General features: G+C 40.8%; 2 protein-coding genes across 2 annotated transcripts in view; one reads left to right on the top strand and one right to left on the bottom strand.

The window, feature by feature from the left end:
• vcanb (versican b) overlaps window positions 1-24,732 on the top strand; it is a 39,637-nt gene extending 14,905 nt beyond the window's left edge. Inside the window, exons 7-16 of the mRNA XM_046066501.1 lie at window positions 386-1,129; window positions 7,894-8,072; window positions 9,571-10,951; window positions 11,767-11,880; window positions 11,990-12,103; window positions 15,825-15,983; window positions 17,294-17,376; window positions 21,657-21,801; window positions 23,435-23,617; window positions 23,719-24,732. Coding sequence (XP_045922457.1) covers window positions 386-1,129; window positions 7,894-8,072; window positions 9,571-10,951; window positions 11,767-11,880; window positions 11,990-12,103; window positions 15,825-15,983; window positions 17,294-17,376; window positions 21,657-21,801; window positions 23,435-23,617; window positions 23,719-23,966 — 3,350 coding nt within the window. The 3' untranslated portion in view covers window positions 23,967-24,732. The remainder of the gene's footprint in view (window positions 1-385; window positions 1,130-7,893; window positions 8,073-9,570; window positions 10,952-11,766; window positions 11,881-11,989; window positions 12,104-15,824; window positions 15,984-17,293; window positions 17,377-21,656; window positions 21,802-23,434; window positions 23,618-23,718) is intronic.
• A 10,119-nt stretch (window positions 24,733-34,851) lies between these two features.
• Window positions 34,852-62,078, bottom strand: hapln1b (hyaluronan and proteoglycan link protein 1b). The gene is made up of 6 exons (XM_046067149.1): window positions 61,966-62,078; window positions 40,652-40,786; window positions 38,577-38,740; window positions 37,417-37,615; window positions 36,731-37,033; window positions 34,852-35,355 (listed from the first exon to the last, which is right to left on the bottom strand). The coding sequence occupies exons 2-6, from the start codon at window positions 40,755-40,757 to the stop codon at window positions 35,066-35,068; spliced, it is 1,062 nt and encodes a 353-aa protein (XP_045923105.1). The 5' UTR covers window positions 40,758-40,786; window positions 61,966-62,078; the 3' UTR covers window positions 34,852-35,065.
• Window positions 62,079-72,089: the final 10,011 nt, after the last annotated feature.

Here is a 72,089-nt window from a genome sequence, read left to right as displayed (position 1 = left end):
ATTGATCTCAGCTCACAGTACGCTCATGCAGGTAGAATGTGTCCGACTTGACGGCGCCATTTTCATACTCTGGCCCTGCAGTCGCCTGCAGCTCACGTTAGACTATCAAGCCGGCAAAAATCAGCCGCAGTCATCTCGAACACACCTAATGTGTCCAACACTTCGCTTTATAACCAAATACCTGCAGAACTAATGTCATTCCCATCAGCCTCAGCTGTACTCTGTGTTTACTGCTACTTACAGTAGCAGATGTTAGCATGCTAACACACTAAGCTAACATGGTGAACATGGTGAACAGACGGTTAGCAAATCTCAGTTTCTGAACTCTCCGCTGGCTTTGTTTTTTAAAACCTCCTCTCCTCCTCTTTGTTTTCCTCTCTTACAGCTAAACTACCAGAGCCAACTACTACAAGTCCCCCAGCTGCACACAGCCCCACAAACAATCCCCGCACTCCAACACCCGCACCACTCTTAGACCCTGTGAGAGCTGAAATTCAAGCAAGAATACCAGACCCTGTCGCCTATTCACCAACAGAGGCACCACACACAGCCTCACCAGACCACCATGGGACAGACCTCACCTCCCCTCATGCCACAGCCTCTGAGAGCCCAACCCCGATGTCTGACGACTATGACCTTCAAGATTTCAAAGGCTCAAACCAGGTACAGTCAATACCAGTTAGAGGAGACATTATGTCCCCCTTGCAGATCCCTGTCTTACCCACCAGTCGCTCGCGGCCTCCACACCTTGACATCAGTCATGGGGGAGGGGCGGGGTCTGGCCAAGGTGAGATCAGCAGCAGCGGTGACAGCGCTAGTGGGAGTGAGGTGGGAGCAGTGGTGACCCCGACACAGGTGTGGGTGGAAACCACATCAGCACCATCGAAGCTTCTAGGGATCACTTCAAAAGTGGTCAATCCAGAAGTTCTCACCCCAGAGCCAGGCCTCCCAGACGAGACCGGACAGGTGGGGCATCAACCCGCAGTTGTTTTTAAAGAGGATGTCACCCCTGAGGCTACAGCGACGTTCGACCCCTACCAATCACTGGCCCTTCCGGTAGATGGGGAGTCATCAGCCAAACCACCTATCCATCTCATCATTGTCAATGTGCACGAGAAAAATCAATCAGGTGAGTTAAAGCAGGGCGTGAAGACAGATGGGACCAAGTTGGAACAGGTCTGTTCCAGTCTGGGTCAGTTGGTGTTAGTCTGCAGATAAAATCATATAGTGTTTGATATATAAATATGAATCTGAAGTCTTCAGATCCAGTCGCTGCCAGTCGTTCTGATAATGATTTCGCTAACTTCGGTGGCCGATGATGTTACAGAGGGGAATGTACCTATAAACAAACAGTTTTAGTTTGCTTCATTTTAGTTCACTCGCCTCCAGTTCCCTCTGTGGGCTCTACAGTCCCGCACACCTCTGTCAGCAACTGGAACAATCTATGCATCTTTATGTTGGTTTGTCCAGTCTTTGTTGGTTTCAGCTTGTCTGCTTTGTCCCAAGTTCTGGACGTCCTTTTTTCTTAGTTTCTTTCTTTTGTATGGGAGATGCCACTGCCCTACAAATCTGATCACCCACAGATAGATAAGTAAAAATTTTGAGCAATAAACTATTATTTAAATGTTAATTGTTGTCCAAGTCCAAGAGTATATTAGTGTATGCCTGGTGGGAGAAAGGGATAAAAACACAATTGTTCGCTGTAAACTGTGCAGTGTAGGAACCCTTTTGTTTAAGCAAATTTGAACTAACCTGTCAATGTTTGAATTATTTTTGTACGCAACCAACGTAGCATGATCCTTCACTACCTTGTAGAAGGAATCCAGTAGAAGAATTAAGCCATAAAATGCACCTGTAGTCGGTAGCATGTGGTGGCTAATGCTTGCTTGTGTTAGTGAACCGCTGTGTAACTGACATTACCGAGTGAGTTTGTTGACTTAATGAATCTACTTGTGCAAAAGTCACGTTATCTCACTTTAACGTTGTTATGTTAATCCAAGGTGCCTTACTGCATAATTAGCAAACCTTTATACCAAGGACGTCACTTTGTGTTGAAAAGTGGTGGGGACGTAGGGGCTCAGATTATGGGTGTGAAGAGACACTTAGCTTGCGAGATATCACGATACGCGATATTACGTTCACGAGAACGAGACGAAAGATCCTTAAACAGTGTTTTAAAGATATCCTCAGTGCCAATATATATAAGTGGGGGGTCTGGGGGCATTCTGGTGAAAGTTTCTGCACCAGTTTATGGTGTAAATGTTTTTATTTATGGAAAAGGAAACACAAAATTCAGGTGGCAGGTGACATTTCAAAATATATAAATATAATAGAATATAAGTCACTGCAGCTCTCAGTTGTTCTGTGTAGCTTTCAGATCTGTTTCTCCTGTAGATCAACTTTTCTCATTTAATATCATCCCAGCTGAGGCAACACACATGTAGGCATGATTTAGTCTTCCTCCTTCCCTCTTCCCTCCTCTTTTGTCATGTTCACAGGGAGAAAACGGAAAACTTGGCCAAAAAGAAACTGTGTCCAGAAGTTGTTTAAGTTGTTGATTGGTGCTGCATGTTTTGAGGTTATTTTATAATCAGTATCTTGTTTGTTTTGTCTTGTTACTTTTTTTGGACAATGCATATTTTTTTCTTCTATATTTTAATTGCATTGCATGTTTTCTTAATGTGCAAACCTTTCTGAAGGCATTTTCATTTGTTATTTAACGGCAAGTTGTATGTCAGAACGTTTTTTAACAAATTATGCTTGTGGTGGGGACAAAATCAGCCATTTCAAAAAGTGGTGGGGACATGTCCCCAGCGTCCCCAGTGTAAATGACATTTATGCTTTATACACCTCTGACTAAAATCTAATATTCCACTTACTTACTTCTCGGGCAGTTTTGTGATTGCTAGTTGTTTGCCATTTTGCGTTAAGAAAGAGAACAACAATAGCCGGATTTACTGACAGGATGACAGGACATCAGACAGACCACACAAGAGACACGCAGCCTTTTGTCCTTACAAACTGTGAATTTTGAATTCAGACAGACATGGTTTTAATTTCAAATAAAAAGTGATCCCAGGATGTTTACGAAACACTGTTTCAGGGGCTTTCTCATTCCAGTCTGACCGTTTTCATGCCATCTTCTTGACATTATTTAAAGTAAACTGCCCACTGGTAAAACACATTGACCATAAGCCAACTTCAATAGAGAAACACTGCTGACAGGTCAAACCTCAGGATGGATGCAGTGGAAGACAGACCTCCAGAGTTTGTTTACTGTAGAAAGATGGCCTATGGAGAAAGATGCCCGACGTTGACCAATTTGGGGCAGCTGTGGCATTGGAAGATCGGCCGTTTGATCCCCGGCTCCTCCAGTCTGCATGCCAAAGTGCTCTTGGGCAAGAGTGTGTGTGATTGTATTAGTTTCTGTCTCTGATGAGCAGTTGCACCTTGCATGTAGTGTAAAGCACTTTGATCGGTCGGAGGACTAGTAAGGCCATTTACCAGCATTTCACACAAGTCCTCAGTCGACTGAACCACAGCTTGTAACTAATTATGTAATGTATTACCTCTTCCTCGCAAGCCTTTTGTGCTTTGGGACTCAACAGTTTCCCATTTCACGCAAAACTGTTCGGTCTTTCAGCGAGAATGTCTATCTCGTGTTTTGTATTACATGGTGCTGTCAGGGACTTTACAGTAATCTGCTGCGGCTGATTCAGGGTTATTTGTTGTCTCCGGAGGAAACTAAGCTAATGGTGTGTTACTTTTGTATTTGTATGCTGCTGACAGATTTTCACACACACACACACACACACACACACACACACACAAACACACTGTTTGCAGAGCCAGATGTGGAAAGTTATGAAGTCAGTCGTCTCTGCTCGGCCAGTTTTGTAGCTATACATATTGTAAACACATCACAGAGTGTCCGGTGGGGAAACAGCGGCGCCCCCATGAATAGTCAAATATATCAGAGCAAATGATTCTTTCTTTCTTTTTCTCACACAAACAGAAAGACACTGTTGGTCTGATGGAGTCATTAAGCTCCCTTCTATATCTAAAAAGCTGTGTGTTCAGCATTCGTGTATAAATATCTGTAGAAAGTGCCAACAACAAACCCCAAATAGTTGACCTTAATTGTCTTTTATCTTGGGAGCAGCCTGAATTGCCGTAACTAACAACTTCTCCAATCACTGCTCTCTTTTTCTTTCCCCGCAATCGTCTGCATTACCACCATGGATGGCTTACGAAACAGGCTAACCAGGCACAGGCCCAGGGACTCAAGGACTCAGGGGGCCCCAAAGCCTCAGTGTCTGCTTAAAGTCCTACATTACTGCAGCAAGATGAGAAGTTAAATCACTGGAGGTCAGCAAAGACACAAAGTTGCTTGTTAAGCAAAATAGCAGTGCTTTAAGAAAATGTAACCTGCATCCAAGTTTCCTTTTGACAGCAAATTCAGGATCTGTTTTCAACCTGCGATTCAACACGCTAAATATAATTTATCGGAGACGCCAAAATGTTGGAAGGCGTGCATTAGACAAAAAACCTGATTCATTCAGTCTTTTGTTTTAGTTTTCTCGAATGTTAAAGACAATTATTATAGGAGTAAATGTACAAATATTGGAAAGCCTCGGGCGTAGAATTAGTTTTACCTGGTAGAATAGCAAAAGAAATTCTGTAATTCTGCTTAAAATTTTAAGGACTTCTGCCTTGAAACTCAGCGTTCAGAGTGCTCTGATTGCAGAGATGCTCACAAGTCTTTTTGCTAGAGTCCAAGTCGAGTCTCAAGTCTCTGAGCTTGAGTTCAAGTCGAGTCTCAAGTCTCTGAGCTAGAGTCCAAGTCAAGTCTCTGAGCAAGAGTCCAAGTTAAGTCTCAAGTCTCTGTGCTAGAGTCCAAGTCGAGTCTCAAGTCTCTGAGCTAGAGTCCAAGTCAAGCCTCAAGTCTCTGAGCAAGAGTCCAAGTCAAGTCTCTGAGCAAGAGTCCAAGTCAAGCCTCAAGTCTTTGAGCTAGAGTCCAAGTCAAGTCTCAAGTCTTTAAGCTAGAGTCCAAGTCAAGTCTCTGAGCAAGAGTCCAAGTTAAGTCTCAAGTCTCTGTGCTAGAGTCCAAGTCGAGTCTCAAGTCTCTGAGCTAGAGTCCAAGTCAAGTCTCAAGTCTCTGTGCTAGAGTCCAAGTCGAGTCTCAAGTCTCTGAGCTAGAGTCCAAGTCAAGTCTCAAGTCTTTGAGCTAGAGTCCAAGTCAAGTCTCAAGTCTTTGAGCTAGAGTCCAAGTCAAGTCTCCAGTCTTTGAGCAAGAGTCCAAGTTAAGTCTCAAGTCTCTCGTGGTTATTACGAATGCACAACCATGTAGCCTAATATACAACGCATCTACAATTAATGACTTATTATAAGCTTATAAACTACTGTAAGTCAACAAACCCTGTTGACTCTCAAACCCAGTGTAAAGATAACTAAATAAAACTGTAAAGTCACATGGTCAACAATAAAGCTGTAACCTGTTTTTAACTTAGAGCACAACCATGTAATATACAGTGCATCAATGACAGCTTAAACTACTGTAAGTCAACACCAACTGCAGACTCTCAAACCAGTGTAACGTTATAACTAAATAAAACTGTACCGTTACATGATCAACAATAAACCTGTAACCTGTTTGCAGCCAACAGTAATAATTAACGTGATGGCAGCCAGCGGGACGTAAAAGTTTACATTAATCGACTGCCACAAGTTTTACTCACCACAGGTTACTAACCTATTTGCGTTCAGTGCTTCTTTGTTTGGGTCTTGTTGTATGAAGTTTTAAAGCCAAAGTTTATGATGAATGGCTCAGGAGCTGCCGGTGTTTGTTGTCCTCTCTCATGTGCGGCCACGAAAAACAGCAAGCTCATCAGAAGTTTCCTAAAAAATAAACAGTGTTTATGAGTCCTGCACCTCAAGTCCAAGTCAAGTCTGAAGTCTTTTGAGGACGAGTCTCAAGTCATTGTGTGTGCGACTCAAGTCGCACTCGAGTCCGAGTCTCAAACTCGAGTCCCCATCTCTGTCTGATTGTGCTGATAACTTTGCTGGTATTGTTCATGAATATCAGAAGCGTGTCCCTCGTAGTTGGCGGCAGTTGCCTACCTTGCTTATTGAATGGACAGATATGAGAGTATAATTAATCATAGAACTATTCCTTTGTCAGAACTTGAGTAAATGTAGTTATGTAAAGTTAAATGATTGCATCCATGGCCAGACACTCACTCAGAGTACAGCGCTGATGTGTTTGTTAGCATCTGGCCAAGTCGTGCCATCTTCCAGGAGTTGTGTTTATTATTGAAATGTTGAAATCATATTCTGTTGCAAAGGTTCTACATCGTCACATGAAGCTGGTTTGTGTGAGGTCCACCGACTCACTGTTTCCACATCTTGAGGAAAATTGGAAAATTGAGGTGTTGAGTGCTTTCCAATTAAAACTCTTCCTGTTTCATGGCATCAGGGTCCGAGTCGCACTGAGGCTTTTTTCACTTTGACGCGGATATGTTGTGGGTAACGCAGGTTAACTAGTTCTAAGAGGAGCACCCACAGTGTGTCTGTTTGTCCTCACACAAGATAACTAAACTCAGATCTGTGTTTTTGCATGTTGCATGTTTTTACTCCAGTTCCCACGATATAGCTTCCATGTGTTACCATAAAGTCTTAATGAAGAAACACAGGCGTGCATTGTTTGAGAGCAGCCCCCGGCACCAGCTAAACTTCATCATAAGATGACTGTTAACCATCCAGATATGCGCTTTTTAATAAACATCAGACATGAGCTGCTCTCGGATCCTGGAAAACAACAACTGGGATATTAAACCAAGAAAGAGGACTTGTTTTTAGGGCTGAATATCTGACCTCTGAACATTTTTAGTACGGACTGTAATTTGTCTGTAGCACCAAGTATTGAACTCTTTGTCATAATTACCTTTTCTCAAAAGACTAACTTAACACTAAATCCACTTTTTAAAATATCAAATAAACTTACAGTCACTTTATCACACTATTAATTGATCCTGGTCCCAGTGTGTAGTGTTTATTAAGAGACAAGTCATTTTAGTTTTTTCTGTCCTCTAGACCCCCCAAAATCACTGCTGAGTCAAGGTTCCAAAGCATATTTTTTATTTGTGACAAGGTTCAAGCTACCACAGGGTTTTAAGTAAGTCCTTAATATTATTGATTAAAATCATAAGTGTAATAATTGTAATGAGGCAAAGTTAAGATACTGATAAAACATTTAACATGACATGTTGACAAGGGTTGCAACGTTGTTAAAGTGCTTGTTGTGTTTCCGTAAAACACGCTGAACACAACGATATCAGTTAGAGGAAAGTTGTAAATCCTCACCTTGGAGAAGCTGAAACCAGACAAACGTTGGTGGTTTTGCATGAAGAATGACTGAAACTATTAAGCAGTATAGTCAGTTGACAGATTGTTTCAGCTCTGGAGAGAGTTTGTCCTCTTTTGTTAAGTAAAAAGTAAAAAAAGTTTTGTATAATGTAACTCAAAGTAAGGTTCCGTGTGGAAGCCAAACCCAGGCATAGTGGATTTTCATTTTGATTTATTTGTTTTTTTGACAGTGACAGTGCTCTTTAATCAACAGCCAACTAACAGTAAGCCAACAGTGAGCCAGAGTTAGCTCAATAGGCTAATTTCCATTTGTTGTTCCTGGGCAATTAGTAAAATGGCAATCTGGGAAAGTCTTTTTTGAGCACAGACATAATTATATAAACAATTCATACATCAAAATGTTGTCAAAGTGCATCAATAGAGAAATAAACTAATAAATCTGTCGTTTCTATTGCTTTATTGTGTATATTTGTTTTACTTTACTTTTGAACCTGGCATCTTATTTATCTGTTTGTTGTTTGTCTTTAGTTGACGCAATCATGAACATCTTGAATAAGCCTCAGAACGGCATTGGTGGCATCCACTCCAACTTCCCCCAGATCACTGACCTCTCCCAGGTGACCAGGGAAACTGTCCCGGGCAGCGGAGACATCGAGTCTCCTGTCAACCTCCCTCCCACTGTCAGCTTTATCAATGGAAAACATGAGGTACCTTCCACACAGTGGAGTATATAATTAAGCAGATAATTCTGCATTAATCTGGTTTCTCTAATTTGTGTGCTTATGTCCATCATTTCTTCATCACTTGTTTTTATTGTAGCTACCCATGCTCTCCACTGCAGAGCTGAAACTGAATTCATTACTTGTAAAGAGCAGCTAAAACGTTGACATAGTGATATTCCTTTAGTGGAAGATTTAAGTGATTATCAGCTGAGATTAATCATGCAATCATTTTTACTGATAGCCCATAAACACAGCATTACACAACCCTTGGTAATGTTATGCTAGCTTACCTTTTAATAAATGTTGGTGTGGTTTGTTCCAGCTGTGTAGTTGCTTCTTCTTCTCTTGTTTTATGTGGGATTGTAGATTAATTTACTCCATACATGTGTGATTTTTGTCATTCCAAGAGCCGGTAACACTGGCTGACGTTACTGACAGAGATACGACGAGAGCAACAGGTCAAACAGCTAAATCAACCTCTGAAGAAGACATAGTTTTGTGGGGTGGGAGAAACTGTGTTGCTCATCAAGAGCGCCAGTGTTTGAGTCTTTGAGTTAGACTTTGCATCAAAACATTAATCATTTTTGGCCATTTGACCACATTATCATTCACCAGACTTTTCCAGACTCACATTTCCAGACTTCTCTGTCGGTTTTTCCGACCAAATTTGAGATCTGAGTACATATAGCTAGATGTTTATTATGTAAAGAAAGAAATTTTTAACATGCCTGTTGCATTCTGACTATGTATGCTATTATGTTACCAAATAATTACCAAAGTATTGTAGCTAGGTGCTGCAGCTCAGTCAAATAAATTTTGTGGTGCTCAGAAAATTGAACAGCTATTCACTATCTCTGCCCAGAGACAAAGTAAGCTAACGGCTGCTACCTATACTTGTAATATTTTTTCCATAATGAATTCAATAAATAAAATTATTATAGTTCCCCCCATATTTTTTGTCTCTTTTATAAATTAGAACAAAAAATTTGTTGAAAACAGTTAAATAATGAAATGTTTACTGCCTCTGTGCAGCCTTGTTTATTCACTCTGTCCATGGAAACGACGATGAACGCAGCCAGAACAGGTTATGGCTTCTTTTTCTGATGACCACATCACTGCATAACTCATAAATGTTCTGACAAGCTTCATATTTGGTTTATCTGTGGTGGTGGGCAGTTATGTGAAGGCGTAAAGGCAGCTCTGCGAGGTAGCGTGCGTTCGAAGCCATACTTCTTGATTTACTTTTCCGTGCAGGAATCAAATTTAATTTTTTATTTAGTTTCAGGTGAGTGGTTGTGCAGAAAAAAAGGTGATCAACAAATGTTTTTGTCCCATTTTTCCTTGATGACATTAGCACTGATAGGAATGACGTCTAAACCTACAAAAGTAAGACCCAAGTTGTAATAACCTGGAATGATCCTTTAAAGACACTTCGCTGTTTCTCTTTTATTTACTCATCTGTCTACCTTTCTGATCCATACAGGTGACATTACAGCCAGAGGAGCCAAAGGAAGCTAGAGGAGATCAGTTTGAGACAGCCTCTCCTGTTCAGGGAGAAAAGAGCATGACTCCCTTTGACTACAGCAGCATAGACACCCACCCAGAGGAGACACCTACAGAGGAAACCAGTGAAATAGTCACTTATCCTAAAGATGCATACCAAGATGTAGTTACAGGCTTGGGCACTGATGCCGACACAGAGCTTGATGTCTCTGCTGACATAGAGGAAGTAAAAACTCAAGAACCAGGTGATCAGACGGCAATAAGAACCACCGCGACCCCATATACTCTCCCTGCCTCGTCACCAGAACCCACCACACAATCAGGCCCAGTTGCCGCTGGCGTCTCCCGGCCTGTGACAGATGGGGTCTCCACCTACGCGGACATGGAAGGCTCTGCAAGTCATGCCACTGATCACGGGGCCGGCAATACGCAGGAGGGCTCTGCAGACGATGCTCTGCCCACCCCGTCTGCAGGCAGCCAGTCCGGTGTGATGACTGATGAGACGGAAATCGGATGGACGGAGCTTCCTACTCTTCTCCCAGACACACGGTCTCTGGAAACCACTGTACAAACCCAGACGGGTAACTTTGAAGGGTCTGCCTCTGGAGAAGACGAGGCTTCAGGACAAGACGTGTACCCACCCGAGATGCCAAGGTTTACCACCGTGCTACCACCCATTCATTCCACCCTTTACACCCAGCAGCCTCCGCCTGCAGTGGGTACCGAAGTCACAGACGTTCCTTTAGTTTCACCTGCTGTTGACACAGTCACAGAAACAGGTTCAGGTGCAGAGCAGCTGCCCTTGGAGGGGGAGGTTTCTGGGGAACAGTGTGAGCTGGTTGACCTTCCTAGAGAGGTCACTGTCTTACCAGATGTGGCAGCTGTGACTTTTGTAGACTCACAAACCACACTTGTTGAAGACGTAAAGGACATAACCTCAGAACCTAGCACACCAGAATACTCCACACGCACCCCTCTTGCTGACACAGACGATGAGGAACATCCCGCTTTTGTCACCGAGCCTTCACCCTCAACCCCTGAAGACCACGTCCCTCGCCACACCGAGCTTTACAGAGAGCAGTCCACAACCACCACCTCCACGCAGTTTGTAATCCAGCCGATACTTTCCTCTACTTCGCCCTTGTACACATTCGACTCCAGCCCCCACTCCATTCCCAAGTGGGCTCTGAGCCCTGACCCTGCTGCCACCACTCTACCACAGGACTACGACTATGAGAAACAGCTAGTCCCTCTTTTGGAGTCGCGCCCTCAGAGACCAGAAGAGACCGTGGCCACAGAGCGACCAGAGAGTGGCACTGGCACAGCTTATTCTGCGGAGGCCAGCACTGTGAATGTCAGAGGTACGTGGCCTTCATTGTTAGTGGTTTGTTCTTTAGCTACTTCTGTGGTGTAAGCATCCCAGCAGGTGATTTTACTGGTTTACCTCCTCTCTCCCTGGCTGAAACTATGCCAGTAAGTGAAATCACCAGCCGTAGTGTTTGAGGCGCAATCTCCGCCCCCCTTAGTTGATGTTGCTACACTTATCAATCTTTCTAATCTAAAATGACACATATACAGTTTACACTTATTATTTTTACCATCAAAAGCAGTTTCTTATTTCTTTACAGGAACCGTTGATTTTATCCTCCATGAATTACATCATATACTTAACGGACTGATGCGTCAGCTAACAGGTCCCAGGCAAAAAGTTAGCGTCCTCACCAATTGATGATCCATGTAGACGACATGGAAATAATGGAGCAGCATTGCTTTTGCATTGCAGGGTAGAGCTAGTTAGAAAATACAGGTGCATCTCAGACGATATAAGAATATCGTGGTAAAGATCATTGTGAGCACCAAAACTAGAGTGAGAGATTAAATGCGCTCAGGAAACCTTGATGATTTAATCAGCTGATCAGAGCTCTTCTCAGGCTGACATTTCTGTATTATAATAAATCTTTATTCTAAAAGTCTTTTGATTTCCATGAGCTGTAAGCCGTACGGAAGAAAATAAACTTTTCCGTGATATTAAAATGTTTTTAGATGCACCTGTATATAAATGTGTACGTTTAACATATTGTAGCATCCTGGACCAGCTACCACACTTTTTATTTTTAATGGTGCCGTTAACTCGTGTGATAAATGGCTTTCCATTTGCATTGTGTCGTCTGTTTAGATCTGCTGCCATGCTCAGAAAGTGTGTGTCAGAACGGAGGCTCTTGCTACAAAAAAGGAGCGCAAAATATATGTGTGTGCGCACCTGGATACACTGGCCAGCACTGTGAAACAGGTACACATGTATACACACAAGCACACGAGCCAAGTAACATATAACTAACCATATTGACCCCATACTGACAGATGGAAGAATAATACAGGTTTGTGTGGTGTGTCTGCAGATGTTGATGAGTGCCAGTCTAACCCGTGTCTGAATGGAGCCACCTGTCTGGATGGAGTCAACTTCTTCACCTGTCTCTGCCTGCCCAGCTATGCAGGAGAGCTCTGCGAACAAGGTCAGCTGAGTAATGGCAAAGTGGCACTGTCATGCAGAAAATGCACAAAATCAAGGCAGTACTGCTTATTTTTGTAGTTTTTATATTGGACTGAGGGCATTGCTGAGAAGGGCTGTCATTTTTTCAAAAGATCAAGTTGGAGTTAATAAATAAAAGGACCCGGTAAAAAATAAAAGGACAATGTCCAGTATAATGTTAGTGGAAGTCCATGGTATTGGTTGACAGTCTGAAAAAAATCCTTTTTTAAATTATGTATAACCAACGCGTTATACCCTGATGACAACTCTCTAAGGGCATTTTACAAATGCCACCTGCTGGAGGACAAGGCATGGCCTGTTATGCTTCAGACTCATCAAATATTTACTTTTTAAAATCGTGATTTGAAAAAGAAAATAGCCAAAAGGACCAAGACACGAGCAATCATACGTTCAGACAGGTTGGAAACAAACCCAGAGTTTTTCCAGAATCTTGACCATCTCTGACCTGCTTGCAAAGACCAAGCTGCTGATCTACAAGGTAGTTATCTTGCCCCCAGAGGCCTGGACTAATTACAGAAAACAGTTCTGGAGTCCTACCACCAGAGATGCCTGCAAAAAATGTTGCCTATCAGCGTCATCAAACAACAACTGAGATATGGACAGGCCATGTAATATGAATGCCTGACACACGCATTCCTAACCAAGACCTCTACTCAGAACTAACTGCTGGCCAATGAGCACCTGGAGGTCAGAAAAAGCACTTCAAGGACAGCGTCCCATGAAGACAATCTCCGACAGGCTGCCAGAGTCAAGCAGCAGCAAAAAAAAAACTCTCTTCCAGCACCTCAGCGCCCACACTGCAAGAAAGAACTTTGTGGTTCCAGAATTGGCCTCTTCAGCCATTTGAAGACCCAACATAAGGACCCACCAATGATGACCATTTCGCTCGACTTTGAGTGATCGCAGGGGAAACTGTGACGGACGTTTGAGTAACAATTTCGCTCCTCACCTTCGTTTTCCCTTCCAAATATGTTAGTCAAACGTGGAGTTTGGTTTCCAACCTGTCTGATCGTGTTTCTTCTTTTCTGTGTTATAACTACTGACAGGTAATGATGGCCAAAGCTACAAAAAAATAGAGGTCCAAGTCAATGAAAAAAATATATGTCCAGCAAATGAATATAACAGCTACCGGTGCACACATGCACACAGGTGGATACAGCATGTCATCTGTCTTTGGTGCTCGTCCATCCTCCAGCACTGGGTGTTGGCTCTTCAGCAGATTAGTTCCAGCTTCTGGTTCAATATTTCTGCCATTACTTAGCAACTAATCGAGGTTCAGGCACACTAACAGACTCCAAGGATTAACATTTTCCATGAATTTTGACCTGCTTTCAGAGAGTTTGAGCCGTCTCTCCCAGTATTCTTTGAGCAAAAGTATGATGTTACATTTAAAAAATTTAAATGATAAGGCCACTTTTTTTAATAGTGAGGTCGTCTTGTGTGCATGTGTTCACTCGCACAGACTTCGCTTGGTTAAACACTTGAAATGACGTTTTACAAGCAGGTAACGTTAAAGCCACATTGAGCACACAGGGTGCAGATGTTGATTTCGGTTGTTTGAGTTGTTTGATAGGATGCATCATTAACAAGCAAGCGGATCACCTGCTGTAGTGAAAAATACAGAAAAAAATGGATTATATCCATAACAATTATATATTTATATATATATATACATATATATTTTAACAGATACTAAATGTAAATGCTATGAGAAGAGAGCTCTATAACACTCTTGTTATTACATGAAAGTATGTATGTATGTATGTGCAAACAAAATATTAAATTATCTGTCAGAATGCAAAAGTAAGTAATAAAACAATATTAAATGTAGAAAGCAGAATAAAATAGAAATACTCAATAAAGTACGAGCACTTCAAAATTGGTTACTTTCCACCACTGCTTAGTAAAGCTATTACCAGTTTATAGATTTATTGGAGACCCAAACAAAACCTACATGAGACAGTCATCTTTGCTGATCTATCTTTAACAAAGACAACTTGACATATATTAAAATAGAAATAATTAAGAGTAAAATACAAATAATAAATGTTATTTCCAAACTGGTCAGCCTCTACTTAAATACTTTCACTTCTCTTTTCAGTCCTTGTTCGAACGTGGCGTGAATAGAAAGTGGAAATCCCCAAACTCAAATCCCCAGTCTGCAGGCTGCATCCATGTGCATCCATGTAATGCAGGATGTACGCAGTGTGCACAACATAATGTAGAAACTTAGATGTGAATTAGTGACTAAAGCGCTGTGGATCTGATCCATCCTGATACACGCAGCAGCAGAGAGAGAACCACAGCTGTCCCCTCTTAGATTCTGCCAGTGGAAAGACAGAGCAAAATCAGATAATTGCTTTATTGTTTTGCCAGAAAGATTTTGCAGCTGTGTGGCGGTGAATCAGCGCTGCTAAATACTGCCTCCGACTTAGTCAAGCTCGCCCTCATATTCTGTATGAAGCTGTGTGTTCAGTCTGGCCTTCTGTACTCAACTAATTCTGTTCTGCTATTTTCAAACTGCCAAAAGGAGAGTCATGAATTCAAGCTCTGCATTTATTAGTGGGCCTGGAGACCTCACCTGACCCTCCAGGTGGTCGCACAATGGAGTTATTAAGGGGCGGGTTGACTATAGCTAATACCCCGAAGCCTTGACAGCAACTTTCCATCATGGCTCTATTGGCACACGCATTATACTGAAGGCACTGATACAAAACATCCATTGTTTCTTGAGCCTGACAAAGCAGAGAGCTGATTATGTGGCTTAAAGTCATTGTATAGCAAACTAAAAGTGTGTTGAACATTAACTCTGGGTTTTAGCGTCTGTGTGTTTGTGTGCTTTTGACCCGCAAACAACAGGAGGACAGTCGCGGGGATTAATGAAGTCCAACTGTGTGTTACTCAGCTCATTCCGTGAGGGGCCTTTGTTCCCCAGCTGGACCTCCACACTCTCTCTCTCACTCAACAACTGAGTTTGATGAGAAATAAACAAATGAAAGTTGTTGAGCAGCTGCAAAAGGTTCATTGTTACAATGACACGGGTCCAGATCAACTGGCTGTGGGCAACGTTATGGATATAATCCAGTTAAAGCTATACAGTGTAAAAGATTGCTGCAGACTGGCTTGTTGTACAGACTATGAGCTGTACTATAAAGCATGGACTGCTTGGATGACACACTTTACATAAGTGTAACTGAAAACTATCAAAGGCTCCTCCTACACTTGAACATGTCAGAGGAATGTGTTCACACTTGCCGCTCGCTTGTTTCAGTTCTAAACTTTGGCTTGTTCACTGCGGCTCCTTAGGGCCGGTGTGAAAGCTGTGTTACATTCACATGTATTCATTTGGCAGATGGATAAAGTACCATATGTTTGTGTGTTTTTTTGTTTTCTCTTGTCTTTGTATATAAGTGTCTAGTAAACCTCCTTTGGTGTGTAACACCTGGATAAAAGCATGCATGCAAAGGACCTATACTTAAGTATAATACTGTGCTGTTAACTGCACAACAGCATCAGACAGTTAGTATTAGTGCAGAATGATACAACAAACTCTACACCTATACAAACAGTCTAAACAGAAAGTACTCAATGTCATACATAACAAATATTATAAACAATGTTTTATGGTGTTTTTACAGCTGGATCATTTTTCTTTTTGACACTGTATTTTTCCCTCTTTGCAGACACTGAGGTTTGTGGATTTGGGTGGCAGAAGTTTCAGTCTCACTGCTATAAGTACTTCACACACCGCCGCACCTGGGACGCTGCTGAGCGGGAGTGTCGGCTGCACGGCGCCCACCTGGCCAGCATCCTGTCACAGGAGGAGCAAATCTTTGTCAATCGTAAGTCCATGATGTGCCGTCTGAGCCTCGTCTCTTGCTGTGATGATGTAGGCTTAAGTGTTGCATCATACTGAGTCAGTCCTCTGACAACAGCGCACTACCTTCACCCCGGCCTCTAATCCCCTTGTTTAACTCATCCAATGCATCTGCTTTATTTTAAAGGAAAGTTTTCAGCAGCAGAGCTCTGCAGAAATTTTTGTCTTTTGGTTGGTCGAGGACTTTGGTCCAGACTGAAATATCTCAACAACTATTGCATGGATTGTCATGACATTTCGTACTGACATTCATGTTCCCCAGATGATGTACCCGTCATTTGACCTTTCCTCTAGCGCCACCAAGAAGTTGACTTTTGTTGTTTCGAGTGAAACATCTCAGCAGCTGTGTGTGGTTCAGACCTTCATGTTCCCCTCAGGATAAACTGTAATAACTTTGATGATCCTCTGACTTTTCATCTAGCGGCATCAGCAGGTCAACATGTTAATTTGTTCAACACTTTGCTTTATGACCAAATACATGCAGAACTGATGAGATTCCCATCAGCCTCAGCTATACGTTGTGTGCTTGTTCCATTTAGCAAAATATAGCATGCTAACATGCTAAACTAAAATGATGAATATTGTTTATATTTAAATTAAATATGGAAGATTATACCTGCTAAACATGAGCATTTATCTCAGAGCACCACTGTGTTTTAGGGACAGCTTTCAAGGAGCCACTAGCATGGCTTTTAAAAGCTAAGAGGCCAAAACTCCCAATCTAAGACCCAGGTAGTTAAAAAAAACAGATTTTGTCTTTAAATATTAAGATTACTTTTTGTGCCTTCCATTGATCAACTAAACTCTAGAAGTTAGCATATGTCTATGTTTAAAGAAACTGTTTTATAGTTAAGTGCACTCTAATCTTATTATGAGTGTTAGTAAGATAAAATAAAGTTGTTTAAACGGAGAGTTTCCATTGACGACTCAGTTTGTTGGGGAAGCTGCTGAGCTGAATTGGATTTGTGCCACTCACAAAAGCAGCTCAGCCTGAACATTTCCTCTGCGTCCTGCTCTCTCTGTATGTTCACACTCTTAATTATTCACCACTCGTCCTTCTGCCACACACATGTCCAAACCACAAACTAAACTAAATCAGTGTATCAACACTCCATCTTCTACTCTGTCTCTCTTATTCCTCTCCAGACCTTTATCGTAGTAACAGCCCTGATCATGCAATTCCCTTTCATCCATTAACCAGCTGCTTTCTCGCCGCTGAATGAGTTACATGACCACAGACTCAAAGTGAGATTCTGATGTGTTCTGCGTCTGCAGGTCTGGGCAGTGACTACCAGTGGCTCGGCCTGAACGACAAGATGTTTGAGAGAGACTTCAGATGGACTGATGGCAAGCCAATGGTAAGACAATTTAATACGAGTCTGTGAAGAGGTAATAGAAACTAAGGACAAATAACTGGAAAATGGAATCAAAGAAAAAGACAATCGAAATACTCCTTTTTTATTATTTTTTTTTCACTCGATCACTCACTACCCTAGACCAATTTTTGTCTTTTTTGCGGCGGACAAGGGATCTTTATTAAGTAAATAAGTGAATAAAGTTTATTTAATCACCTTTCACAGAAGTAATATATTAGAAATTAGACCATCATTCAGAGGGAGATAGCAGGTCAGCAGAACACAGAAGTGGTATACATCATCAGAAAGCTGGGGAACGGAACATTTGTTGCAGCTCAACACAGATTTGTGTAGTCATAAAGCTGTAATAAAGATAGTGTTTGGGCCTGTGCTTAATTCAGTGCTTAAAGTTTAGTGGAAAAGGACTTGGAACATTATGATGGAAGAACATGATGGCCATTCCCAATCTCAATCAGGGGTGGACTGGTAATCTGGCACACCGGGCAAATGCCGGTGGGCTGACGCATTTTTGGGGCCTGTGTAATGTAAATTATTTATTTAACTGCTTTAAAAAATGGGCCAATGACCGGCCCAGAGAGCACGGACAGTGGCTCATTGGGTAATGTTCTATCCTGACACTGAGCTGCCCTCTGAAAAAAAGTGTTGAGACGGAGGCCGCCACATGCGTGAAAATATGTGTTTGCTACAGAGGCTGCAGTTGCTTCAACATCAGCCGCGGTAACCCGACATAGTGCAGGCACAGCCACTTGAAGGAGAGCTGTGGCCGCTGCCAGGCAGAGGAGGAGGGCGTGTGTTAGCAGAGCGTGCAGGTGGAGCAGTAAGCAGGAAGTAGCTCAACCTATAGGGACCTGTTTGAAATGGCAGATGTTGTCCCCATCACTTTTTGAAAGCATTTGTTAAAAATGTTCTTAAAAAAAAACACTTGCACCAAAAAATGTTAAATAACAAATGAAAATGCTATAAGAAAGGTTTATTTGCTATATAATAATAAGCTACTGATTACTGCGTTATATTCTATTATATTTTTATATTCTGAATTGGCACCTGCCACCTGAATTTCTTGTTTCCCTCTATTAGACATTTCCATCATAAATTGGTGCAGAAAATGTCTCCAGAATGCAGGAAATTAAGTATTTCGTGCTCAAAATCTTCTGGCCCCCAATCGTATATTTTCTCAATAAATATTTTTTCTAAATAGTATTAAAATATACTCAATGTCAATGTCAAGCGTTGTGGTCACACCCCTAATCTGAGACCTTTAATATCACCACCACTTTTCAACACAAAGTGAGGCCCTTGGTAGGGTGTGCGTCATGCTGTAGTGACAAAGATGATGATTACTTAAATTAAGGTCAATGATTATAACATAATCATAACGCTATCATAAAAGTGAGACTTTTACCTGCTGCTGGTGATCTACCATAGCCATAGTTTCCTAATGCAGTCTTAACTTTGGCTAACTGTGCTAATGGCTGAGGTTAGGTTTTGTCAGCATTGCGCTGCTGTGAAAATGACTTGTAGGCTGCTTGTACTTGAGTATGAGTTGTGTACTCCATGTCCACCTGTGATCACCATGGAGTCAGTAAATGAGTGTGAATCATTACACTGATTCACTCACACTAGTACACTTATCCAAAGCACATACCACTCAGCTGGTTTGGAGGAATATTACAGTAGGTACAGATGTTATATGGAAGCCTGGTGTATTGGTGAGGGGTGTCTGACCGAATTTGGTCGGCCGCCTGGGCCAAAAATGCCATGGCTGATTTTTTTTTGTCCCAGTCCAGCCCTCATCTCAATTATGTCTCATAAGTTTTTGCAGCAATTTTTAGGTTCACACCATTTGTTGCACAGGTTTGGCGCACATTAAGACACCAGAACACAGTGGAAGAATTCATGCTGTAATTTGGTATCATGTGGTATCATCAGATCGTAGTTTCATCCGCGGTTCAGGTACATTTATTGATTATTTAAATCTCAGGATGCACTGACAGCAGCGTCTCTGATCATGAAAGGAAATCGTCAAAAGAAAACAAATATTGAAAAATGTTTATGCATGATCAGTGATCCATATTGTTAATATTTTAGAGATCCCCCAAAATTTCACAAATCATGTTTTCAGGTGAGCTACTGTCTTATTAAGAGGAGCCGAGCTCCTGCCTACAATCTCAACCATCGAATCCCAGCAACAGGACGTTACTCTTTATCGAGAGTTTTTTTCCCGGTGTTGGTGTATTATTAAAAATACAAAACACCACTTAATTTTGGGTTAAAATGTGTTGTATCGTACTTTACTGAGATTGTAGCAGGTATAATATTGCCAAAATCTTATTAGTAATGCATTACAGCAGCGATTCCCAAAGTGTGAGCCACCTCTAGGGGGAGCGCAACAGGGAAAATGTAATGATGGTGTAGTAGTGTAACGACAGCAAATTATTTTTTAGTGGAATTTTTCATGAAATAAAACTTTCCTTTTGAAATTTAATTAAAAACATTATTATTAATGAACTGAAGAAGTCCTTTGGATGAGGGACGAAACGTCTTCTAGTATCTTCAACCAAGTCCAGTTGCCCTTGACTTTAACCTTCTTTGAATTATTATTAATAGTTAATACATAACACAGGAAATGGTGACTCACACACCTCTTTCCCTCTCTCTCTCCCTCCCTCTCCTCTTCCTCTCTGGCTGAGCCACCCGCGCTGTTCTTAAAAATCCTCACATGGATCCTCTTTTAGTCCATGTTATCTGTTTATGAGGCTCTACACAGGATGCAATTTGTGAGAAAACAGAGGGAGGGGGGTGTTTGGAAAGTGTTTTCTGTTTTTTTATTTTGTCATATACATACCCCCCCACCTCTCTCCGCATGGTTCGGCACGCAGGTCAACTGTGGATTGATTGCAAAGTTTAACCATCACAGTCTGAGAAAAAGTTTTACTGCCACTGTTAGATTTTAAAGTAAGTAAATATATAACGTCAGATGCGTGCTATGTTTAAGCGCAGTGAGTGGGTAAGAGGAGAGTGACTTTCAAGAGTGTCACTGAGTTGAGACCTTGTAGCTGTGACTTCGGGCGTGTTCACTGGTGTAACAGGGACACTGCGCTGCTTGTCATCATCGAAGCAGATCATCAGATTTTGATGTTTATTGCACCTTCAGTAATATCAGGTTCCTTCTCTTCAACACACAGCTCTGCTGCTCACTGGAGCAAAGTGTTAATTCGCCACTTGTAACCAATCAGGGACATTGAGCAAATATACAAGTAATAAATAAATAAATAAGTTAAAAAAAAACAAACATAAATAACAATTGTAAGTTACTTTGGATAAAAGCATCAGCTAAATTAATAAATGTAATGTACTGTATTTGCGTTACTTTTGTATCACATGTCTCCCAAAATTGTTTACAAAAGCAACATAATTGCAGTAATAAATAAATAAATAACAGGCTACTATTCAGTGAACCTCCTTACAGCCTCTAACAGCACCAAGGGGACACTACCAAACATGTTGATTGGATCATCATAACGACACACAAGGAGGCAGGTTACAAGCAAGCATGATAGCTCAGTCTGAGTTTGTTCCATTTTACACACAGTAAACTTGACGCTTCTTCTGTTGTTTAGTTGAAACAAACCAGAAACATAAAACACTTCCTGTGTGTGTCGCAGGCGATGCATTGCTCCGTCTCCCGACCAATGACCATGTTTCTTAGTCACGGTGACACATTCTCTCACACACTGTGCGTCTGCTGGGAACACTCAGCTGTTGCAGCATGTGAGCTGAGTTACGCAGTGAAAACGGGGCCTGATGAGAGCAGAGTGCCTGAAATCTGATGCTGTTGTAATGTGTTATCATTCAAAATAGAGGCACGCCCTCACAGGGGTGGAATCTGTCCAGAGCCTGACTTTGCACACACATGTTGTGCATGTTTTGCACAGTACTCAGTAGAAGCACGATAGCATGCATGTAGACCATGTCTTCATTTTCTTCCGGTCTTGTTTTTAAACAAACCAAAGCAGCTTGAGGCCTGCGGCGTTGGTTGTCCCAGCAGCACCACTGTCTGCTCTCTCTGTGAATTACATCCACTCACATCTCCTCAGCGGGACAGCTAGTGGTATATGGTTGATATAATGCAGTAGCAACACAGTTTTGATGCACAATCGGGAAGTTCTTTATAGGGAAGTAATACTGAACTCCGTGTTTATTAGGACGTTTAGTGGGTGTTTTATAATAAAGTAAAATAATGAAAACGTGTGTTCTGACAGCAATACGAACACTGGAGGCCGAACCAGCCCGACAGCTTCTTCCAGTCAGGAGAGGACTGTGTGGTGATGATCTGGCATGAGGATGGACAGTGGAACGACGTGCCCTGCAACTATCACCTGACTTTCACCTGCAAAAAGGGAACAGGTACGCTCACATGGAACCACACACACACACACAGACGCACACTACATGTGAAGTAATATAAATGATACGACTCAGCTTGTAAAACAAACCCCTTGTGTAAAGTCTTCTGTAGCTCTGAAGGAGAAAATAACAAACGCCACATCATTTGAGGTGTCTCAGCTGGGCCTCATGTGCATTTACCAGACCGCTTTTGTGTTGCATTGTGGGAATTGTAGGATCCAGTGTTTTGAGAGCTTGGCTTAAACATCTTGGCCTCTGCTGCTTCCATATTGACCATTCTGTTTTTAATCTTTCTCTTCCCCGATTTGTTCGATATATAAACTGCATTTGACCTCACTGTTAACCATTTTCCAAAATACATGTTTAGTTCTTAGATTAATTTCCTCGTCTTCGTGGCAGCCCTAAGTTTTCAGTCAACGGCAATACATTTTACAACTTTAACACAGAGAGCGTTTTGTGACTAAGTTTATCACCAAGTGACAAATCCCAAATTATACTTTTCCTAATATGTGTGCCTGCATGGGCCAGTGTGAAGAGACAAATGTAGTATTAACAGAACTGTTAAAGTAACACCGACTGTTGTTTAGACTGTTAGACTGTCATATTTTCACAATTTTTGCTTGTATTTATTTTCAACTTTATTTGAACATCTGCTCTCATCTTTACAAAGATTTTCAACAGTCTACTAACAATTGTAAGGTGTTAGATTGTCCTTGAACACACCATAAAGAGATTTTGAACATGGTGCCCTTTTACAGCTGCATTGCATTAAGCTGATGATACACAGGGCAACTAGGCCCGCCAGTGAGTTCATTCAGACCAAATATAACCATTGTGGCCGAGCTTATTTCAGTCCTGCCACAGATACTGGATTTATTGTGTGTGCTGTCGGGATGTAAAGAGAATTTTAACAAACAGAACAAAAATTACGTTTCCTCCCCCAACTTTAATAAGCTGAAACACACCAAACAATCAATATAGTCCTTAATTACATTTATACATTTTGAAGTTGCAGTAATCAATATTTGTAGATTAACAACGGATCAAATGAATATGTGCAATCTGAGGTGTTTAGCATCTTCCAGCCAGGTCATTGTTTTGGTTTTAGGGCCTGAAACTTGGACACAGACACAATTAGAAATGAACTGGTGAACATAAATAAATAATAACTAATTTAGCTGACGCTTTTATCCAAAGCGACTACAGTTGCTATATGTCAGAGACCAGAAGCATGTGTCTTATCCACTGTTCCACCGCCACCCATAATGGAGAATTTAGCAGCTTATATTTAAGGATTGAAGCCATTTATCAGCAAGGTGTTGTATTTTTTTATTATTAAAGTAGAAAAGAGCTGAAAAGCTTCATTTAGTTAGTGGGTTAGTGATTAACTGGTGAACACAGTGGAGCATTTTAGCAGCTAAAGAGCCAGATATTTCCCTCAGCAGCTGGTGGAGACCAAACACAGAACTAACAGAGAGAGAATACTGGACTTATGTTGACATTCACACTCACATATGAAACCGTTTGCTAACAAGATCACTGTAACAACTCTAGAAGGTGATGCAATGTTAAAGATAAGGTAATATTAAGTTTAAGCATCACACTGTGAAATCTTTCTGTTTCCTACCTTCAGTGTCGTGCGGGCAGCCCCCTGTGTTGAAAAATACTCGCGTGTTCGGAGCCACGAAGCCTCGCTACGAGATCAATTCCCTGCTCCGTTATCACTGTAAACAGGGATTCATCCAGAGACACCCCCCCACTATACGCTGTCGGGCCAATGGCCAATGGGACACACCCAGAGTCACATGCACAAACCGTGAGTAATGTTGATTGAGGAACTTTGGTTCAGAATCACAAGGCTGTACAGCGTTTCCAAATGTTTTCACTTTTAACACCCTTTTCCGTCTGTCTTCTCAGCCGCAACCTACCACAAGTCATTTGCTCTCCGGCGTCGCATCAGCCAGAATAACGAGCAACTGAACTGGCACCATAACCATCACATCCATCACACCAAGACTCATCAGAAGTACAATCAAAACCAAGAGCAAAAACAAAGTTACAGAGTCTTTCAGAGCTTCTTGAACCCTCTCCAAGTCCAGGAGCGGCTGAGGGAGAAGAGGCAACCGCGGGTCCAAACACAGCACGAGCATGAGATGAGACACTGATTGGGTTTGTGGTTTTGTAAATCAGCTTAGCAGCAGGCTGGCCACGTCGGTCCAGAGGCATCGATAGACAGAGAGACTCACCAAACTGTCTATCTATGGCTCTGGAAAGGACACAGGAGATTATTTCGCCAGGGCAAAAACACTCCAGGATCTGAACCATAACAGAATCATAACTTAGTATCATTGTAAAGTTAGCTCACTGATTGTATCAAGTCACAATGCTCTAAACACGAAGACTGGTGCCCTGATGGCTTCACCGGGTGCTTCTCCTAACAGTAAAACACAACACGAGTGGTCTGAGTCATCAGCTCTCGTGTTCCCTTTCTCTTATGTCCATGACCTGACAGAGGTTCTGATAGCACAGTCTGTCCAGCCAGTGAAATCGTACGTTAAAGCTGCCCAGTGGAGCGTCTCTGTAAACACGTTATGTTTACATTTCTCACCATCGCTTCATATCTCTTAACTTTGTTGAAAGCATTTCCTTAGCAACGTCTGGTAGTCGAGATAGTGAGTGAAACTGGTAGCAAGGTTTCTATTATTCCAGTGTTATCTTATAGACCACAAAGCCTGACTGACTGTTGTTTAATGATAAATGTTGGAATGGAAACATTTCAGTAGGAATTGTTTATTTAAAATGACATTGTTGTTTTTTTTACGACAGTGGCATTGAGCTGTGCCGTGTAGATTATCAGAAATCTCTCTGACAGATGCTCCAAATAGGGATGAAACGGTATGAAAATTTCATATCACAATTATAGTGGCCAAAATGATCACGGTTATCAGTATTATCACGGTATTGTAAAAATGTGCCGAAAAAGATTAAAATGTAGTGATATACACACTGAAACCATTTCAACAGATTTTATATTGAAAACTACGAATATAATTGCCATTTTTTTTGCATAAAAAATAAAATAACAGCAAATACCTTTTGGAAACATATGAAAATCATCTTAGTGTTATCAAGATTTTATATTTTATATCATACAATGACCCCGTCGACAATTACATGAAAACAAATAAGTCTTTAGAAGACAGTGATAGTAACTGCCAGGGTTCGAGTTATAATCTGAGCTTCGTGGAGGTCTCTAATATAGCCTACTAACTAACGTTACCGGCAGAGAGAGAGAGAGAGAAATCATTGCTTATTACGTGATTCAACATTTCCCTCTCTCACACACGGTGTAACACATTTTGGTGTCACACCGGCACACAGTAGCAAGCATATTATCAGATGTAGCGCTGTACTAATTGGAGGATACATCAAAAAGCCAATAATACTAAACAAATAAGCAGCAGTCAATACAGAGTCTAATTCTAGTTGAACATGTTCGCGGGTCGCGGCCTCAACCTGTTAGTTCAAAACTGCGGCGGCTGATGGTGAAGTGCAGCCATCCTGTCAGTCATGCGGTGTGCAGCGTAGTTCATTAGGAAAGTATGTTCATTTAAGTCTGTTTATCTTTTGAATTTAAATAATATTAGGTACTAATTACAATGAAAAATAGCCTACATTATTTGTGATTCAAAATAATGGTTGTTGATAAATGAATTAGTGACCCCCACAGATGCAGGATTTTACTGCTTCCTTGGGAGCTCAGACCTCCTTATGGTAGCTGAGCTCCCACTGGCTCCCACGTAACTCGAACCCTGGTAACTGCAATGAGCCCGAAAACTGACGTAAATACAGAGGAATCTGTGGCGTTTCTAGATATGCTGATTGGTTGAACTGCATAACGTGTTATCATGTGCATTGGACGAATAGACTCTGCCGACGCACACAGAAACAGAACAACGTGTAGCGTTTTTATATACAGTCTATGGTTTTTACAAGAGCAGCTATAACACGGAGAGCTTCAGTTTACGCGCTGTTAGCAAGTCAGAGAGACAAACCAAAGCTAAAAGTTAACTCACCCTGGTTTCACTATAAGGTCATTTTCTTCAACCAAGTTTCCCTCAGCGCTCTCATAAAAACTAAAATACGACTGGACTTCAGAGTGACTGAAAAATCTCCGCAGCGTTGTCTTCTGCCATGCTGTCATTGACCCAAACAAACCCACGTTGCATTCTGCGCATGCGCGCCTGCTTCTGGGAGGCGCTGGACAGTGTTTGCCGTGAGATTATAACAGCACAGTTAAGTGTACGGTAATAATAACCGTCGGGAATTTTACCATGATTTACCGTTAAACCGGTAATTGTTTCATCCCTAGCACCAAACAGAGCTGGTGGAACCCACACATAAAATACTAGAGCTGTAATACAGAAACTGGAAAGTAATTTATACTGGGTCCTTTAATTTGGTTTTCAAACTATGGAAGATATGTTTGCATGAATATTTGTGAACTCTTTGTTTCTCTCTTACTCAATCTGAATCAACGCTGAATCACAGAGATAAGTTTCTGTTCTGTTAAAATCAAAAAAGATGAATGACTTACAACAAAGCAACAATCTGTGGAGAGTTTTACGCTTTCTTTAAGGACGGTTGTGTTATTTTACTCCTCACGATTATCTTCTTACACCGACTGTACTCGGCATCCGGGCTGCCCTCCGGCTCAGTCAGAGACATTTTGCATGTTTTACAAGCATAAATACACGTTTGCAGCTCATTAGATGGTAACAGATGCTTCGTGGCTGTAGTTGAACAACCTTTTGTTGCTTCAAACCTTCTCTGTGATCACTCAGTCTAAATGACAGTTTAAGACACACGGTCAATCTCACAGCTCAGCTGCTGGTTTTTTTCTTTATTGTTGTCGTGTTCATACTTACCTGACAACAGAAACAGAAAAATATGTAAATGAGAATAACTATATGGTGGATTTGGCTGAATATAAGCAGTGTGGTGATCACAGCGAGCAGGAGGTTAAGCAGGTTGTCTCCCTCTCTCTTGCCCTCTCTCTCTCTCGCTTAATATCAAAAAGAGAAACTAGTGTTGCTGTATTTGTGAAGACGAAGTCAGCAACAACAAAATGAAATGCATCAATAAAAATACATTTTAAGTCAATTACTAATACATGCAGGCATTTACATACATTAAGTGAATTTCTGGCTGCAGAGACACCAGCTGCAAAAATAGATCAGAACGTAATATTATAAACATAAAGAGCATGAATTCATCACTTTAAATTATTATTCTCACACAGCATTTTCAGTTTGTGCTGCTTTGTTTTGTCTCCTTTTTTTTACTGGCTGTTTTCCCATGTATCCCGTGTAATGAAGGTTTTTCTACAAGATGTTTTAGTTGAGAAAAAGGGTTTTTTAAAGGGAGCGAGGAGATTTTAAAGAGCAGCACACACAGAGCTGGAGAGGAGATTATTATGAATGTGTGTGTGCTGTGGCTATTAATCACAGGATATAAAGAATATAGATACTATATGAAGCCATATGAATCTAACTTATTGTATACTTTAAAACTATGAATGGACTGTGATGTTAAATAAAGGTCATTGGAACTGAAGTGATTCTGTTAATGATGACTTCCTTGCTGTTTACAGATTCTGTCAACGTTGGCTTTTTGAGCTGTTGCTGCTTTATATTGTGCTGTGACTCAAAATCAACCCAACGAATTCACCACCAAAATGCTCCTGATCATTTTAAACCTTTTCTACAACACTGAGCTGAGTTATAAACGTGTTCTCAGCTGGAAGTTAAACAGATCTGGAATCTGTGTTTTTAATCCAACAAATAAGGGAATGTGAAAAAATGTTCTAAAAGACAACTTCAACATGCTACGCGAGATTTTTTTATGTGATCCTTATGCGTTTTACCTTGTCCTCTTCATGATCTTCATATGTTTTCCTTTTTATATATTGTTTGTCAATGTATATGCATTTTTAATAAGATTTTCTACTCCATGTGGTTAATGGGGCTTCACAGAATCTGTGGCAAAAGAGCTTATTTTTATGTAATAATTGTTTCTTTTTCCATTTGAGTTGCTGAAAAAAATGTCCGTCATGCTGGTTTCAGTGTCATTGTCAACTTTGTGTGCAATAATATTATAACGCAACCTGTGTTGTTTGTGTAGTTTTATTTTATACCACCATATTTAAAGGATAAGTCGAGTCTATATTTTTCGTATTGTCAAACCACTTGTACTTTCTGACTTCTTGTCCTCTCAGCTCTTATTGGTTCTTACAGAATATGTACAATTTTAAATCTGCACAAATTCATATTTTTGTATCAACAATTAAGCTCTGCAGAGATTTAACTCATTGTTTTGGTTTTATGGGCAGATGATACCGACGCACTACAGCTTTTTTCACAGTGTCAAAACAGAGTCAGACTGAAGAACACCAATCACTGATACTATCCAAAGCTTCAAAGCCACTATACTTCTGAAAGAGCTTCATAAGTTTGACTTTAAGTCCATAAACATTATGCCCAAGTGATATGTAAAGTCACAGTGAGATAATAAGATACGAGAATAACTGAGAAATGTGTACAATGTACACTAGGAATAGAATATCATAACTAGTGGAACATTTCAACCTGATACCAAGTAATACAAGATATAAAAAGAGGACATATATGTACCTTGTTTCATGTCAGAAAAAAATGTTTATTATGTAGGCTATTTTGGCCAACACAGTGACAGGTATTTCATAATAATATGTGCATTTACTGCAGTACTTCTAAATGATAGTATTCTAGATTGGAAATGTTTACTGTGCACACATGAGATTAAAACCATACATCAGTGAGGTGTTTTCTTTCAGTACAAAGTAGTTAGTTAGCATGTAGCTGTTAAAGATCCGGTGGATCTATTGACAGAAACTAAATTTAATATCCATAACTATGTTTTTAGTGGTGTATAAAGACCTTACATAATGACCTACGTATACTAATTTTATCTACATACACCGCGGGTCCTCTTACATGAAAGTCACCATGTTGTGCCACCATCTTCCTACAGTGGCCCAAACGGACAAAATACTCTACAGAGCGTGTTTAGTCGCTACAAATATGTACGAAGAAGAAGTAACAAAAGAAGACAAATCTGGACAAATGGAGGACTACACATCAGAAATGGGGATTCGATTTTGAGACTCATCCTTAAAAGACTTCAGAATCGACTTGAGACTCGAGGCGCGGGACTCGTGAACAATGTTTATTTTTTAGTAAACGTCTTATGAGCTTGCCGTCATTCCCTCCCTCCGTTACCTATAACCTGCATACCTAACACGTAGCATCTGCTGCGCGCGGCCAAACGTGAGAGAGGACAACAAACAGTGGCAGCTGCTCCGCCATTCATCATAAACTTTGGCTTTAAAACTTAAAACATCAAGATCCAAACAAAGATACGCTGAATGCAAAATAGGTTAGTAACCTGTGATGAGTAAACACCACCAGCTCAGCATTGGCCATCAAACGTTAGCTTGCTTCTTGCTTTAGCTACGACCTACAGGAGGTTAACTCCAACTGTCGTTCATTATGAAAACATGAATGAGCATTTGTTTACTTTCCAAATTTGTGGTAGTCGAGCTGGCTGCCATCACGTTAATTATTACTGTTGGCTAGAAAGAGGTTACAGGTTTATTGTTGATCATGTAAAGGTACAGTTTTATTTAGTTATAACATTACGTTGGGATGTGTTGACTTACAGTAGTTTAAGCTGTCATTGATGCACTGCATATTGCATGGTTGTGCTCTGTAAGTTAAAAACAGGTTACAGCTTTATTGTTGACCATGTAACTTTACAGTTTTATTTAGTTAACAGTAGACTGGGTTTAAGAGTCTGGGGAGTGTGTTGGCTTACAGTATTTAATAAGCCGTAGAAGTATTTAATAATTGCATTGCACATCACATGGTTGTGCTCTGTAAATGAAAAACAGGTTACAGTTACTTATAGCCATGCAGTTTTATAAGCAACCTGGATTGAACGCAGCAGGTGATACAACATTCATAATAACCACGAGAGACTTGACTTGGACTCTTGCTCAAAGACTTGTGAGTATCTCTGCCACACATATTATTTACCACACGTAGCTTCTCCTGGTCGCTTGAAAAGAGAGGGGTGAGCGGTGACTGAGCCATTGGTTGCAATTTGCAACCCTCACCACTAAATGCCACTAAAACGTACACACTGAACCTTTAAGGAGTCCCTCAGGAGTTGATGGAGACAAAGAACAGAGCTAACAGAGAGAATCCTGGGCTTCATCAGGTGACACAAACACAACTCCAATGTGACGATCATGTTGCTGTGCCTGGTGGATGTGTAACTGTTTGCTAACATGTCAGCCATGTCAACTGTGTGTAAGGGGGATAATGTGTCAGTGTTGTGTTTATAGTGTATACTGCCCCCAGTTGGCCAAAGCTTTCAGAACTTACCAGTAATATATGGTAAAGTTTTTAAAGGCTTATTCATGCTATAGTTTTTAGCAAATGTGACTTAACAAACTTTAAGTTAAGTCCTGTAGTACCTGCAGCAAAGTGAGAAGTTATACCTATGGAGGTTCGCAAAAACAAAAGTAAGAAACTCTCTTAACAGGAGGAAATAGTGCATTTGTTGGGGACTATTTTCAGCAGCGGATGAATCCACTCTCCAGTGAGTATTTGGTGCAGCAGGACGGTGTATGTCGGACTGAGTCAGAATAAACTACAGTGTGTAAGTTCATGGTGATGAAGGAACATGTGCAGCAGTGAGGCTCACTGATCATTGTTCTGGACAACAATGGAGAAGGAACTGCGGCGCCTGCCTTTGGTGTGGTAAACCCGGGTTACATTCCCGCTGCAACACATCCAGCAATGTGTCCCTGAGCAAGACATTTAACCCCTAGTTGCTCCAGCATCTACAACCTCTGACATATACAGCGATTGTAAGCCGCTTTGGATGAAAAGCTTCAGCTAAATGAATAAATGTAAATGAGAAAACTGTAAAAATCAACAGGTTTGTTTGCAATGTCGGCTGATGGCACCTCCTGAATTCTGAGGAGTTTGAGAATATAGCAGTGTGTGTAGGATTCTGAGTAGTCACTAAAAAAGGATGAGCTTCCATTTAGACTTTTGCCTGTGTAATATTGTAGAAAAATGTATGTATTTGTAGTCATTTATAGAAAAATCAATGCTGATAAATGGTGGCCTGACACCTGCCTTGCCCACATTTAAACAACCTCCCAGAAACCAGCACGAGAATATGAATCACCAACATACCGTCACCAACATACCGTCACACGGTTCCAAAAACAGCCCTGTTCTTTGCCAACATGCTGGCGTTTCAGTTAAAAAATCAGCTGAAAGCTTCGCCATGAATGGTCTCGGTGTTTCTGAAAGGAAAACATTTGTCCAACCAGCGCGCCTCCCTTTGGAAACACGTTGAGCACATTACTGCATTACCCAGAAACTGCAGCTGGCACTCTCTGCAAACAGCCATCCTAAAGTCAATTACACCCCGGCTCCAGCTCTGCTGACTTCTATTTTCTTTTCAGACTGCAGTGTGATTGCTCATAAGTTGCGGTGATGTATTTCAGATAATAGGTGAACTCAACGAGCCCTGTGGAAAGAGACGGAGGCAGAGTCATGGTTTATGTACTTTTGTTTTATTGTCCTTTTGTCTTTGGGTCCTCAAGGTTTCCTTGTATGTTGCGGTTAACAAGGCTCCTGATCGGCAAAGTTCCTCAGATTATACACAAAATAAAAGGCAACAGATTTGAGGTGTCTTTAACTTCAAAGGAATAGTTTGACATTTTGGGAAAATATCGCTTTGACATTTAGATGAGAAGCTTCAAACGTCTCATGTCTGCTAAATATGAAGCAGCAGAAAACAGCTAGCCTGGCTACGATTGAAATTTTAAAAATCCTCCAACCATAATTAGTGAGCTTTACATGGATTGTGTTACCAGTGGACAGAGCCGAGCTGAGCTAATCGGCTGCTCGCTGTAGCCTTATATTTAACGGACAGATATGAGAGGAGTGTCAATCTGCATCTAGTTTCCCTAATAAACACTTTCTCATGTCTTTAATCCATACACAGAGAAATGTAGGGGAATTGAGCGCTTACAATAGGCAGTGACTTCTTCAGTCTTTCTGAAAGGTTGCACAGCACAAAATATCAAACTATTCCTTTAACAAACAAATAATACAAGTTAAAAAGAAGAAATCTTTTAGGTTTGCAACACTGCAGAAGACTCTTCAGTAAGTGTTTATATCACAGCTGATGTTCTGTAAAATCCCCATTTTTATTTGCCACATTGCCTAAAGCTAATCATTACAGAAAGCTATTTTTATGAGTCTGTCCAGCAGTTCTTCAGTGATAAATGTAGCAGGACTCTTGATTGTTCAGTGGCTTGTCAAACGTGGAGCCAAGTAAAGCTAACCGTGCACCAGGCTCCGGTGGATGACCTCAACCAGTGGAGACTGTGCGCAGTGAGCTTACACTTGATCAATGTGCACCATTTACTCTGAGACCCTTACATGGAAGAAGCCCTTAGTGCCTCCGCGCAGGAATTATCAGTATTTTGTATTGTATTGTATTTCTGTCTCATTCAGCAGGTTGGCTGCAGGCCCGCTGGGTCCAAGGCAGGTCGGCCGGTTCAGAGCTTAGTCCTGCAGAGCTTAGATAGCAATCAGGGAGCCAGTCACTGCCAGGAAAAACCGTGCTCACTCAGGGCCTGGCTTAGTCCCATTTGTGACCTCAGCAATCTGTACACAAACCTCACGGGAGAAATCAACGTCTTATCTTTTACGTGTTATCCAGAAGTGGCATTTTCATGATCTCGACTGCCGAAAATCTACATATGTTTTAGTCAGAGTTTAGTTATTTGATTATTCTTGGTTTTAGCCAATAAATACTAAAGATATTTTAGATATAGAGTGACAACTTTGCGTCTCATTTTCATCATCACTTCCTAATTTTTATGTCTTCTGGATATCCTGACGGTGGGTTCAGTCCATAGACTGCATAAAGGTTCAGACAGAACTTTTTAGATTGTACAGAAAAAATTGACAAGGCGAAGACGCCAATTCAAAATGTTTCAACTCCCCTTACACTTCAAGTAATCGCAGAGCTTTCTGCTTCATAAACGTCCAGAGACGAAAGGAAAATGCAGAGAGACTGAAGGGAAATAACAGAAAGAACCGGAGTTAGATAGACAGATACAATCAGTGCAAGCTAGCTTACAGCTAACTTCTGTACAGTTGGCACATTAGCTGTTTGGGGCAAAAAACAGAAACGCTTTTTGACTGAACCATGAGGCTACAGCTGTCGCGATCTTTGCTACGTAGTGATATATAGGCGCTGTTTGAAGCAGACTGTAATGGTTTACGCACACAATGTTGCTCTCTGTCGACATACTCCAACTCTGCGCTGTCTGATTAGAGTCGCTCACTTTCTTGTCTACATCAGCTTTAGACGAGCAGCTAAAATGTCAGATCAACTTATTTTTTTCTTGAGTGAACATCTAGAGGAAGATTTAGCCGATTAATCTTGCACTCATTCCTACCAGTAGCCCATCCTGTGGATAAATATGTCCATAATTCTGTAAAATCTTTCCTCCGTAAACTTGTTCATGTTAAGTATCATCACTGCTTTTTAGTGCGAAAGGTAAAGCAGCTAACACATCTTCCATAGTTGTTCGGTGGAGCTATCGTGTGTGAGCATTAAATCATTAATTAATAAATGCCCGTATTTCCACTTATTGTTGAGATTTTATTCTCTGACGAAAATTGTGATACCTTTTGTCATAGTTTTGTTTTCAAAGCTTTTTATTTCGCATTAATTTTGTTTCCTTGTCAACAAATATTTTTTACCACTGACCAATTGTTTCCAAAGCTTCCACACACTGCGGTGGCCACTACCACTGCTGGATAACAAGAGGTTTAAAAAATAATAGTAAAGTTTTTCGACTTCTCCTGAAAGGTTTGCGTAGGGAACCACCTGAGACAGAGTCATGGAGCCGTGGCTCTGCTCATTCACTATAAGAAACTACAGTATTTGTATCAAAAATAGCAGTTTATCAAGGCGCTACATAGGCAGTTAGTGTAGATCTACACTGCTTTGCTGTGTGCCTGCAGAAGCCAAGTCATGCTCTGAAGTCTAAGATCAAGCCAAACATAGAGATACAGCCATAAAGGTCTACTTCACTGTAAAACCGAGCTTGTGCAGTGACTCTGCAGCACATCGCTGTTTTTATTTATGCCAGGCATTTTCTATTGCTGAACTACTGTTTGCCTTGTCTTCTCCAACTTTAGGCATCTTCTATATGTGCAGTGCAAAATTCATACCTTTTTTTTTAGTATTGTGGAGTTCTGTATTATTTTTTCCACTGTCATTATGTTATGCTATATGTAAACCAAAGAGACTTGGATAGTTTGGCCAAAAAAGACAAAAAATAATAATGTAAATATTTCTATAGTATATAAAAAAATTGTCGTAAACAGAAATACATTTCTACATAATAACATTTCTACTTAGAAAACATAAACAATGCTAACAGTTGGAAGTTGCTTTTCCTTATTCATTTTAGTGATGAGTCTGATGTTTGGTCCAACACATCTGTATAAAAACATAAAATACTAGACAGTAAGATGAAGTACAAAGTACCAGTCGTAGCACCTTGTTAAGTATGGACAGCAAAAATCGGTTTAGTTGTGCTAGGCTTGTATTCCTACCTGACAGGTATCACAGGATTTAAACTTTCTTTCTTTTTGTGTGTTTTCATCATGGTTTCTTGTTGTTCCAGGTCCTGAATGAGACAAGATAAGTGCCGAAAGTATCCGTCCAACCACGAGTCGTTTTGCTGTTAAACTCAGTTCAGGCTGTTCTTTGTTATATGACAGGCCTAGTCCGTTCTTGAATGACAGTATGGCTGTAGTTGTGATATCCTCCATCCCCCACCCCCCAAAATAACCCACCCACCCCCTTCAAAGGCATTGATTAAATAATATGAACCTTAAATATGTGTAAACTATCCCTCGTAGAGTATCAGGTCCTAGATTACAAAGCAACAACATGACTGTCTGACAACAATGTCTTAAGGTTTCCATGACATAAAGCATCACATTTTGAATGTGTTTGTTCCTCTGTCTCTTTTTCACTTCGCTAGTGTGTTCACTAGTGTATAAGTGTGTGTGTGTGCATGCTTATGTGTGTGTATGTGTGTGTTTGCAGCTCAGTTGCGGCCCTTGAAGCAGTAGACGCCGTACAGCTTATGCTTCTTGTCGGGGAAGCCGCTGAACCTCACGGCAGCCTCTGTGGGACTGCAGCGCCGGCGGGGGCGGGAGATGGGATAGCGGACGCTGCCGTCAGCCAACCAGCCGGCGTCGCAGCGGTCAAAGCCCAACAGCTTCCAGGCGACGTACATCTGGCCGACCTTGGCAATTTGAGCACCGTCTTTTTCACACGCCTCGACCGCCTCGTTATATGTTAACTTAGAGGGGTGGATCAGGTAGTAGAACCGACCTGGGAAGTGAAAAACACAAAGGCTGATAAGGACAAAGACATGCAGATATAAACACACAACCGGTTTGCAAATAAATGTCTAAAGAGCCAATAAGGCAGTGTTCATTACACCCTGTGACGTGAAAGTGCTTCATAGAACAAGCAAAAGTAAATCGTCTATTAATGAACACTATGCCAGAAACGCATGGAGGACATCAGACGAGACAAATCACTGTGACACAAGCTGTTGCATCCCGGTCAATTGCAAGCGCTGAAAGAATCAAGGTAAGCTACTTGCCGTCTTCAAGTCGTTGTGGCGTGACTGACAGGGGGTCACACACTACACGAACTGACAGCGGCTGTGTCACCCCATGCTGGTTTCCAAACCACGTTTAGTAAACAAAACACATGTGAAATGTGAAACAGGAAATGAGCGATCCTACACAAGACAAAGAATCTGGGTGATTCACATGTAGGTAGCAGGGATCATCTGAGCTACAGAGAGAGCTGGAGGGGAGTAAAAAGTGTTTTGCGGTGAAAAAGTAGCTGCGTGCTCTCATTGGCTGGATGTGGATGTCAAGTCGGCCGACTCCTCCAGATATTTGGCGTGCTAGGTATCTGGCAGATGTCGGCGATGTGTCAGAAATGTGTCGGGAAGCCGTTTTGATGCGTCGTTGAGTAGTTCACACATAACGTCTGACAACAGCCAATCGCCCGCCAATCGACCGCTGATTTAATCGATCTCAGCCTGATGGTTACCGAGCTCGCCGAGCGGCAAATCAGGCTAAAAATCGTGTAGTGTGAACTAGGCTTTAGGCCCGCAAAATCCTGGAAGGACTGTTTAGTGATTCAACTGTAATTCTAAAGTTTAAAAAATCACCTTTGCAGTTTTACCTTATTCCTACAATTTCATCACAAAAATGCTACCAAAACATCAGAACTTTCATTACAATTTTTTAGAAAAGTTGGCTAAAAATCTGGCATTAAAAGGCCGCAACTATCACACACCTTGAAAGAAGGCAAAGATGTACCCAGAATCCCTCCTTTATTTATCTCCACCATGAACTTCACATTTGAAGTCATTCATGTTCTCCTCAGGATGAATTGTAATAAATTTTGTGATCCTCTGACTTTTCATCTAGCACCATCATCAGTATTGTACTTTGTGTTTAGTGCTAATTAGCAAATGTTACCATGCTAACATGCTAAGCTAAGATAGTAGACTATGTTAATATTGTTAATTTTAGCATGCTCACATTAGCATTTAGCATTTAAGATCCTCATGGCAAAGTCACTGAGCAGCTGTATGCCACCACATTTTCCTGGACTGTTTTCTTTAGGAGCAATGTGGTCAAAGAAATGTAAACACAAACGTAAAGGGTATAACGTCCTTCACCTTTGTAGTGGGAGGTGAAGCAGAACACATCGTACTGGTTCTTCTCTTTGTCTCTCAGGCCATAGTTGCGAATGCCCGGCACTGTGTTCTTGCCTCCGCAGGGTTCTCTGGGGGTGGTGATGGGATACTGGACCGTGCCGTCACTCAGCCAGCCAGCGTTGCACCAGTCCATCCCTCCTCGCCACGCATCATACAGCTGGTCAAAGGACGCTACGATGGCGTCCTGGTCACGACATGCCTTCTCAGCGTTGTAGAAATTGAGGTTGTAACGACCCAGGCGCGGGTAGTAGGGGAAGATAACACCTACATGGAGAGGTGGGAAAACATATGACGGATAACCTGCAGTTAGCCGACAAAACTAGGATCCATCCCCTGGACTCTGTATTCACTCCAATTATTTAACCTAATGACTGAAAGTGAAAGCAGGTCTTGCTGCGTAAGCACAGCTGTTTCCCTTCAGGCATGATATCTCTGGCTTCTCCGAAGCTGCTCTGACACTGATGTACACTATGCTTACACAACACACTTGCTCCTGACTTTCCCCCGAGCACTCGCTGCTCACTGTGCTAAATTTAATCCGACTGCGGCCTGTTACAGTCCAATGACATTTAATAGACATTTTATTTTTAGATAAAAACGCCTCATTCTTTCCTATTTTAAAGAGGTAGCTCACCCAACTGGTATACCTTCAAGGTCAAGAGACACCACCACTGTTCCGTCTTCAAGCCCATCAATAACTTCACATTTATATTTCCCATAATCCTCCAGGGTGATTTCTGTGATGACCAGGGAAGCATCCAGAGGAGAGGAGCCTTGTAGGTGGACACGTCCGTGGAAACTGCCGTAACTCCTTTTGTGATGATCCATTGCTACAAAAACATCCACCTAAAGCAAGAAGGAGAAGGATCGAGATAAGAAACTATCCTTCATACTTTTTACATGTGATTTAAGATTGTACAACAAAGGCAAAGGGGGTGAGTGTTTTTTATTGTCTTAGAAATCTTCCATCCATCCATCCATACATCAATCTATAACAACCTGGAATATATTAAATAAATTTGAGTTAATTTCCCTCCCAAACAGCAGATTAAGGAAGAGCCTGCATTGTTTACACTTCCTAGAACTCTTCTTCTTCTCTTCTTTTTACCTGTTTATTACAGTCAGCAGGAGTGTGTATATGTCAACACATTCTCACTCCCAACCTCAAACAGCTGGAGCAGTTTGCTTTTGAGGAGTGGGACAAAATACCTGTTCACAAGTGCAGAAGTCTTATTGAGAGTTACAGAAATTTCTTGATTGCAGGTGCTGCCTCAAAAGGTTGCGCAACATAAATCTTAGGTTCAGGGTACCAGTTTCAAGTTATTTCGGGGAACATTGTGGGCTTTTCTTTCTTTAACGGTACCAACAATTTTGTCGACGCTGTATGTTACTTACGTGACTTAATTTACATCAGTCAATGTTGACTTTTTGTTTCACGCGGGAAACAAACTCCAGGGTGAAAGATCACTTTTTGGCTCGCCCATCCACCTAAACCACTCCCTTTACTCAGACTTTTCTGTTGTTCATATCTTACAACAGCTTTTACCGTTCATAAATTATGCTACAGGGCTTCCCAGTGCGTTACAAACAGACGCCAACGGTTCAACGAGTCCATATGTGACAACTTGGGAGTGCGCATGGGTTGTATATGTACTGTAGGTGCGTGTGCTTCCTTGTGTGCATGTTAACAGCCAATTATCAAAATGTATACTAGTGGTCAAAAACTCTACAGGATACCTGTAAAAGGTGACCTTTAATCAGTCAATCAAGTTTGCAGTTAAAACTAAAAACACAGATTTATAGTGACCTCTTTCAGGTAGTCTGAGGTCAGCTTGGTCCACTTGATCCTCATCTTCCGACTGGGTGCCAGCGACTGGTCCCTTTGGATCTTGCATGGTAAAGTAGCGTTCCCCCCCCGCCGGGACACCACCTTTGATTGTTCTGCCACCACTGAGAGTTGAGGGCCATTCTCTGCAACACAGCAACACAAGAAAAATCTCATGAGAGGCGAGTTGTTGCAGGAAGATGACGGTGGAAACGAGGGAGAGGAGTTTGTTTTGTACGTAAGGGAGCTGCTAGCAAGACTTTATTTCCTGACGTTACTCCAAGACAACATACTCCTCTCTCCAACTCTGACTCACGTTTCTACCGGTGTCTTCCTGCAACAACTCGCCTCTCACGAGATTTCAGAGCGAGACTTCAGTTTCCTGTTAAAAACAAAGGGGATCACCAGGAGTCCCTCGTAGGGATCCTTCCCATGATGTTGTCAGACACCTGGTGTGACAGACTGAGCATGTCGGTGGCTAAAAGAAGCACTTTTTGGGAATGAAGGAATATGTTGCTGCCAGCTGAAGCATCTCCTGCATGGATTCAAAACCTTTTGTAACTTCTAGTCATTTAAAGTCAACATATGTGACAATAGGATTTTAAAAGACCACAATCAACCTTTAATTCACAGACATGAGATTGATATCTACCTCCTTACCTCAGTTTCAGAGCAAAAGCAAATAAGAAAATGTAGAACTATTCCTTTAGCACCCAGTAGTTCTCAGCACCATTTCCTCATGAGATTTGATCTGTGCAGCCTTTCTAAGGTGAAATAAATCCATAACTGTATTCTTCACTGGAACCATTAAATAATGTGCTTTTGCCCATCAACCCGCTAACAGAACAGCTGATAAACAGACACGTGTGTTTGAGTCTAAACATGAAAATACACACCGTTACACGAGAGCATTTAAATGTGCATGTGATTCATCGGCCGCTGTGACCTTCAGCACTAACAGGGCTTTCAGATCAGCTGCCTCCTCCTCACCTCGACGCTGTCTGACCACCACAGGGTTTCTCTTTGCTGCATAGGCATGTGTGTTAGTCAAACAGCTGATGACTTATTGATCCTATGTTCTGAACTGTGGAGACGTTAAAGGGAGAGCCGACATCTTTTATCAGTTCAGTTCCTGTTTCTCATATTTACACTGTAAACATTCAGTGATTCATATTCTTTCATATCGGTTTCTCACTGGAGCTGCAAGTCATTATAGCACTGGCATACACTTTGTTTTTAATAAATTAGTAGTTAGTTATTGGATATAAGTTAGTGGTTGAGTGAGTTATAGTTTTTTTTAAATTTATTTTTTAATGATTTATGTATTATTATTATTGTTAATTAGCTAGTTTGTTGTCAGTTATTATGTATTTGTTAGTTTGCTATTAGCTTTTTTGTTTGTTCTTTGTTGTTAACTGTTTCATTTTCAATTTGTTAGTTATTTCTTTGTTTTAAGTTTATTGGATATTAGCTATTAGTTAATTAATAGTTAGTCATTAGTGTTTAGTTATCCGTTTTATTTACAGCCAACTAAGCATTGTCTATATTTACAAAATAATTTTATGTTCTTATATTACTGAAGGTATTGGACCGAAAGAACAAAAGAAAAAATAGGTTGAATAAATGAAACTATTCTGCATTATTGAGATTGAACAAATTAACTTTTTTTCTTTTCCAACTGACAAACTGTCCAGTTTTAACTTTAAATAAAATAAAATACCAGATCTCAGCTGGACACATCACCATTCTCTGTACCACAGATGTATTTCTCTTACAATGTGTGAAATCTTAATCTTAACATAACCAAAGTTTTCATGTGTAAGTGCTGATAGCCTGACGAGATAACTCTATCTCACTGTGCCAGTAATCCCCACATAGCAGCGTTATCACTGAGCCACAGCGGCAGGACGTCCTGATAAGCTGAGGAAACCAATGACACTGCAGAGAGTGAGTGTCGTGAACGAAACTCAGAAAAGGACACTGGAAAAGGTCCCTCTTGATTATGAATGACATTGCCCCAAAGAAACACAGTGACACACACATACAATTACTCTCACCTACGACATAGATGGTTCTCGAGAGCTCCAGTTCAGGGTACAGGGTGTTTAAGTCGTTGTCTGCTACACTCAGTGAGATCAGAGCGCAGATCAGCACAGGAATCATCTTCACTCACCAAACTGGGGGTCGGATCACTGCAGAGAGAGGGGAGGGAGGGGTTACAGTATGTACAGTAAGATAAGGCTAAGCAAAGTGCTTTCCTGCAGTTGTATCACATGCAACATATAGAGAACAGAAAGTCATTCATATACAAGCATGTTCGACATGCAGCTCAGTGCAGAACATGGTGTGTTTCTATCTGCAGTGCTGTCTCTCCCCCCAAAGCTCTGTAATTACTCCGGGAGTGCGGAACAGACTGCATCCTCGTCACTGAGCTCATCAGACAAACGCACAAATTAAAAATCTCATTCTTGAACAGGAAATGCAAAAACATGTTGCAAACATCACTTGATCATCCCACTAGAAGCTTCACACCACAGATGGATTACACACAACAGCAGTAAGCACAGCACACTCTGGACACAGCATAAATGTAAGAACACGGTACATACTGTGCAGTAAATAGTCCCCTGCCATCCAACATGTCCCGGTGACACTTAAACAGTCCACAACTTCAGAGTGTGCCACAGTGCAGCGTCACCCCCACACCTCAGGCTTCATTCACACAACCACTGCAGCTCACCCTCTACACACTCATCTTAAACAGAGAGGGATTCACCCCTTCACTTCACGCAGGGATGTGTGTTATGGAAGTCCAGTGCTGCCAATATTAAATTGAAGTCACCAAATCAACTTAAATATTTTTGTCATGAACATGAACAGTTTAGAAATATGAGAGAGTAGACAAAGGTTTATAACCTCTCTTGTTCACTTTTCATACGGAAAACAGAGTGATTGTCTTTGGGAAAGACTGTCCGAAAGCACCCGCTTTGAATGATTATCGTATATTTGCTACTGATTATTGGGAAAATAGGACTGTCATGAAAGAACACATTCATTTAAACCTAGAAAGTAAATAAGAATTCATTATTTATGTATTATTGGAAACTTTATTCTCCATAAATTTAGAACCACAGCACTGTGCAAATGGTTTTAGCCAGGTGTGGAAAAAAAAAAGTTAAGTAAGAATGCTTTCAAAAGTTTCATAGATTATATTTATCAATTAACAAAATGCAAAGTGAGTGAAAAGAAGAAAATTTTTAATCTAAATTAATATTTGGTGTGACCAACCTTTGCCATCAGAACAGCATAAATTCTTCTTGGTACACTTGCACAAAGTCAGGGATTTTGTAGGCATATCAGGTGTATCATTAAACAAATACAACAAACAGGTGCGAATGATGATAAATTCAATATGGAGGTAGGTAGGCTGTTATGATCAATAACAGAAACGGCTGTGTAGGAGGAACAGCTGGGTGAGGAACTAATTAATCTGAATCAATTAAACACTGTTGCTGCTTTTACTATCAAAATGCCAAATTACACATTAAAACAAAATAATCCTGAAATGCCGAACCTGTGAAATAAATTACTGAAGCGATTAACTGATTATCAAAATTGCTAACTCACTCCCAAGTCGTCACATATGGACACATGGTCAAGACCCCTTGGCATCAATTTGTAACGCTTTGGGGGAGCCTTATAGAGTACTTTATGAACGCTGAAAGTAAGTGTAGTATATAAACAACGGAAAAGTCAGAGCAAGGAGGTGGTTGGATGTGCCAGAAACTGGACTTTCACCTAGGAGACTGGTCTGAACCGAGTGAAACAAAAAGTCAACACTGATTATTTTTAGTGAAGTTACGTAAGTTACGTTACTTAACATAAGTAACTTAGGTCACATAAGCAATTTATTTTAACCCAAGCCACGATCTTCTCCTAAACCTATCCAAATTGCAACGTTTCACAACGTCAGCCGCTAGTTTTATTTTGAAAGTCTAACCAGATTATTTCATATTTATTATTGCAAACTTGACGGGTCGCAGTCAAGTTAGCAATAATAAACACGTCAAAGGGCCAGATTTACTAAAGGTTTGCGTGAGCAAAAACGTGTGCAAACTTGATATCACCAGCAAATTAACAGGTAAGCTGATCTGCTAACGTTGTGCACGCAGAATGACGTCTTCCAAAAGTGCAAGATAGCACCTGTTGTTCATTTACTACTTTTGCCTTAGTGAATATGCAATTTGGGGCGTTTCATTTTATTGTGCAAAGTAATGGGAGCGTAACATGCAAATACATTTATTTACTACACGCAATGTGATCTAACAAGTCTAAACGCAATTTAATGTGAGTGCAACTGCTTCTGTATTTAATACGTTTGAGAGGAAGGTGCAAACCGGCAAGTGTTGAGCAGAGATGGCTGCTGTTATCGTTGAGAGAAGGAGATAATATTATTTTATATCCAATGTATTGAAATAAAATTCTTAAATTTTATTTATTTGATGAACTATATGAATTGAGGGTTTTTTTGTATTTTCCTTTAGCTTTGGTGATACTGTTGTTTTAACATTCATGCCAATAAAGCAAAATTTTGTTTCAACCTGACTTCTTTTCTTCATGAGATGGAAGAATTTAGAAAGTTGCGTGGTGCTGCGGAGAGCCCCCAGCTGCAGTGGTGCATAAAATTCATCCAGCCAGAGGGAACATTCACCAACTGTTCATAGCGTGCCGGTCGTAAAAGCGACACAACCCATTGTAGGTCTCGGAGAGGGAATGTGGCATTGGGGTGTACAGGACCAGGAGATCTCGGAGCGACCGGGCACGGTCTGGACGGTTGGTGATTGTTCCCTCTGGCTGGATGAAGCACAATCTGCTGGCATTTCCTCACGTCTGGGTCGTTCCAGCACACTGTATCTGTTTCTGCTGGGGTTTCCCAAAGCAGTTTTTCATTTCTCATTTAAATACGGCCACCTCTGTTGTGTTTGCACCCGTTGTCATATACACAATATAACCCATAACAGGAACGACAATTGCACGTGCAATATTTTAGAACGCACACTCTTTAATCAGGATGTTAGTAAATCCGGCCCTAAATGTCCAAAAACTAAAGGGTTAACCGGGGCGTTAAAAAGCAACGCCATGGGTTCTTGACGAAGCGTCCATATGCGACGAGTTCGCGTGAGTAAATGTTAAAATTGTTGCAGGTAAATTGTTCTGTCAATTGATTTTATTACATGATGTAATTTAAATATTGGCAGCCCTGGACTTCCACACAGTGTCTGTGTGAGTTCATGGACTGTATAAGTGTTTGAGGGGGTATTCTGATTGATCCCCCCCCCCTCCTCCACATCCTTATCTCCAGTCACTCCATCCCAAATTGCTGATGTGCTGGTCCCCTTGCCAGGTGGAGCTCCTGCAGTCAGCAGAATAACTCTGCAGCACACACACACACACACACACACACACACACACTGTGCCAGTTATACACACATCACTTATTACCCCTCCCTGCCTGAAAATATTCATTACGCATACCGGGACAGGACAACAGGGGGGTGGGGGTTGCACCGCTAACTAGGTGAAGCGTGGGGAGCGTGTGGGGAAAGATGTGATATGTCTTTTTAAAAAGGGTAAAAACTTTGAGTCAGGCTGTTCTCTGCAGAACACGAGGAGAGCAGGTGACGTGTGAAATGAGAATAGAGAGGAGACGGAGGGAGATGAAGATACAGCAAGAGAAAAAGCAGAGAGGGAGGTGGACGAGGCTGAGACTCTGCAGCAGCAGAAATGATGCAGTTTCAAGCTCCATTACCGCCAAATCACAGCAAACTGAATCATTTTGGGATTTGGACATTTGAAGGAGTCACTTTGGACTCACTATTTTCCTACACAATAAATCGATTAAACCAGCGGTTTATTTTATTTTTATTATTAATTCATAATAAAAATAATAAAATATGAACTCCACCTAAACCAACTCTCACCTCAATCCTGCTTAAACATTAATACATGAGTAAGAATAAGTGTTTTCTTTCATTTTTATTTGACTGGGACGTTGCAGTTTAAGATAGTTCCTATGGAGAGCATGAAACTGATGTGCTGCACAGAGAGTCTACAGCTATTGTTAATTTTCCACTCTTGTCCCTGATTGGGCTTTTACATGTACAGTGTGATTAAAATACACAGCTTTCAGTATCATAAAACCAAAATACACTGCACATAAAATACATATACCACAATACTACAGTACAATTAGCTAAAAATGGGTACAGCTCTGGTTTACAGTATATAATAATACTACTATACTATATCATTAGATATTACACCTCCACCACTGATTAGCACCATTAGTACATGTTAGCTGTGTTAACACACTCAGCTGTTTACGACGGTGTACTTCCACATGTCAAAGGCATCATCAGTGTGCGTGCGATCTCTTAACAGCCAGTTTGTAAATGTGTCCTTCAGAGTGACAGCATTCCTCAGCTTCCATCTGCGTGGAGGGTAAACAAGGCCAAGTCTTTATAGGCCAGGTGCGTGAATAAGTCACCTATCTGTCCTCAAACAGCATGGTGACGGTTCCTCTCATTTGTCTGATCCAGTGGAACGTGTGAGGCTCTCTGGGGGAAGGAACGTGTTTCATTCTGGGTTTCCTCAACGATCTTTGGACCGCAAAGAGGTCACAAAATTTAGATACAGTTATAATTTGGTATTTTTAAGTTACAGAACGGTGATATCTTTATTTTTATTTTAAAAGTAGTGGAAGAAGCACTCAGATAGTCGCGCTTAGGGGGAAAGTAATACAAATTGATGTGGAGGCTGATCTTTAATGTATTTATATTGTGACACAACTATGACACAAAACTGACCAAACTGGGTCAGCTGTAACACTACATGCTGCGACTGACCGGGTGTTAAAATGTATCAGCAAGTAGGCGAGTAACAAAAAAACAATAATTCTATAGCTTCTGACACTCAAGGTGGTAAGAGGCTTAAATCGAACATTTCAGAATCACTATGTCTTGTCTGAAAAAGATGTGCCAACAATATCCTCTGTTCTATTTGTGTTAAATCCTGTTTAAAATAAAGCCGGAAAACAACTTTAAGCCCACTGTTAAGGCACATTACTGCCACCAGCTGTTTCAATCCTTTTAAAGTATCCTTTAACAAACTAATGTTAGCAAATCACTGCACTGAAACATTTAAATAACAAGTTGACTTGCAACAGAAACGATTTTATTACTTTCTTAATAAATGTTCTAAGAAATATTATTTTAAATTGTATCACTTTTCCAGTACTGAGATGTGTTAACTTGCATGAACATTGAAAATAACATCCATCTTAACAAGCCCTCTGCTGTAGTATTTCATTTTCAGCCTTGCAGACTTTAAACAAAAGTAAACAAAAAAACAGTAAAAAAAAAAAAAAAACTGAAGGCATGGGTTGAGATCAGTGACTGGTTAAGATGGAGATTTGTTGCAGCGACCTTTTGTCCCAGAGAGAACAGTGCGACTCCTCCCAGTCCCTGGAGTCACTGCAGGATGCCAAGGAAGTGATTGTAACTGTGAACATGCCAACACAAGCACATGCACTCATACACACATCAGTACTGTGGTGAAAGAGCTTTATTTTGAATAGTCAGTCTGTGTGTGCTTAGATTAAATAAACAAATAATAAAGAACATGTATGATTATAACATATATATGGGAAAACTCTACTTTTAGTTTCTTCACTGAAATAATTTGGGGGAAAATTACATCAGCACAACAAAATAAACTGAGGACTCGCTGCTTCTGTGTAGCCGCGTTAGCAGTCGCTTGCTCGGACCACCTTTTTGGTCCAGACTGAAATATCTCAGTAACTGATGGAAAGATTATCATGAAACTTTGTATATTCCCCCGTAGATGAAACTTACTGACTTTGACTTGACTTTTCATCTAGCGACACCTTAGCTAATGTTTGCATGCTAACACGCTACAGTAAGATGCTAAACATTATACCTACCGAACAACATCAGCATAAATGTTAGCATTTAGCATCGCTGCATCTAAAGCTGTATCAATTTGCGTTCTTCCACATTCACACTCACAATAATGGTAAAACGCCGTGCACTATGAGTACCCAGATGTACTCAGTCCGAAGTGTGAAACGCTGAATACTTCTCAACTTGTGAAAATGGCGACCGAGGAAGCTTGCACCCACAAGCAAGTGAAGTAAAAGTTTGTTAATTTATATTCATTAGGGCAGTTAATTAACACGATTTATTATACATTATTGTATTGTACGTTAACACAGTTATTATTATTATTATTACAATAATTATTATTTTGAAAGTCCGTTGCTCACTGGCCCTGAACACACCTACAGTCAAACCATGGGTCAGCAGAGTGCGCTGGACGCAGCGTATGGGAGAAGTAGATAAACAAAAGCAAGACAAGTCTCGGGATCAGTCTCTCTTCCAATGATTTGTGCTGTGTGTCGCGTGCAAAAAGTCCAAGACAATTCAGCTTCAGTAGCGGGCAGACGCGAGGCAAGCAAAACCACGACAGTTTAACGACCACTTCACTTATACTGAGCATACACTGTTTATGGTGCTCCCTGATAACAGAAAAATGCTGGACTCTGATGGTAACTTGAGATTTACAAGAAATATTTTATTGCCGTATAAAGGGAATACTGCTGGTAAAAAGCACCTTTTTTTAAAGTGTTTACAAACCACATGTTTTTGCACTTTTGTGTACACAGCAGTACATTTTAATTAAAAGTGCAGGATACACTACTTTAGAATTCATTATTCAATTTTGCGCATAACTATGCCATTAAGCGTGATTACATTTTTTATTCGCTGCCCAGCACTAATATTCATTTTTAATAAAATGCATGATTCACAGCAACACTATTCCAGAATAACTATGAATGTGATCATGTTTGCACACGAGGATAAGGCTTTGTGAAATCATGTTTTGGCAGGAAACAAGAATAACAGCCACAAGAGTCAAACAAATCAAAACTGCCTCAACTTTAAGGTGAAATAAACTGGATGGACAACTATTGTCTTTATGGGGTTTGTAACCCTTTGAACATTTACTTTCATACTGCTGCTTGCACAGCTTAATAAGTCATTGAGTAGGATCCACATTTATTTTACCACACTAGAAATGCACATGTTGTTGGATAGACCTCTAACAACAAGCTCAAATCCTCAAACACATAAATACTTGAGCTTGGGTGGAAGTGTCTAAGTGTAAAGCCCTCTACATAAACTTTACACATCACACATTCACAATTACGAGGATAAAACAAACCTCTTGAGTTAAAAAGTCACGCAGAAGTACAGCTGGCACACGCACAGAAAGTTTCCATGCCTTGTTTGGTTGTACTCTCTAGTCTCTAAAGTTTCTGTTAACAGCAGAACAGCAATTCTGCACAGTAATGTCTTCCATGTTTATACGACCTCTAACCTCTTCTCCAAATGATAAACACTTTTACCCAGTTCAGACATTTAATGGACGGATCACATTCTGCAAAATGACTCCAAATTATCTAAATTTTGTCGAATAGACATGATGATGTCGTCAGGATTAACTCAACTGCAAATTTAAAAAGTGCTCTTGAGTTGCATTATGGGAGGTGTAGGAGTGTTTTGAGAGCTTGACACTGCCTAGGGATACTGCAAAGTGAGGATGTCTCAACCTCTGCTGCATTGATTTTGACCTTTTTGTTTTTAGCCATGCTAGCGGCACAATGACAGTATGGATGCCGATGTCTGTCTGACCACCACTTTGATTTTGGTGATCCACTGACTGAAAATATAACACTGAACCTCAGGGGCTCTTTTAAATGTCTCTTTCCCCTCTACAACAGTTGGATTTATTCATGAAGGTCCTGCTGATTGCCCAACTACACAGCTGCACCTCTTTCTTTCCCAGTAGATCTACAAGGTGTTCTATCATGTTGAAGACACTGTCATGCTCCCTGGAAATCATCTTGAGATAAAGAGTGCTTGTGATATGACGCATTAATGCTGGCAGTTCTCCTCTGAAAATGAATCAGCTGTGCCAGTGAAGGGACACACCTGCTCTGATTTGTTGTTTTTTGCAACATATGCCAAGAAAACACACACACATGTACAACACACCTTGACTCCACCTGCACCGGCCTAGCCTGGTTCCAGACCTCTGGATCGCTGATATGTTCAGTGCTTCAAGTAGGTTTGGTGTTGTGTTCACTGAAAGCAGTCAACCAATCAGAGCTTTAAATCTGGGATTAAGAGGGGTGACATCGTCCTAGGTACCTACTAACTCACCCTCAGTATTTAGTTGCGCCACATCCTCTGTAAATTCTGGACAGCGTAGATCCACAACAGAACATCTGTTTCTTAAGTACTGGATCTGAAATCTTCCTCCACCTCTGCATCAAGCACCACAGTTCAGCCTCATCTTTTCAGCATCCGGCCACCCGTTTCTTCAGAAACTGCATTCTCTAGTTACATTTACCTTATTTGTCTTACACTTGCTCACTTAGCTTTCATATTTTTTGGTCTTAACTGAAGCTTCAGACCTGCAGTTAACATTTGTCATAAACTTACAGTGCGGCTAATGTTATGCATAACATACCATCACAGTAGGGCTGTGCAATATCTATCGTTTGATGAAAGAAAAACATCTATCGTTTACAATTATGCTCTATCGTTGTGTCGCAAATTCCACACTTTACCGTAATATTTCGGTGAGGGAACGGCGCTTGAAGTGCGGTGAAGTTAGCTTTACGTTGGACTTCGACATCTATCAAATGTTAGGGTGACCAGACTGTGTAAGGTGTTAACAGACCTGAAATCAGATTTTAGAAAGACTGGAAAGTAGAGCATACAGGTGTGGTGCCGAAAAGTGATTTCCGTCCACGGGAGCGCGCGCAGCATGTAACTTATCGCGCAGTCACTTTACAGCTGAATCTGGATCAAACAGACATAACGTGCAAATAAACTTCACTTTATGTCCGTCGTAACAGCAAGTTATGTCTTGAATGTTTCTTTTAACGGAATAATCACAATTGTGGCCAAATCAGTGTTTGCAGTTTAAAGCGTAACCAGGCCTGACATTTACCTGATTATAGGCAATAACTGAAGCCTGTTGTTGCCGATAGATTATGTGTTTGGCAGGCCTACGTCTAATATCCTTGTTTATATTTGGTAAACAGACTGTAGCCTATAATTAACATGACTTACTGCTGAGTTATATATAAAATAAAGACATGATCTCTTTTGCAATTATCCATATGACTCTACATTATTTAACTTGCTGTGTACCAACCAATCCAGTCTGTCTTACCTGTTGAAATATCTTTAAATGGCCAAAACAACCCACAAAATGCAGTATTTCAGTTGCCACTTATTGACTGAAAGGTAGATTCTGCTTCAAAATGACTTAATTTCATTCAGAAGAGTTATATTTGACAGATTATAAAACTGAAATTCGATTTCTCCCTTTATAATGCAGAGAAATATCCCGAGTTCCAGTTGGAAATGCGATATTTCATTGAATTTACAAAAAAGGTTATATATCGGGATCGTTATTGGGATATGAAATGTCCTATATTGGGATATGAATTATGAATTCCACATCGCACAGCCCTTCACCACAGTATAAACTCTTGTAACAGTAGCTAAAGCCTTTTAGTCCACAAGCTAACACAGTTTCATTATTATTGCTATTTTGCAACTGAATTAACAAATGTTCCATACAGAAGGAGAATCAAATGTCATCTGTGCAGTGAGACGTCTTCGCTTCACGTTGGAGGTATACCACTGGTCTGAAGCTGTCGTTATTTGTGAAGACGTGCAAAGGGACGGGGTGTTCACTTGACCCTCACAAAACCTCCTTCAGTAGGAGAGATAAATGAACCATGAACACCAAAAGCCTTAAGGTCTGATAGAGACCCAAGGGGATGTTTACGTAGACAGAAGACACGGCAGAATTATATTACAGTGAAAAGATCTGTGCAACAGGGGTAAAACATGTTGGACAACTTTTAAGAAAAGAGATACGTGATCGGAAAGGGATCAAAGGCCCGATGAGGTCAGACCTGCAAATAATTAGACCTGATCCAAAGTGCAGTTGAGCTGACCGAGAGAAATCACAGACACCAGCAGCAGCATGGTGATCTATTAGTTAACAAATACTTACAATGAACGTAAAGTCAAATTACTTTTTATAAATTATAAATAACATTCGCTACCTGTTTTCTAAAATAGGTGATTATATTGTGATTATAACTCTTAACTCTAAATCTTTGTGTCACTTCTCCAAGTTTGTTTTCGAATGTGGAAAGGCCTCATTGCTGCCCTTGTGGTTGATAGGCGATAAAACACCCACAATACCTGTTCTGTGTCTCAATTTGCACCCTTCCATACTCACATTTACTATTTTGAGTGCGTTTACACTGACAGGTATGGTAAAACACAGGATGTACTAATAGAAGTATCCAAATTGAGACACAGCTCGGGTCTCGCCATCTGTAGTTGCTTTGTTTTCTGCCCTCTGGCCTCTGGGGGCAGTAATGAGCCTCAGCTGATGATACACGCAGCAACTTTTCTGCCGTTTTTCCATTACCTGTACCAGCTCAACGCTCCTCGACTCTACTCGACTCGGTTTGGCCGTCCTCTGTTTTCCATTGCAGATATTACACAGAGATAGCGCCCCTCAATGTAGCTGGTCGTCATAGCAACGCCACACACAACTTCCGCGACGTAGGGTGCAATGCGACACACATACAGCTGTCTCTTGATTTAAGTTAAAATGTTTCAACCTTCCTCAGTATGTAAAGACAGATAAGCGGTATGAAAACCTTCTACCTGTGTTTTGCTCTGCCGTTGTTGCTGCAGCGCTCTGTGTGACGGCGGGAGCAGAGGGCTCTGTGAGCGGGCGGCTGGCTCCTCTCGCGGGTTGGCGCAGGCCTCCGCCGCCGCCACTTACGCCACGTTTTTGTTCCGCCATCACTTTTCGTAAAACTGTCAATATTGGAAATCTACACAGCTGATTTCTCACCTCCAAACTTCTCAGAAGTGGATTTTGTGATGAAATAACGTATGAAAATTGTGAAATATAAAACTCTCTGTCTGGCGTGTGCAGTGATGATGCAGTGAGTAGTGACGATTCTCTCTGACCAATCAGCAGTCTGCTGTGTTTTCACGTCACATTTTAGTATCGCCTCAGCTCACTTGGAACCTCGACGGAGGCGATACGAAAAAAAGTGTCTGGTAGCAGGTACAGGTCCAACTTTTCTACAATGGAAAACCAAAAAAAGGCGAGTGGAGCTGGTACCGTGCAGTGGAAAAAGGGCTTTGGAGCAGTGGTGCTGGGCTATGTTGCCGTCAATGGTAATGTGTAAAGATTACTACTCTAATTACCCCCACCGCCCCACCTCGCTGCTATCCATTCAAAACAAATTCGGACTTGCCACCAGCAAGGTTGCCCAGCAACATTGCTCAAAAAGTTGCCGCATGCATCATCAGCTGTACTGTTGCCCCAGTTTAGCCCCAAAATAACGCCAAGATGTTGCCACAGACAGAAACAAATTTGGACAAGCGACATAAAGGGAGAGGAGTTTTAAAACATTAACAGCTAACTTCCCGACCACCCGTAAAGAACAGCACACCGCCGCTACCCCGAGCTTCTCTGTGGGAAGCGTGTGGGCTCTTTCACAACGTTAACATTAAACGATTAATCAGTGATAACAAAAATCGTTAGTTGCAGCCTTACTGTCATTTCATTAATAAAACAAGAAAGAAAGATGAAAGACTGAGGAGTTTTAATTATCATCTCCCAAAAAGTTTAATTTAGGTGATGCATCAATTTGATGTCACTTGACTGCTGGAGACTAAAAACCCAGAAGGACCTCCCCGGAGTGGGTGTTTATGTGACGCGAGGGGCCACAGCAACTCTTGGGGCCAAGCAGATGGTGAGATAAACGTATGGATCCCATTACACAGTGACGTTACCACTGATTTATGTTGAAAAAGACAGAACAAGCATGATGTCAAGCTCTGTCTTATATTTCTGTCTCAGTTATGTCAGAGGTCAAAGCAACGAAAGTGCTCATAAGTTGTTGAGCTCCACTGATTTACTAAAGAGCGCAGTTAAAGGACAGACGGCTTGTTGCAGTTTCAAGCTTTTGTCAGGGTTTGGTTCAATGCTGTTTCCCGTTTTATTTTGTATCATCTGTCTCTGCTGTTTGTGTCCTGCTTTGTTTCCTGTCTGTCCTGATTACCTGATGTGTCTCACCTGTGTTTATCTCCCTTTCTGCTTGTGTGTGTGTTAGTATTTATTTTGTCTGCTCTGTATTTGTCAGTCCATTATCGTTTATGTCGTGTGCATCTGTCCGTAATCCTTGCCTGTATGTTCGCTTTCTGTAGAGTTTGGAGTTTGGTTTTTCACCTGCTAGTTCAACAATATTCCTATCTATTTTTGGTGTTAATGCTGGGGCTGAATTTGGATATTTACTTAGTTTTGGAGCCCCTGGTTCTTGGACATTATCTGCCACCAGTTTGTACCTTTTTGTGTTTTGTTTGATAATTTCGTGATCTGCACCTGCCATATTTAGGTTCATACCTCGGGCACTTGAACGCATAAATAACCAGGATTAGTTGCATCAGTTAGGCCGATAATGTCACAGGTCTAAACTGCTTAAGATTAAACATGCACACATCCAAAGTACTCAACATCATGTAAACAACTTCAGTTCCTTGGAAGTGTTTAAATAACTCTTCAAGGACGGTTTATATCTGCTGATGAGGACAAGAAGTGGAATAAGCCAGTGTTTACTTTGGGAGGTGAATTAATGTCTTTTGTTGTGAGTTGTATCCAACTTTGTTTCATGATGCAAGTCGTCCACTAATCGCAGGGCTGGAGGTTTAATCTCCAACCCTCTGAATCCCATTTGCTTTCATGGTTAGGTCAGTGCCTTGCATGGTAGTTTCTTGGCATCGGTGCATGAGTGTGTGGGTGAATTTAAAGCGCTTTGCATAAAGTGTAGTTAATTTACCAGATCAGATCCAAGGTAATTATTGTAAACAAAAACTAATGACATAAAGAAAACTAGGTGTAAAAACCCATTTCTGTAAAGAAAAAAAGAGGCTTTACAAAAAAACAAAGACAAAATGTATTGTTTGCAAACTAACTAAAATATCTTTAGTTTTCATCTAGTTTATTTTTAGGGCCCACATAAGTCTGGAGTTTTGAGTGAAAATTAAATCTATCTTCCAGTTTCTTAGCTGTGCCAGTTTTTAGTCCACGCCCCCTCGCCTGGAAAGATCGGCACAAAAGACTAACACTGAAACTAATAAAAACTAAACTTAAATCAAAGAATTTACAATAAATTTAAACTAAAATAGCAAACCCACTTTAAAAACAAATTTAAACTAAACTGAAATTGAAAAACAAAAAGTCAAAACAAAATAAAAATAAAAACTACTGAAAAATGCTAAACTATAATAACCTTGCTCAGCTCCAGCAATGCCAGCAGCACTCTGTGACTGTGAGACTCTTTTTGAAAGCTTACATGTTGTTGCACCCACGGAAAGAAGCAGTAATGAATTTAAAAAGCTTGTGAGAAAAGTTCAAATCCTGCCTGTACTTTCACACCTCCACACACCTGGCCGATTGCAGCCTAAAGTGGGCGTGGCTGTCCGACTGTCAGGTTCAGAAAGTTAATAATAAGCTGTCGACGCGGACCCCCAGAAACGCTGTTAGGCAAGCCCGTGTTTGTGGGACGGATGTGAATTCTGCGTTTGACACCGCTCTGAACAAGTCTGGTTCTGGTCGGACAGTTTAATGGCGTAAATAGCAGCAGAGACATTTTAATGTGCTGCTATCTAGGATGACGTCTTCCCTCAAACAAGACTACTGTTACTCAGAGCTCTGGAGAACATTTCAGGTCACCCAGCTGACACTGATACTCCTGTTAAACAGATAAGAGGTCACCCCCAGCGTCTCTGCAGTGATTCAAGCTCTCACCACTTTTGTTCTTGTAAAACAGGCCGTTTAAATTCTGTCTGCAGGCACTTAAAGTAGCAAAAACTAAATAATTTTCTTCAGTTAAAGCTGCCCTCTTTAGAGCTCAGAAACCTCCTCCTTCCGGCCAAACACAGGACAGAACATAAACTGTTAAATTATTAAGTGGTGTGGTGAGGCCTTCCTCCAATTAAATGCCACAAAGACCAAAGATGTGATCAGGAAATCATCCAATCCACCATCTCAGACCATCATTAAAGGAGCTGGTATTGAAGTTGTAGAATAGTATAAATATCTGGGAAAAATCATTGATTGTGACCCGAAATTTGATACTAATTCTGATGCAATCTGTAAGAAGTGTCAGCAACATTTGTGTTTCCTTGGGAAGTTAAATGTTTTTGAAGTTGACAAGACAATTATGTGTTTGTTTTATAAGTCTTTTATTCAATCTGTTCTTACTTTTGCTATGATTGCATGGTATGGGAACCAGAACATTGGGGTCAAAAACAACAATATTGTGAAGGTGGCTGGTAAGTTTATAGGTGTCTCACAGACTCCCCTGACTGCTGTCTTTGACCAGCAGGTTCTCCATAAGTCCAGGTCTACGTTACACTGCAAAAACCATCCTCTTAATTCTGAGTTTAACTCTTCCCTCAGGTCGTAGATTCAGAGTGCAAAAGTGCAATAGGAGCAAAAACTCCTTTGTTCCCTGTGCAATAACCCTGCTAAATCGTCTCAGGTAACATCTTATTTAGAGATTGTTTTGTGTTTTTAATGTAGGCCTATGTATAGTGTATTGTATGTACTGGTTACATTTTATTTTTGTGTGTGTATCTTTTGTGTATTTGTGGTGTTTTGAGCCCTGACTGCAAGTCAAGTTTCCCACTTGGGATAATAATAAATGAACTGAACTGAAGTTTAGTGTGTGTCCAGGTATTTCCTCCCCTCGGAGAGCTTTTCCATGGTAATCCGATGTGTCATGATGCAGGAAAGATGCTATATTCAGCGTCTCACTTCTTGACGTAACAGGTCTCAGCAGCTGTGGGACAACCTGCTCTGGAAAAGTAGACCGAACACACAGGCACCGACACTTGTGAGAGCTTATGTATTTGTACGTGGGTGGGGTAGGAAGTGATGAGTGGGGTATTTACTGTACACACAGCCCTCAGTCAGTTTCCTCGTTGCACAGCGTATATATTTTCCTCAGTGGTTAAAGTGGTGGGTTCAAACCAGTCCACATGCCTACCAACACACACATTTATTTTACGTCACCGTCGCACCACCGTAGCTGCCACAAAGAGCCCTCAGTGTGGAGCACAGTAGGTCTGTGATGGCAGGTTTGGTGGCCAGAGATGCAGCAGGAGTGGGAAGAAGGGTGAAGGGCTGTAACGTCCAATCAGAACACTCCATATGAATTCATAGGAAACACACAGGATGCAGTTTAATTACAGCAAACCTCCTGTGTAGTGATTACAGTGTTGAACCATTGACCTCAGCTCTCCGTACGCTCCTCCATGATTTGGTCACACAGCATTCACCTGTGTATTTGGCCCAGAGGTTGTCCTGCACGATCCTGACTCGAACTCGATGTGCTAACAAGGAGGCTAAAACCCATGGGCGCTAGCATCTGTCTGTAGCCTAGCTGGCTGCCGTTACACCTGTGCAATCTTTATGGGAAAAGTGCTACTATCTGCCTTGAATGATGTAATGTTTAGCCTCTGTGAAACCACGGTTTAAATCAAACGTTTCCACAAACTTCTACACTGAAAGAATAGTTAAGAGCTCATTCTGGCAGAGAGACTGAAAACACTTCTAGCCGGTGGCTGGTTAGCTTAGCTTAGCATAAAGTATTAGGGGAACAGGGGGAGGGAGATCCAAATTAACGTCGTCCAAATTCAGTGACAACATAAGTTGCTTGTCCTTGCCTTTCAGAAAAACATATTTTAGTGTTTCCTGATGCTGGCCGCACACCAGAGGACAATTGGGCAGATTTTGGATCCAATTCGCTCCTCCTGACATTCGTTCCCAAGCCACGGCTGGTCGTAACAGACTGGGGTGGTGATGGAGCAGTGGATAAGACACATGCCTGTGAGATACGCAGATTTAAATCCACTGTGAGACACCAAGACACTTAACCCCTAGTTTCTCCAGAAGCGTGCGACCTCTGACATATACAGCAACTGTAAGTCGCTTTAGATAAAAGCATGAGTTAATGTAATGTAATTTATAATAGGTCCAAATGATCCTGCGTGTGAAGGGTTTACAGACATCCGACTTGGCCGGCCGTACCCCAAAATCAAATAATAAATATTAAATCTGTTTGATCGATGCCTCCAATCAGAAACCTGCAACAGCCGATGAGACCGATCTGACTGCTCGCACTATTAAGTGTATAAATCAGCTGATTCCCTCTTGTCAGCCTCGAGTTCATCAACAGTTTGATTTTCTTTTGTTTTTCTGTGAAAAACGCAGCACACACAAGTGAAACTAGCTGACGACAACAGTCTGCCTCCATGTTTCTGTTAGATCCCAAGTCCCCTGAACTGCCACTCTGAAATTGTTCAGTATAAACGCCAAGCCTGTGGTCCTGCGTCTGGACTAAAACGTCCTGTACGTGCATTCTTAAGATTAAAATATTAAAAATCTGTTTATTCTATAGGGTCATTCTAGTGGTGTCAAATAGGAAAACCAATTTATTTCTCCAAAAATGTCAGATTAGATGCGTTGTTCTGGTGAGCAGTTCAAGTATTTTCTTGTTTAGTTTTAAGGACTTGTTGTCCAGGAATCAAATGTCATGTTAAGGTTAGTTTGGGTCATTTAGGGGGGGGGGGTTCTCTGCTGTTAATCTACTGTTTTTTTTACCTATAACAACAAGAAAACCACAGCTTCTAAACAACAGACACTGTGCTGGGAAAAGAAAGCTAATATGAAGCTTGCACAGCATCATCACTTTCTAATTGCTGTGTAATCTTATTACTATACCTTATCCGAAACACAGCAACGAAGCCTACTTCTGTTCATCCCACTAGACAGCATTATGAGTAAGGTTCCTTGTCTTGATCACAGAGACACATTCATTGTGAGGATCAGCGCATGTCCTGATTACAAAACCTTTGAACTTCTCAGTTCTGACGGTGAAGCACAGTCCTCCTCTGCAGGATATACAACACTTTGGAGCAGATAATCTCAGCCTTCACCTCCTCCCACCTCTCACCTCTCTCCTCACCCCGTCCTTCCCCACTGTGAGAGGGCAATTTAATGGCTCTTTCTCTGCCTGCCTCGACCATGAGGAGAGCCATACTAATAAAATATGAATCTGGTTCTTCCTCCCAGCGTGGCACTGTGTTTTAAAGGAGACAATTGTATACACAGGGTTTTATCGTCTCTTTATACCATGTCAGAGGTGAAAGCCAAAGGTCAAAGTTCAGCACTGGTCACAGCCGAGTAAGATATGAAACAGGCTAATACTTTAATCTTAAGAGTTATATCCTTTGTCAACTCCTTTATGGGTTTATTGCTTTAAAAACATATAACATGAGGAAAAAACTCTTTAATTGAAAGACCAAAAATAAACAAATTTGAGTTAATGTGATGACCAGAAAACATGAGATTAATCTCCCAGAAAAAGTGTAATTGGTTGTAAAAGGGAAAAAAACGAGATATATATACTATAATAAGCCAGTGGGGGGATATATATCAAGTACATTTACTCAAGTACTTTGTACAAATTTGAGGTGTGCCAAACTGTTCCTTGTGCAGCATGATTGAAGCCGGCCTGTTACCTCATCAGTCAGTCCTCTGGAATCTTTCAACACAGTCAACATTTATTTGACATTTCTGCCTAACTGGGTTGAGGTAAAGGCGTCGTTGTGCTTCAACAGAACTTGATTGGTCAAATGTGGAGAGGTGAGAAAGCGTTCGTGACACTGTGAATGTCTTCATGGAAAGAATTAAAGTGTGCAGCATTTTGCTCACTTGTGCGATTCATTGTGTCTCAACTCTCTCGATGACGTCTGGCTCTTCATTCTGGCCTTTCAGCAGAGCTATAAACACTTTTCCTTTCGCTTGTTCCTTTTGGTCATACCCAACCCGTTCTCACTCCCACGTCATCACATGTAGACGCATGTTTAAATCCCACTGGTATCCGTTTGTAACACACTGGGGAGCTCTGTAAAGGTAGGTGTAGGATATTTAACAGTAGTAAAGAGGTGGTTGGGCCAGAAAAAGGACTTTCAAGCACGAGACTGGTCGTACCCGTGTGAGACAAAACAGTCAACATTAAATGTTTTTATTTAAGTTATGTAGGTTACATAAGTTGCGTAAGTTACACAATAACATAACTTATGTAAGTTAACTGACGTACGTATCGTAGTTACTTTTAACCTAAATCTTTTTTTAAACCTTACCAAGTACTTTTGGTGCCTAAACCTAATCAAATTCAAAGTTTCACAACCTTAACACATACTTTTATTTTGAAAGTATAACTGGACGTTGCATATTTATTATTGCTAACTTGACGGCTGAGCCCTAAACGTCTAAAAACTACGCTAAACGCCGTTAAAAAGCGGCACCAGGGAGTCTTAACCAAGTGTCCATATGTGACGAGTTCGGAGTGAGAATGCGTTGTCATAACCTGTCCTTAAGAGTACTGTTGTTGTCTGGTGTGAGGAGACGAACATTATGGTCTCATGTTCAGATGCCTTCGCCACAGTTATGTGGTTCCGTGAGGTGAGTCTTCACTCACAAGCAGCAAAAAGTACATATTTTGTGGCTCATCTGAATTTCATTTGTTTGACCAGTGAACAAAGTGTGTCAATGTTTTCAGCTTGAATAAATGTTTATGCTTCATTTATATTTCTGCTAAACAGGGGAAAGTTCAGAAAATATGTCCTTAGGAAGGAGTTTGCAACACAAATAGAGGTGGAAACATTCAAACACACACACACACACACACGGGCTATTTAGGGCAAAATTCCCTTTCAAGCTCCAGCCAGTAGATGGCAAACACATTACTCAACACGACAGAAACTTCTATTCATAAGGCTAACATTGAAAACCCACATATTCCTGCACACAACACAAAAAACATTCATTTAACCTGTTGTTTCCTGATCACCAGCAATTTAATTGTGTGTGTGTGTGTCTCACTGCAGAGAATACACCCCCCCCCCCCCTTTCTTCTAGGGGGTTGACAAGGGCCACTGCAAGAAACTCTGTGTGTGTGTGTGTGTGTGTGTGTGTTTTGGATGCGTGGGTGTGGGGGTAATGGGTGGGGGTCAGGGTGGAGCCACCGAGTCTAAGCCAGCAGACAGAGAGGGGTTGTTGGTCTGAAAGTCACTCACTAAATCACTTGCCCACTGCTGCACAATATGGTCGACCACAACTATGATAACTCCTACAAATATGATCGAGTGACGACGAGCTGATCAGTGAGGAAAGCAAACAAAAACCTCAGTTTATAGAGCAGCTGCGGAGGCAAATTCCCGCTGCAGTCATCCTCACGACTGGAGGAAAGTGGATGCAAGTTGCAAAAGACCAAAAAGTCAATCAATCAAATCAAAAAATGTCAAAATAAACTATTCCAAAAATTCACTGTGACAGACTGACTGGCGAAGATGCTGCTGGTAACTCAGAATTAAAATATGAATGGTTTTAATCAGAGGACCTACAATAATATGAGCTATGATGTAAATAAGAAGCTACAACCAGCAGCTAGTTAGCTTAGCTTAGCATAAAGACCGGAAACAGGAGAAAACAGCTAGCCCAGATCTGTGACAAAATACACATCTCTAAAGCTCACTATTTCTTGGCCAGGAGACGAAACTTCCAAGCTTTAAAGGTGCTGATAGGAAGACAATTTTACTTTTGGTTCATGTTCTGTCAGGTTGAGGTGAGCTGATTCTGTCTACTTTTAATTTAGCTGACACTTTTATCCAAAGCGACTTACAATTGCTCTACATGTCAGAGGTCGCACGCCTCTGGAGCAACTAGGGGTTAAATGTCTTGCTCAGGGACACATTGGTGGATGGGTCACAGTGGGGGATTGAACCCGGGTCTCTCACACCAAAGGCAGGCATCTTATTCATTGCGCCATCACCACCCACTCTGTTGTTGTAAATCTATGTAAAACGTTTTTCTGAAGAGTAACTAGTAGCTATGGGTTTCAGATGAATGTAGCGGAGTGGAAGTATCAAGTGGCATGAAGTAGAAATACTAGATTACAAGTTCTACTTAAGTACGTTCTAGGCAGTCAGCCAGGTAACTGACCGCTAAACCGATAACTTTCATTCAATCACATCCACTACATCCTCAATCAGGGAAATAGTGAGAATAAAGTAAAGAGGGGCCCCATGTCTTTGCCACTGCATAATTAAATCTGCCTACAGTCTAATATGTGTGGATGTCTGGATCAACTCCTCTCAAGTAGATCTGTCATCTCTCTTCTTATAACACGTCCAGTGAACCAAAACATGCAGGAAAGATACACAAGGCCTGTCTGAAGTCCGGTTTGAGGACTGCCATGGCTCTCGCTTTAGAGTCCAGACCTCAACCCCAGTGTCCTTTTCCCTCCAGGGAGATTGTATGTGATGTTACAGCGTAACATCACATACAGTCTCTATGCTGCTCTAGAAAAGACCTGCAATAATGTTAAAATCTTTAAAACGTGAGAATTATGGCCAAACAGGTCATTAAGGTTTATGCTTCACAGACCAAAGTCAACTATAAAACAAGGACTTATTCCCTCTGCCCACTCAGTAAGTTAAACAAAGTCAAACCAGTGATTATCGGCAAATACTACATTTTAACTGTAACTTTGACTAATATTTAGTTATAAAGTAAATTATTTAACTCAAATCTGTAGTACCTTGCTTTTTAAGATGGTGAAACTGCTTTTTGTAGATCTGGACCCAGAAACCTTGAATCTGCAGAAACATCAGCTGTGAAAACTGTTCTTTTTATTCCTGATGTGACCGTGATGTTATTACTACAGGGTATTTTTTTAAATATATTTTCGAATCAATTATTAATTTTAAGATTGTGTGATTGGTTATCTGTTGTTATTACTGTTTTAAGGGTTTCTTTCCATTTCCATACCTTAACTGTTTTGCATAAAAGTGGCTGTGTAAATAACGTTTCTTATATTATTTATTATTGTCCTCAGATATGTGATTAGTTAAGATGTAATCGACGTGATCTTTGTTACGCACCAACCGCTGTGGTTTTCCAATAAAGGCAAAGTGCCAAATATTAAGTTTACAAGGACACCCTGTCAAACAAGAGAGGAAACGGACTCTGAAACGTCCTTAAAAGCTTTCTTTCCAGATGTTTTTCTCCTTGTTAATAACAAGAATAAAAAGTATTTTACCTTCTCAGTGCGTTGCGGTGGAAGCCTGAACTCTCCGGCGATCAGGATGCGGAGTGAAGCGCAAAATGATTACGCACGTAAAGGTAAGACGAAACAGGCGGTGTGGATGTTTGCTGCCTCCCCTGGCTCCCCTTGAGAGCAACAGAAGTGTGGCAGAGAGAAGCTCACTCCTCCTGAGTGTGTGTGTGCAGCTGCTTTTTACACGCAGAGATGAGAGGAGTCTGCGCTCTGACGCATGCAGGTGAAATTTATGCAAAACTGCGGGAAACTCCGGTGAAATCTGCAGCTTTACCTCCAGATCTTCCCAAACCAGCAACAAAACAAAACAAAAACCTTCCCTAGTTGTAAAAATCAAGACTGTGCCATTGGGTTTGGCAGTTTGCCCCGCATCACTGCAGTGGAAATCCAAGGAACCTGAACTGGATCTGCAGTGTCCGGGTTGTTGTTTTCAGCCCCAGCCCCTGTTGCTCAATATGTGATGTAGTTGAGTTGTTCCCGCTGCTCCTCCTGCCTCGGGATTATCAGTCCCATAAAATGTTGTGTTTAAGAGTTCAGTACATCTGTTCTAATAATAAGCTCACATTTACCATGAAACACCTGTGAAAATCAAAAGACACTTTACTGTCAGCAATTAGTCCAGCTTTCATGACACCAGTTAATCTGATATTACATTTTATATTTCAAACGTGAATAAATAACTGGAGTAACTGGAGTGAACACTTTTACTTTATGTCCTGAAACTGTAACCTATTATGTGTATTATGTGGTATAAGTATAGATCCTAACTCATTTTGATACCAAGTAATTAATTTGAAAAGCTAATTTCATTTGGAAGTTTATTCCAGTACCACAGTCGGCCATTTTTGGGACATGTAATTTAATTTAATTTATAATAGTTAATGTTTATTATGTGGAGTGGATTTTAAGTTTGTCACTGTTTAAAACTATGCAGCGAGTAATGCTAAGAGGTGGAATGCAGATAGATTGTGCTGATCCTTGTCTGTGTGGGTCATTTTCACTACAAGGGCGTAGTTCATGTCATGGCTGAGACAGTGAATAAGCGGACATGTTTAGAGTAAATTTCATTCAAGTGTTATGTGATAACTTAGTGAAAAAAGAGTATTAAAATGTCATGTGATAACTTTGGTTAAAACAATTTGCATTTCATGTGATAATGTAGTTAAAAAGATCATTTAGAAAGCATTAAGAAGATACTTGTGACTGTGAATGTATGCTTTTATGTATACATTGTAATTAAAGCTAAATAAAAAGTAATTTAATACAAACGAGTGAAGATGAGAGCTGCATGTGTGTGTATGTGTGTGTGTGTGTGTGTGTGTGTGTGTGTGTGTGCTTCTTCAGCCTTCTCCCGTTTCTATTCCCCTTGATTATGGGCACAACAGTTGCTGAAACTAAATGTTAGACAAAGTAGAAATAAACAGTTTGCAAAAAACATCTTTACTCATGTATCTGGTGACCTTTAACCTGAAACTGCTCTGATGTGCAGACTGATGTAAACAGCAGGGCCGTGGTCAGGGATTTCAAAATTCAAGCTGCCCCCAGTGCACCCCACCTCCATTTTTGTTATTTAAATTTTTTTTAATTGTATTGTAATTTCTAAATATTGTTTCACAGCTCCTCTGGGATTAAAAACCTGCTATTATTAGTGTTGAACCTCATTCTGAGGACCAACTGAAATGTCTCTGTAACATTTCTTATCGAAAAATGTTGTGGATTAAAACTTGGTAGTGAGTTCTTGGCCAGATTCTTCAGCTTGTTGACTTTGATTAGATCATTTGACCCAAAGAGTGTTGCCAGATCTCGCGAGAAAGACTGTGGGGCAAAGGGGAGGGAAAACTATCATGAAATGATCTGCGAGAGATTTTTTAAAAGATGATTAAAGAAGTTATTTTAAAGAGGTGGTATTATGCTCATTTTCAGGTTCAAAATCCTATTTAGCTATGGAGTGAAGCATCTTGTCTCTAAATGATCTTTGTTGGGAGTTGCACATGCGCAGTTCCTAGTTAAGGTCTACTAGCCAATCAGAAGGGCGGGTCAGCGAGAAGCCGGTAAACAGCTTCGGTTCAGCTGTAGCTGGAGGGTAGCTAGTGTTTTAAAGGAGAGAAGAGCTGTGTGCTGCAGCTCGCTGTTTTTACACCTGTGTTTTTGAGGCCGTGTCAGAGTAGCCGCTTGGCGAGCGTTATATGAGGCGCATTTAGCTTTCATCCAAGCGAAGCGGCTGGACTACAAACGAGCTGTTTTCAAGGCAGTTCAGTTTCATGCAGAGTTTTCTGTGGGAGATGGGAACTCCCTTTGGGCTGGACTTTGGGCTTTTTCACTTTGCAAACCTGTTACATAAAAGGTATATAACTCAATAAAGGAGAGGGAAAAAAACAAAAAGCATAATACCACCTCTTTAACTACAGTTTCATAACATGCCCCAAAACACAGCAAGCCACAACTTCCAAAATGTGTGAGTGACTTTAAAGAAAAAAAAGCAGGTTTGGCAAAGGAGGATCTAAATCAGGATAATTTCTAACTTTAGATACTAATTAATTCAGATAAAGCTTCATATCTAACGCCAATGCATTAAGCAGTTTCATATGTTGTACTACATATATTAGAAGAGATTAGAAGTCTTTTTTGTGATATATTTAACAATGAATAAAACAAAATTGCGAGTGCCCCCTCAACTGCAACAAAAAAAAACCAACAGTATTCATTTAACAATTAACATTCATCATAATACAAAGGCAGGTAGTTTGTAATAATAATTCTATAGCTCAGTTCTTAATAACAATATAATATTGCACAAATCAGTTAAACGAATGTAAAAACACAAAAAAAATGCTATAAAGATGTGATTCAGAATGAGAGATAGCGAGCATGGGAACTAGACAAATCTGCGAGCTCATGCTTTATCTGCTCTGGCAGATGCGTCTGGTCGCAGATTTCCAGCTGACCTGTCAATCACAGCCGGTTATCTAATGGGACGGGTTTGATTGGATGACTGAGGAGCGTCTTTGAGACGTTTTCACCAACAACTTCACTTTCGAGTGCCTGCAGAACAGATGATAATAAGACATGTTATTCTCAAAGGTTAAATACATCAGATTTAAGAAACAGGAGTCTAACATCACTTTACTACAAGCTTAACTCTGGAATACTTATATGGATATTCTGGTCTGACTAGGAGTTTGTGGGTTGGAGCACAACTTTTCCAAAGAAGGAGAAGACTCCCATTTCCTTTTATCTGCTGGTGTTGAAATTGTTCTTCATTCAAACCGGCTTCTTTTTCTTCCCGTCTTCTAAAAACTGGTTTGAAAAACTGTTTGATTCAGGAAACGTTAGACAAGTTCGTACAGAATGTAGTTTGGGTTTTTTTGTGTCGTCTTAGTTCCTGTTTTATTTTGAAATTATACTTCCTGGTGTGTCTTGTCGTCTGAACTTGGTTGCTCGTTTGCGCCTGTGTCAGTGTGTCTCACCTGTGTTTAGTAATCCTGCCCTCTCTGTGATTTCTACTCTGCCTGTGTCCTCCTGTCTTTGAGCATCATTTCTTGTTTGGGGCTTACTGCCATTTTGCTGTTTGTAAGTTTTTGTTCTCGCTTAATAAATACAAAGAACTGAATCCGCTCAGCCTAGTTGTCTACATTTTGTGTCCAGTTCCTTGCGCCTCTGTGTCTACATTATCACAAACCATAACATTTTTGTCAAAGTTTATGAAAGTACAATGAGATAACTTCTGCTTTGAATTGGGGCCAGATAAATAAACTTTAATTAAATTGAATAGATGAACAAGCTGATCAAAAACTGTTTGGGTCTTTCCTGTTTTTTCAAACAATGTGACTAATAAAACCTTGTCACAACTCGTTTCTGCATGAATTGCTCTGATTGGTTGCAGTTCAGACCAAGAAACTGGTCAGTAAAAGACAAATACCATAATAAACAATATGATTGGGGTCTAAATGCTGTAATGTTCCCAAGTACTGTTCTTATGTACAAATCCTGTACTTTAATTCAGTCTTTGTACTTTTACTCTGCTACATCTCGGCTGACGCGATTAATGATTAATAAGGACTATCTGAAGATTGAATTGGTCCTTTTCCCTGTAAAAATATTTGACCATTTCAGCTTCTCACATGTGAAGAGTTGCTTCTTTTCCTCTGAATAACTTTAATAACCGTAATATTTGTTAATAATGTTGAGATTTGGACACAACAAGTGTTTGCGAAGGTGTCACTTTGGGCTCTGGTTGACTGTGACTGCAGAATATTTACAAACCAAAACAATCAATCGATTACTGGAGAAAATAATCATTAGCTGCGGCCTGATACTAAACAGTTCATAATGAGCTGCAGCTCAACAACTACAGCAGCAACATTCTGCTTTACCTGAATGCATTAGGAATAATAATCTCATGATATAATATGTAATAGTACAACAGGCACAGGGACAGTTCACTGCTTTGATGCTTTAAGTACATTTTCCTGATTATACTCACACACTTATACTTAAGTAGAGTATTTTCACAGTGTGTTATTAGTAATCTCACTTCAGTAAATGGTCTGAGAACTTCCTCCACCAGCAACGTTTATTAATTTATTTTATTAATTTATTCAATGACGATTGGACCCTTCAGTACATTTATTTTTATCACGTCTACTGTCTGTCGTTTCCTCCAAAACAAACGGAAACAAATAGAGAAACCTGAACCAGAGGCAGAGGATCATTCTTATTGTCTCTCTCGTCATCGTTACTAAAGATCAGAACGAGAGATCCAGCCAGAAAGTAAAGTGAGTTCATCGTCAGCTTTGAAACAACAGAGCTGCTGGACGAGTCAACGACACACCTACAGACACTCGGACCATCTGAAACCAGAGCCTGTCAGAATCGTGTAAACAGAGAGTAACTGGTTTCTAAATGTTCCACGTGTTGAATCCCAAATATGACGAAAACCAGAATACAAGTGTGCATGTGAACGTGAGACAGGACGCACACATTCTGGTAGAAGTCAAAGAGACAGAGCCGAATGGGACGTGTCCCAGAGGAAGCCCTTCCTTTGTTTACATCAGTAAATCCAGTCTTCAGTGTAATTAGGAACAGTTCCTGGGTGTTGGGTTGGTCTCCGTTCAGATGAACCACATGCTGTGGGGAAAGTTTCACAACATGTTCACCCCGAGAATTAATTACACTCTCATTATCACATTCCCCCTCCATCCGTCTCTTTCTCTCTCTGCATCCATCTCTGCTTATCTCTCTATTACCGACACCGATTTACAACAGTGCATCCTCACTGCTCCCACCTTCTTTACAGTCTCTCAAACCAGCACATCTGTTGTTTCTGAGGTACAAAGGCTCATTACAGTGACAGATGATTAGAGACCGACAGGGCGCAGAGCCACATATCAAACAGTTTATCTCAGAAACTCACAGCTTCTCGGGGTTATTGAGGACAAAACAATTCAAAAAAGATTCATCAAGGAAATTAAACATCCGAAGTAATCTGTTAGCTGTGATCGGTGCTGGAAGAAATACTCAGACCTTTTACCACAGAGTAGAAATACTCTCTATAAGCATTAACAATCTTACTTAATGGTAATTTCTGTATTTTTAAACCTGGGCCCTATTTTCACATTGATTGGTGTTGAAATAACTTGTAGGTGGCCTACAGAAAGTTTTGAACCCGTGCAGTAGAACTTCAGCCGGCAGCTGAAGGGGCTGCAACATATTCCTTCGGGGCGATTGTGCCCGTCAATATTACGTCCACAAAAAGTGCTTCTTGTTGCCAGCGACAGGCTCAGACTGTCTGACAACATCCTGGAAAGGATACCTACGAGGGACCCCTGGTGACCCCCTTTGTTTTTAACAGGAAACCGAAACTGTCAGTGCTTTTAAATTAAGGATGTAAGGCCGTAGATTAATATCGTACACTGCACTGTGACTTTAACTGTCCTGTTTTTATTTCCTATTTAACTTTTTAAAGTTTATTTTATCCTGTTTTTATTTTCCATTTCACCCTTTTAAAAAATATATTTTAATGTGTTTTTTTAACTCATTCAAAACATTTTTATATTTCCCTGTTGCTTTTATGTTTTATGTAAAGCATTTTTGTTGAAATGTGATGTACAAATAAACTTGCCTTGCCTTGCCAAGTCTCACTCAAGGACAGTTCTCATTCTGAAATCTCATGAGAGGTGAGTTGTTGCAGGAAGACGATGGTGGAAACGTGAGTCGGTGTTGGAGTGAGGAGTCTGACTCGCCTCTCACGAGAATTCAGAGATTCCTTGTGTTGTTGCACTTGCTTGATGTTTGGCTGTGTTGTAGACAGCTTGGACTGCATCACATGGTCTTCAGATAAAGTTTACTTTCTATCAAACTGAGAACTTTGTGAGCCAACATGGATGAGAAATTTCACTCAACTTGTGTCAAATTGATTAAAGTGTCTTTATGAGACAAACAACTGCATCAGCCATTTCAGCAACGTCCAAGCAACACAGATCTGCTGCTGGAATTATCTGGAGGAGGAAGTCAGGAGACTTTGTTAATTGAGCGACAAATCTCTTTAAAGCAGCTACAAACAATGCATTTTATTATATCATTTGAAGGACTTGTTGGACATTTTATATCTTGAACTAGATTTTAAATCTTAACATAACTTCTTCAAAGTGCTGAAGGGCTGAATCTGCAAATCCCTTCGGCTTAATAGGTTCAACTCTTTGTTTATCTGACCATAACTTTCCTGTCTCACCGCTCTTAATGCAGCAGGCAGCTGTTCCTCTTACTTGTTTGTTCTTCGGCCGTATCACATGGTCTTCATCAGCAGATGCGGCTTTTAGCACATTTTAAGCCAACGGATGAAAAAACTCTCAGATAAGAAACAATAAGATTTACTCATCCAAGGTGCTGTGACTTTGCTGGACTCAGGTTTCTGGGCCGTAAACCAAATGAGCCTCATGCATTACTCCCGCTCACGCTGCTAAAAGTGCACCATTAACTGCACCATTGTTACGGTCAGTGAGCTTTACTGCAGAAGGGTAAAGTAATAAAGAGTTGAAAAGGGCAGTAATCTGACTGTCAGCTGCTGAACAAGAGGTCTGTCTGAGAGAGTAAATCTTGTTGTGAACTTAATGAGTTTTAGTCAGTATAAACTGTTGTCATGTAATGGAGGCAAACTACTCACCTGAATGATTTCACACTGTGTGGCTAAAGGTATGTGGACAAACAACTGTGCACGTACCTGTATGTGATAGTTGAGCATTTGATTTCAAAACCATGGGTATTAATCTGCTGCTGTAGGAGCCTCCACTTTTCTGGTTTCAGGCAGCCGTTACGTCAGGGATCGGCAAATAAGTCTGACATTGGGCCAATTTTTTTTCAAGCCGATTTCTGATCGATCCTAAAATCCTGTGAACTTTTTTTTCTCCCTTGTTAAACAAATTAATTAGCTTATTAAGGACACTTTTTCACATGCTCGCAATAAAGCATGTGCTGCCGGCGTTTGATCCGCCTTCATAAACCTATGGACACAAATTTTCATTTTCCTGAGGAAATTACGGACGGCTTTTTTTAGAGGTGTGTCAAGTAAACCAGAGACTCTTTCGAGTGTCCGTCAGAAGTAAAAGATCTCAATGAACTCAACATGAAGCATTACTTCAAAAAACGTTCTCAAGTGTTTATTTTGGAGGCACAGTCACTTCAGAGGAAGTGATTATGTGAGTAACTGTTACTGTCATGACTGAGATCTATTCAGCCAGCATCAGCCAGCATCAGCCGCCATCAGTTTATTCATTGTTTATTTTTCTGCTATCAAAGCCGATATTATTGCTGTCGGGCCAGTTCTGGCCCGCGGGCCGCCTATTGCCGACCACTGCTCTACATCCTCAAGCCACTTATTTTATGAAGTCGTGCAGATGAATTCCCCTGTAGCCCTTTCAGGTGAAATCCGGCTTGGCTTGCAGTTGGAGCTCCAGTTCGTCCCTGGCTTTCTACACAGGTGGTCCTTCCCCAAACTGAACAAAGCAGAACGTACACTGCTGTCTAAAACTGTCTGAGGTACCCCCACAACCCTGTCAGATGAGTTCAACACCGCATAAACCAAGTGCTGCGACTTTAAGTGCACAAACCCTCGGCTGCAGAGAGAGAGTGGACAGGGGGTCTTTGTCCTCGTTCAGGGTGGAGTTCAGGGGAATTTGGTTTAATGACATGAACACACACATGCCGAACACTGAGACTTTAACATGCTGCAGCTCCACCCCAACAACTTAAAACACTTGTAGTGAGCACCATTCACTATTCATGGTGCATAAGAACTGAATGGGAATGAAGCTTTTTTTGTATTTTGTTTTATTGTTAACATCTTTTATTTCACTCAAATTCAAATCAGCTTTATTGGCATGAATGTATAACAACAATATTACCAAAGCTACATATAAATTACATAAGAACAATTCATTTTATACATTTTATCTCTCTCTGTATAAGTTTCTTAGATATTTTAAACGACTCATTTGTATCTGAAAATAACTTCTGCTGCAATTTTGTATGTTTTGACTTAGAAATGTGTTTCAGTTAAAAACCTGCATAAGACTTTGAAGAAATAATTTTCAATCAAGTCAAGCTGACTCATTTATCCACGTACGCAGAACAGAGCTGATCTGGAGCGTCAGTAAACCTTCTCAAAGTGGAGCTGAGCTTCTGAGAAAACTGAATCAAACTCTGTCAGAGTCGAAACAGAAGCTGCTTTCTGAGGTCAGGTCTGCATCTTTCTCCACCCTGCCCCCTCCAACTTTATCAGCCCCCCCCAGCACACACGTATACAGGCTGAATGTCCACCGATCTGTTTACACCACACGTACTCTGGACGGCACGCTCTCATGTGGCTTCCTCAGAAAGCCGCCTCTGTGCAGCCGGCTGATTCTGGATAAAGTAAATACACACTCCGGTCATTATGCCCCCTCCTCATACTCAGCAACAACAAGTAAGCTGAAGGCCACTTTGCCAGGGGAGAAAAGAGGCATGAAACACAACCTCTGTCTGAGAGGCTGACGTCTGTCAGACCTGAGAACCTAAGGTTCAAATGCAGGACAGCAGCACCGGTTATTTCACTGACCTCACATGTATGTTTAATATCCAACCAGCACCTCTCAGCGATGGGTGAGAGTAAATGATTTTAAAGGGTCAGGGGTTTTCTAGCCACCGCCTCAGTACCGCCATAGAAGAAAGCCAAATAACACTTTTTTATTGAATCCTGAGATGTCCATGGTGCCCAGAGGATGAACCACATTACTTTTTCCATCCTTTGACTTTTCATCTAGCGCCACCAACAAGCCATGGTTTACACTTATCCACAGAAATATCTCAAAATCTACTTAATAGATTGGCTTTTTGTTCAGACACTCATGGTCCCCAATGAATCCTACTGACTTTGTTGGTCCCCGCCACCATGAGGTTGATATTTGTGGTTTTTGGTGATGTATGTTAACTGTTAAATGGATTGCCTTGAAAAGTGGATCAGGTTCAGACCTTCATGTTCTCCTCAGGATGAACTTTAATAATTTTTCCTCTAGTGCCACTATCAGGTCAAAATGTTCATTTTCGATTATGACTAAATACCTGCAGAGCTAACGACATTCCCATCAGCTTCGAATTTCAAGTTCAGACTTATTTATACAGCACATATAAAAACAACCATACCAAAGTGCTTTCCAAGTTCAGGATACTCAAACAATATACAAATTAAAGACAGTAGAAAAGGTCAAGGTGTCAAAACCGAACTGAAAGCCAGTGGATAGAGGTTCATCTTAGCAAGGACTTTTCGAGCAGTTCTTGTTTGAAAAGATAAAAAGATGTGACCTACAGCGCAGTCGCGCATTCATGTCAAGGATGGTGCATTCAGTAGCGTAGCTTTACTTGGATTAGTAGGTTAACTGTAATAATATTACTGTTTTGGAAAACTACTACTACTAGTTACTGGGAAAAGTAGTAATATTACAGTAACAAGTATTTAATTTGTTTCTCCCATAATCATCATTTTACATTTCAAAAAGTTTGCTTTGTTGAAATAGCATTTGTGTAAACTAAACAGAGGTGAAAGAATAAAGAAAGCTAGCAGTCTGGTGAAGTTT

The sequence above is a fragment of the Micropterus dolomieu genome, linkage group LG13 (assembly GCF_021292245.1).
Source record: "Micropterus dolomieu isolate WLL.071019.BEF.003 ecotype Adirondacks linkage group LG13, ASM2129224v1, whole genome shotgun sequence".
Classification (NCBI taxonomy): Eukaryota; Metazoa; Chordata; class Actinopteri; order Centrarchiformes; family Centrarchidae; genus Micropterus; species Micropterus dolomieu.
Note: the sequence above shows the minus strand (reverse complement) of the source record. Positions and strands in the feature narration are given on the sequence as shown.

Coding starts and splice junctions, on each gene's coding strand:
- hapln1b (XM_046067149.1), bottom strand. CDS start 40,757: ATGATTCCTGTGCTGATCTGCGCTCTGATCTCACTGAGTGTAGCAGAC. Junction 37,616..38,576: donor CCTCAGACTACCTGAAAGAG/GTCACTATAAAT, acceptor TTCTTGCTTTAG/GTGGATGTTTTTGTAGCAAT. Junction 35,356..36,730: donor CTTCACCTCCCACTACAAAG/GTGAAGGACGTT, acceptor TTCACTTCCCAG/GTCGGTTCTACTACCTGATC.